The sequence below is a fragment of the Lolium perenne genome, chromosome 4 (assembly GCF_019359855.2).
Source record: "Lolium perenne isolate Kyuss_39 chromosome 4, Kyuss_2.0, whole genome shotgun sequence".
In the NCBI taxonomy this organism is placed as follows: Eukaryota; Viridiplantae; Streptophyta; class Magnoliopsida; order Poales; family Poaceae; genus Lolium; species Lolium perenne.
In genome coordinates this window covers 260,213,915-260,286,003 of record NC_067247.2, presented here as the reverse complement: position 1 = coordinate 260,286,003, position 72,089 = coordinate 260,213,915, and the positions used below count along the sequence as shown (strand labels likewise).

Here is a 72,089-nt window from a genome sequence, read left to right as displayed (position 1 = left end):
ACTATGCCATTTGTGTCCACCATACCTACCTACTACATGGTATTTCTCCGCCATTCCAAAGTAAATTGTTTGAGTGCTACCTTTAAAATTTCCATTCATCATCTTTGCAATATATAGCTCATGGGACAAATAGCCTAAAAACTATTGTGGTATTGAATATGTACTTATGTACTTTATCTCTTATTAAGTTGCTTGTTGTGCGATAACCATGTTCCTGGGGACGCCATCAACTACTCTTTGTTGAATATCATGTGAGTTGCTATGCATGTCCATCTTGTCTGAAGTAAGGGCGATTTACCATGAGTTGAATGGTTTGAGCATGCATACTGTTAGAGAAGAACATTGGGCCGCTAACTAAAGCCATGATCCATGGTGGAAGTTTCAGTTTTGGACAAATATCCTCAATCTCATATGAGAAAATTAATAATTGTTGAATGCTTAAGCATTAAAGAGGAGTCCATTATCTGTTGTCTATGTTGTCCCGGTATGGATGTCTAAGTTGAGAATAATCAAAAGCGAGAAATCCAATGCGAGCTTTCTCCTTAGACCTTTGTACAGGCGGCATAGAGGTAGCCCTTTGTGACACTTGGTTAAAACATATTTATTGCGGTGATAATCCAGGTAATCCGAGCTAATTAGGAAAAGGTGCGGGCACTATTAGTATACTATGCATGAGGCTTGCAACTTGTAGGATATAATTTACATGATGCATATGCTTTATTACTACCGTTGACAAAATTGTTTCTTGTTTTCAAAACCAAAGCTCTAGCACAAATATAGCAATCAATGCTTCCCTCTGCGAAGGGCCTTTCTTTTACTTTTATTGTTGAGTCAGTTCACCTATCTCTCTCCACCTCAAGAAGCAAACACTTGTGTTAACTGTGCATTGATTCCTACATACTTGCATATTGCACTTGTTATATTACTTTACATTGACAATATCCATGAGATATACATGTTATAAGTTGAAAGCAACCGCTGAAAATTAATCTTCCTTTGTGTTGCTTCAATGCCTTTACTTTGAATTTATTGCTTTATGAGTTAACTCTTATGCAAGACTTATTGATGCTTGTCTTGAAAGTATTATTCATGAAAACTCTTTGCTATATGATTCATTTGTTTACTCATTGCATTACCATTGCTTTGATCGATGCATTCATTACATGTGCTTACAATAGTATGATCAAGATTATGATGGCATGTCACTCCAGAAATTATCTTTGTTATCGTTTACCTACTCGGGACGAGCAGGAACTAAGCTTGGGGATGCTGATACGTCTCCAGCGTATCGATAATTTCTTATGTTCCATGCCACTTTATTGATGATACCTACATGTTTTATGCATACTTTATGTCATATTTATGCATTTTCCGGCACTAACCTATTAACGAGATGCCGAAGAGCCGATTCTTTGTTTCTGCTGTTTTTGGTTTCAGAAATCCTAGTAAGGAAATATTCTCGGAATTGGACGAAATCAACGCCCAGGATCTTATTTTTCCACGAAGCTTCCGGAAGTCCGGAGAGGAAACGAAGTGGGGAGACGAGGCGGCGACACGCCAGGGCGGCGCGGCCCACCCCCTGGCCACGCCGGCCTAGTGTGTGGGCCCCTCGCGTCGCCCCTAAACCTACCTCCTCCGCCTATTTAAGCCTTCGTCGATAATAACTCCAGTACCGAGAGCCACGATACGGAAAACCTTCCAGAGACGCCGCCGCCGCCAATCCCATCTCGGGGGATTCAGGAGATCACCTCCGGCACCCTGCCGAAGAGGGGAATCATCTCCCGGAGGACTCTTCACCGCCATGGTCGCCTCCGGAGTGATGAGTGAGTAGTTCACCCCTGGACTATGGGTCCATAGCAGTAGCTAGATGGTCGTCTTCTCCTAATTGTGCTATCATTGTTGGATCTTGTGAGCTGCCTAACATGATGAAGATCATCTATCTGTAATGCTACATGTTGCGTTTGTTGGGATCCGATGAATAGTGAATGCTATGTTATTTTGATTATCAATCTATTATCTTTGTGTTGTTTATGATCTTGCATGTTCTCCGTTGCTAGTAGAGGCTCTGGACAAGTTTTTGCGTGTAACTCCAAGAGGGAGTATTTATGCTCGATAGTGGGTTCATGCCTCCATTAAATCTGGGACAGTGACAGAAAGTTCTAAGGTTGTGGATGTGCTGTTGCCACTAGGGATAAAACATCGATGCTATGTCTAAGGATGTAGTTGTTGATTACATTACGCACAATACTTAATGCAATTGTCTGTTGTTTGCAACTTAATACTGGAAGGGGTTCGGATGATAACCTGAAGGTGGACTTTTTAGGCATAGATGCATGCTGGATAGCGGTCTATGTAATTTGTCGTAATGCCCAATTAAATCTCACAATACTCATCATAACATGTATGTGCATGGTCATGCCCTCTTTATTTGTCAATTGCCCAACTGTAATTTGTTTACCCAACATGCTTATTCTTATCGGAGAGACGCCTCTAGTGAACTGTGGACCCCGGTCCATTATTTTAATCGAATACAATCTACTGCAATACTTGTTCTACTGTTTTCTGCAAACAATCATCATCCACACTATACATCTAATCCTTTGTTACAGCAAGCCGGTGAGATTGACAACCTCACTGCCACGTTGGGGCAAAGTAATTTGGTTGTGTTGTGCAGGTTCCACGTTGGCGCCGGAATCCCTAGTGTTGCGCCGCACTACACTCCACCGCCATCAACCTTCAACGTGCTTCTTGGCTCCTACTGGTTCGATAAACCTTGGTTTCTTATTGAGGGAAAACTTGCCGCTGTACGCATCACACCTTCCTCTTGGGGTTCCCAACGGACGCGTGCTGTACGCGTATCAAGCTCTTTTTCTGGCGCCGTTGCCGGGGACGTGAAGGAAAATTACACCACAGAGATTTCTAACTCCAACGTCAACTACACGCCAAGGGGCTGCCGAGGGACACAATCAATCTTAGCAGCTTTAGCCACCAAACAGTCTAGAGCTAGGTCGCCGCAGCGCTTAGCCTCTCGACGAGATCTCAGCCGAACTATTCGGCACCCCATTGTAACCCATTATCATCATAATCAAGAACAGACAGGCAGGACGTAAGGGTTTTACCTCATCGAGGGCCCCGAACCTGGGTAAATCCCTCTCCCCGCTTGTCTGTGAACCGATGTCTCGTGTCAGCTTGCAGGATTCCGCTAACCCTAAGCCCCAATCGAAGGGCATTGCCAAGGAGTACCCTCGACAATTGGTGCCGTCTGTGGGAAGCATGTCGGCACCAGGCAAGTCATCGGCAGTACCAGTCACGTCCGCGGCGTTTGTACTCGAATCGCCAACGCCAGCGGAACCAAGGGATTCAATCCGCTGCGGGTCCTTCGAATTCGTGCCGCACCACGGAGCGCCTCACTTGATCCCTACAGGATCGACTGGCGATATGGATGCTACTTTCGGTGGTGTTCACTTCATCATCGACTCTGGAGGTTTCCTTCGCCTCCCTAGGACCAGCGCATCCGGTCTGAAGGCCGCGGCCCCGGAAAGCGTTCCCCCAGTGGCAACCCTAAGGATTCCACCCAAGAGCATACAAGAGAGCCACCAAGGAAGTTTCGATGTTGCAGCAGGGCGAAGGAAAAGACGTAGGGACTCGCACCGCGAGGAGGAAGGACGAACAGCACCTCACCTTCGGCAGGTCGAGCAAGGATACCACAACACGTTATCAATCAAGGGACGCACCCGCTCGCCGTATCTATCGGCTACAGAGCAGCTCGAAGCACCATGTTACCTCCACTCTTACATCGATCCGAAGGATGGTCGAGAGAAGTCCAGTCACCTGCTAAGGAACTGTCGACATTTTCTGGAGATTCGGCAGTTCTGCGATGACCTCAGAGCCGAGGCCATATCAAGAGTTCATGCAATGGAGAAAAGGGCAAGATCCTACAGTTATGCACCAGAGCCGTACGTACCAGAGCCATACGTACCAGCAGGAGAGGACGAGGGTACATCGACCGAGGTGTTTCCGGAACCGTGCGGGCAAGTCAACATGATCCACAAAACCAGCTTTTCAAAGAGGGAGATCAAGAAGTTCTCCCGGGAAGTAAAATATGCGGAAGTTGCCATGTTTGATACACCCGACTTTATCGACTGGTCAGATCAGAGTATTTCCTTCAGCAGGGCGGATCACCCGAAAGTTGTCCCGGGGCCTGGCCATGCAGCTCTTGTTCTTGAAGCACAGATTGGAGGATACAATATGAGCAAAATATTCATGGATGGAGGAAGTGGCCTGAACCTGTTATTCGCCAGCACCATGAGAGCTATGGGTTTAACAGTCGATATGCTAAGAGAATCCGACACAGGATTCCACGGCATTATACCGACTCGACCCGCTTATTCTCTTGGGAAAACATCATTGGATGTGGTCTTCGGCACGCCCTGCAATTTCAGGAAAGAAAAGATTGAGTTCGAAGTAGTCGACTGGGAGTCTCAGTATCACGCCATCCTTGGCAGGCCCGCGTTTGCCAAATTCATGGTCGTGCCTCACTATGCGTACTTGAAGCTGAAGATGCCAGGCAACAACGGGACCCCAATAACCGTCCATGGAAGCTTTGCTCGATCAGACAACTGTGACCGGGAGTTCAAGAAGATCGCCTCGAAGTTCGGAGCCAAGGAAGAGCTCAATGCAATTGACACCATTACAGATCACACGCAACCACCAGTCGACAATCAAAACGTGAGATCCGACGAGTTTGACGCTGCAAAGGAAACTAAGAAGCTAGAGGTGCATCCTACTGACCCGAAGAAAACGGTCAATACGTCGACTGACCTTACTAACGCATAGGAAGGCGCGCTCATCGAGTTCCTCCGTGAGCGCTGGGAGATATTTGCATGGGAACCATCCGACATGCCAGGTATCCCCAGGGAACTCGCTGAGCACGCCCTTAATGTTGACCCGATAGCTAAACCGGTGCAGCAGTCAATGCACCGATTTTCCGAACCAAAGAGGAGAGCAATTGGCGAAGAGATCAGTTGACTCCGTAAAGCAGGATTCATTCGGGAGCTCAAGGAAGCCGAGTGGGTCGCCAATCCTGTCATGGTACCCAAGAAGGACACCACCGCTCTACGCATGTGTATCGACTACACCAGCCTTAATAAACACTGTCCAAAGGACCACTTACCGCTGCCTCGCATCGATAAAATAGTCGACTCCACAGCTGGATGCGATCGCCTCTCCTTCCTTGATGCATACTCCGGGTATAATCAGATCAAGCTGAAAAAAGAAGACCAGGAGCTGACCGCGTTCATCACCCCACACGGCGTTTTCTGTTACAACGTCATGACCTTCGGGTTGAAAAACGCAGGAGCAACTTATCAACGTTGCATGCAGGCTTGCCTTGGAGAGCAGATCGAAGTTTACATCGACGACATTGTGGTGAAGACGAAGCACGCCGCCACACTCATCGATGATTTGCGGGAAACTTTCGACAACTTAGACAAGTATAAAATCAAGCTGAATCCCAAAAAATGCTTCTTCGGGGTGCCAGGGGGACAAGTACTCGGGTACTTAATCTCAGCTAGGGGGATTGAGGCCAACCCTTTGAAGATTAAAGCTATTCTCGACATGGAGCCGCCAAAGAATCTGCACCAAGTGCAGTAGTTGGCAGGACGTCTAGCAGCGCTCAGTAGATTCATCGCCAAGCTGGGAGAAAAAGCTTTGCCGTTCTATAACCTGATGAAAAAGTCAGAAAAGTTCGAGTGGACAAAAGAGGCGCATGAGTCCTTCGATAACCTGAAGAAAATCCTGTCGATGTCCCCAGTCCTCGTCACCCCGCGCGAAAAAGAAACGCTACTTATGTACATAGCCGCAACATCACAAGTCTTCAGCAGCGTCTTGGTCGTCGAGCGAGAAGAGGCAGGAAAAGTACATGGTGTTCAAAGGCCCGTTTACTACCTCAGTGAAGTACTCACACCCGCGAAGCAGAGATATCCTCATCATTAGAAGCTGGCGTATGCAGTATGGAAGTCGGCCCGTAAACTGCGTCATTATTTCACGGAGCACCCGATTGTCGTCGTAAGTGAAGCGCCATTGAAGAACATAATGACTAACCCAGAAGCCACAGGTCGGGTGTCCCAATGGGCCATCGAGATAGTGCCACACGACATAACTTACGTTAATCGAACGGTGATAAAGTCCCAAGTCCTCACTGATTTCGTGGCAGATTGGATCCAGTCGCAGACACCAGCAGCACCCGATATGTCGGGATCATGGACGATGTACTTCGACGGGTCAAAACGGAGCACGGGCGCAGGAGCAGGAGTGATATTGATATCACCACAGGGACATAAGATGAAGTACATACTACGTATGAACTTCTCCCTGCCAACGAACAATGAAGCAGAGTATGAAGCGCTGCTGCACGGAATGAGGATGGCGAAAGCATGCGGCGCAACTCACCTGGAAATCTACGGAGATTCGAACTTGGTGGTGCAGCATTCAATGAACCTATGTGACGCGGTCAGCGACAATATGATCGCTTATCGACAGCTGTATCAAAATATGGAAGCCAAGTTTGAAAGATGTGAGCTCAAACATATCGGCAGGGCCAGCAATGAAGAAGCCGACACTCTGGCGAATATCGGGTCCATGTGCTCCCCCATCCCAGACGGAGTGTTCTACGAAGTCATTGCCCAGCGATCGATAAAGGAGAAAGCTTCGGCACCTTCAAAACCATCGACTGCAGCGCCGCAACAAACTGATGAATCAGCGGCGGGCCAGCAACAAACTGTCGAAGAACCTTCACCACCATCAGCAGAGCAAGTCCTCCTCCTTGAGCCGCTGTGGACCAAACCATTACTAGCATACCTGACGAAGCAGGAGTTGCCGGAGGATTCTGTGGAAGCAAGGTGGATCGTCAGACGGTCAAAAGCCTTCACTGTGATTAATGGCGAACTTTACAAGCGTAGCATCTCGGGCATCCTCCAAAGGTGTATCGCCATTGACGATGGAAAAGCACTATTGCGCGAGATACATGAGGGAACCTGCGGACACCACGCAGGAAACAGGGCCCTTGTAGAAAAAGCCTTCAGGGCAGGATTTTACTGGCCAACAGCAGCGTCGAATGCTCGAGATCTAGTCATGAAATTTGACCCCTGCCAACGCTTTTCCCCAAAACCGCACACCCCCGCAACAGATCTAATGACAATACACCTAGCCTGGCCCTTTGCTCAGTGGGGACTCGACCAAGTTGGACCACTGCCGAGGTCGTCGCCTGGAGGGCACACGTATTTACTGGTCGCAGTCGACAAGTTCACCAAGTGGATCGAGGCAGTACCCGTCCGAAACCAAAAGGCCGAAATAGCAGTTCAGTTCTTCAGAGGAATAACTTGTCGGTTTGGTATGCCCCATAGCATCGTCACAGACAACGGATCTAACTTTGACTCCAAAGAGTTTCGAAAGTTCTGCGACGACGGAGGAATCAAATTGAAGTTTGCATCGGTAAGCCATCCACAGACCAACGGGCAGGTGGAAAGGATCAACGGTCTAATAGGGGATGGCCTCAAGAAACGCCTTACAGGTGCGGCTGGAGCCTGGGTCGAGGAGCTACCATCTGTGCTATGGAGTTTGCGCACTACGCCTAACAGGTCGACTCTGTACACCCCGTTCTTCTTGGTGCATGGAGCCGAAGCAGTTCTACCAGCCGACGTTCGGTTCGAAGCTCCTCGGGTGACAGCGTACACAAAATCTTCTTCCAACATCGCGCTGCAGGACGCTGTGGACCTTCTCGACGAAGCACGAGACATTGCCTTGGCAAGAACGACGGTGTACCAATAGGCGTTAAGGAATTATCACAGCCGACGAATACGCAGTCGAAGCTTTAATGTTGGGGATATGGTACTTCGGCTGAAGCAAGAAAGACCCCTGAAACTTGAATCCCCATGTGAAGGACCATACATCGTCACTGAAGTGATACCAGGAGGAGCATATCGGCTCAAAAACCCAGCTTCAGGAAAAGACGTTGGGAATACAATTGTTTTTACTTACTCGACAGCCCTTAAGGTTGCTTTTTCATTATGAATAAAGTTCTAATCAGGTTTTCTACCTTTTTTCTTAATTCAGGCCCTACCACCCGAACATATCGTCTGGGGCCCTAAAACCTTCGGCTCTTACTCCCATCGGGAGCGCTGGCCTGAAAGATACGCTTACACAGTGTCATTGATTAAATACTCTCAACGAGAGCTAAGATTAATGACACATCAAAAACAACCAATCCAAGCCTCGAAAAACACGCGAGCGCTGCAGTCGATGGTTACATTATCTCAAAATAAGGCTCAAACCGGTGCACCGCGTGACGAAGACAAGCGTCTAATTCCCTCGACTAGGTCGATGGGTCTCGCTCTTACAAAAACTTATATATCGACTTCGCAATAACATTGCAAAATTCAACGAAGTCGTCGAGAGAGCAGGTTGAACTGATCACTCAGCATCCCTCGACAATAAATTATCAATCAAACTAGTATAGCGTGTAGCGCACGCGGTAAATTTGTACAAAACAATCTTATGCAGGAACAAGGTTGTTACAATCATGACCGGGCTCCCTGGTTCCCTTGACCCCTCGTCTCCCTCTCAAGGCGCGACTCCATCCGAGAGATAATGGTATATGCAGGGCCTCTAGCAATATCATAATATTCGCCTAAACTCCTCTCAGTGTTTGCTACGGCCCTCAAGTCTAACGATGGATGACACGCCAATACTGAAGCAAAGGCAAGTTCAGCACCAGCTAGAAGCTCTTTCCGCACCAACTGCCGAATCCTTTCGGGCGACTTGAATCAGGTGAACAGGGCAGATAAGGTTTCAGGTGCCTGATCCAGAGAAAACAGAGTACTCCAAACCATCTTGAGATGGGCGTGGAACTTATCGAAGTAATAATGTGCCTTCTCCACCCGATACTCAAACTTCGCCATGACAACGGCCTTCGGACGATGCAGCCATAGATCGTGCTTTGGGTGAGCAGCATCAGTCATCGCTTCGACCTTATCATGAATCTTCCTGTCTTCCTCGGATTTATCTGAAGATACAACTGGAAAGGAACAAATATCAGTTAAAAAGAACATCCGAGCTGCGCCAGGAGTCAGGAGATGGGGAAAACACTCACAGCCCAAACTTTTGGTGGCATCATGAAGACCATCGAGAGCATATTGCTCGATAGCAGTTGCTATTTCTCCCTTTTTCTTCACCAACGCTGCCATGGCCCGAAGAGAAGCGATGTCTTTATTCAAATGAGACACTTGGTCATGTAAGCGGCGAACAAGGTCAGATTCATCATTAGTCGAAGGATTCGAGAAAATCTCGGCACGAGAAGAAGATGAAGAAATCTGCAGCACAATCTTCGATTCAGAAAGACATTAACATAAAATTCCCATCGGGAGTGCTGGTATATATATTACATCCAAAAGGTTGTTCGAACTGGCAACAGAGCCGAAATAAATAGGACTAAGTCAAGTTACGATTGGTCTTATTTACAATTAATGAAGCAACAAGTTTAAGGAGGCGCAGACGATGAGCCAGGGGCAGCTTCAGGAGTAGGCTTGGCTTGTGCTTCGTCTACCAACTTCAGCAGTTGATTGGCACAAGTTACTGTTGATCTTTTAAAAGGCTCAATGTCGACTAAGTGGTTGTCGTCATCCACAGGCAACGCCTTAGATAACTTCTCCAAGTCAGACCCCAGCCCATGACCCATTAGCAGCTGGAAAGTAAGAACCGCCCCGAATAATCGAGAACGGCGTTTCAATACCTCCACAGGCTCGGAAGAGTCGACAAGAAAAGCATCTGCCATCTCGCCAAGGGTCTTGTCCTGCTTCACCTTCGGGAAGATCATCAAGTACAGCCTCGACAGAGCTCCTCTAGTCTTTTGCAGAAGCCCAAGGACTTGGACATTTGACTCAGCAGCAAGCGACAAGGCATCGGATGTGGAGTCCTCCCGAAGCTGATGGCATCGAGTGACGGTTATATTGGCGGCCTCTGAAAGAAAGACAGATCAATAACCAGTAAAGAAATACCAAAAAAGAAACTATGTGTCATGAATTTTACCCAATAAATATTTGATGGATTCACGGAGGACGCCTTCCTTCTTATCGACTGCGACCGCTGCCGTACGCCTGGCGTGCTGTTCATCCTTCATCTGCTGCTTCAGCTTCGACAGCTCCTCCTTCAGCAAGGCATTTTCCTTCTTGGCATCTGTGGCAAGCCTGTTGGCTTCCAGCACCTGATCAGCTGAAGACTTGACAGTCTTCCGAAGCTGGGCGTTTTCAGCCTCCAGTCGGGTAAACTGCTCGGCGAAATCTACCACAGCATCGACTGTGGCATAAATCGGCTGCAGCAAGGGAAATCAGGGAGATTCAGACGACATAAAGAAAGTTCAACAAAACAAGGCAAAATAAATACTTACGTGATCACGAGAAGCTGACGAAGTAGGAGCATCGCCAGGAGGAATAACCTTCGACACTGGAATCTTCTCCACGGTTGTCCTTGTAGGAGGAGTCGATTTAGCAGGAGAAGGGTTTGGTTCCTTAGCCGATGCCGCTCTCTCAGCAGATAACTTAGCTCTCTTTGCGAGAGGGACAAGATCATCATCAGAGCTACTTGGGAAAGGAGGATGATTAGCATACAAAGTGACAAAGGTCAGATTACAAAGGAGTGAAGATGCTCACAGTTCCAGGTCATCTTCGGCAGCGAAAAAGCCTGACGGCCCCTTGTCAGCAGGAGAAGGCGGAGAAGCTCCAACGGCATCATTATCTTGGTCGCTGGGACTAGATTCAGCCGTTGCAATATAATCTTCGTCTATCTGCAGGCAACGCTTGCTCCTGGTGAAAGCAGGCTCTTCGACAGTGTCGCCCTCCAGAACATCGCTGTCCTCAAAGACCTGCTGGGCGTCCTCGGTCCCTTCAGAATCGTCATCGTCATCCTCTGGTTCCACGCCGCTTTCTGGCGTAGGAGGATAATATTGAGTGACGAAGGAGGCCTATCTAGAAGAGAAAGTGAAGTTTGTAAAACACAACGAAGAAAAAAAAAGGTGAAAACAAGCAAGAAGCAGTAAAGATTACCTCGGTTGGGAGATGGTCGAAATCGAAAGGGGGACGAGCCGATGTCAAGACGATGTTATCCTTCATACTGAGGCACGTCAAGCGACGAACCTCGTCCCGAAGCTCGTCTGCCGACAGGTCGGCAGAGTTGATCCTTGACTTGTCACTCTTGCCGATATAAAGCCATAACTGGTGGGGTCGAGACATCAGCGGCTGCACTCGATGTTGCAAGAACACTGAAACTACTTCAGTGCCGCACATCGTCAAGCCTCCCGTGTTCTTCAAGACGGCGACACGCTCAAACAGTTTGTCGGCTGTTGCCCTCTCTTCGGGAGAAAGGGCGTTTCGCCAAGACTTCTTCTTGTGAGCCACCAAGACGTCATCAAAGGGAGGGAGATTCGAACGCCGCCCGGGCACTATGGGGTCTCGCAGGTAGAACCACTTGTTGCGCCAGCCCTGGACGGATTCCTTCATTGGATAGTCGAAGTAGTCGACCTCCTTCCTGACAACAAAGCCAACGCCACCGACGACAGGGGGGCCATTGCTCTCATTGTGACGCTTCACGTAGAAGATCTTCCTCCAAAGACCCCAGTGAGGGTCAATGCGAAGGAAGGCCTCGCAAACAGTAATGAAGATGGAAAGATGGAGAATCGAATTTGGAGTCAGCTGCCAGAGCTGGATTCCGTAGAAGAAAAGGAGAGAACGAAGGAACTCGTGGGCTGGAAGAGAGAGACCACGGAACAGAAAGGCAGCAAACATGACAGTGAAGCCCTTCGGAGGCCTTGGGCGAGAGACCGCACCTGGAAGACGAATGTCCTCCTAAGATGCGGAGATGAAGCCGAGGGCGCGCAGCCTGTTGATGTCGTGGTTGGAAATGGCGGAGGCACTCCAATCGCGGCTAACTTTCGCCGCGCCCGAGATGCTGCCGCTCTTCTTCTTGCCCATAGTTTGCGGAGCTTCTAACGAAGGAGCAGAGGAGGCAGGAAGGCTTGAGCGAGAAGATGAGCAGTAAGAGGTGTGAAAGGTAAAAACGAGGAGGCCCTCTACTTATGCCGTAAAAATCTATGCGAGATCGTGGCCATAACTCCGCAGGCGTCATGGGAGGTGGAGCGGATCTGGCTGTACACGTGGCGCTTAAAGAAAGAGTGGAACCGGCGGCCCATTATTCCCACGTTGTGCGAAAATCGAGGAGATGCCTCGGTCGCCGCGCGTGCACTGGTCAAGTCCTAAAAACTGCCCGCGCAGAGCTAGGGTGGGCCCGTCAGGTCAAGTCTTGTCAATCAAACCACAACAGCCGCACGTCAACAGTGACGTCATAGAGATTGCTGCGAGCAGCCGAAGAAAAAATAAAAAGCTATCGGATGGTGAACTTGAGTCTATGCACAGATTGCAAAATATCTGCACTTAGACTCGGGGGCTACTCCCATCGGGAGCGCTGACGCGCACCCGATATATTGAGGACTCGAAGAAAAAGGATGAAGAAAAAGATGATTGCTTAGCTCAAGTTTGCGCCCAGTTGCAAGCACCCATGCCCAGACTCGGGGGCTACTCCCATCGGGAGCGCTGAACGCGCACCCGACAGAACTTTTTTGCACTCCAGGATCATGCCCGGGGACTTGATTCTGTGTAGGGTAACGTTGTTTTTCCATCGGTAGTTAACCAACAAAAGTTGGGCACGTTACTCATTATCTCTTGCAAAGCGGAAAATATATCGGATGACCTATGAAGGCCTGCAGAAAACTTCGGCAGAGAAGAATGTTCGAGTGGTACAACTTGAGTCTACGCACGGATTGCAAGCATCCGTGCCTAGACTCGGGGGCTACTCCCATCGGGAGCGCTGATGCGCACCCAACAAAAGAATACGGTGCTGATTCAAGATGAACAAGGACAATCAAGGAGAAGGGCATCAGAAGGAAACATGCTTCAGTCTCTACCCGAACAATGTTCGGCTAGACACTCGGGGGCTACTGACGTGGGCATTACCCTTCGGGTAACCGGCATTGCCCTATCCTGTATTGACTAATTGGAGGCCCATGAAGACACTTGAAGGCAAGATGGGCCACCTGGACGACGCACCAGAGGAATCCTTGACGGACAAGACAAGGAAACAACCGAACAAGGAAAGATTAGATGCGAAAACTGCTGTAAACCTAGTCGTACTCGGTTAGACCTCTTGAGACCTGGCCTCCTATATAAAGGCCAGGAGAGGGGCTGCCGAGGGACACAATCAATCTTAGCAGCCTTAGCCACCAAACAGTCTAGAGCTAGGTCGCCGCAGCGCTTAGCCTCTCGACGAGATCTCGGCCGAACTATTCGGCACCCCATTGTAACCCATTGTCATCATAATCAAGAACAGACAGGCAGGACGTAAGGGTTTTACCTCATCGAGGGCCCCGAACCTGGGTAAATCGCTCTCCCCGCTTGTCTGTGAAACGATGTCTCGTGTCAGCTTGCAGGATTCCGCTAACCCTAAGCCCAAATCGGAGGGCATTGCCGAGGAGTACCCTCGACAAATGGTTATGGTAATTCTTATGGGAATTCTTACAACAATAATAGGAGTGTACCCACTGGTCTTGAAGCCATGCTTAAAGAATTTATTAGTACACAAACTGCTTTTAACAAATCTGTTGAAGAAAAACTTGGTAAAATTGATATTCTTGCTTCTAAGGTTGATAGTCTTACTGCTGATGTTGATCTTTTAAAATTGAAAGCTATGCCTAATGAAACTAAACATATTAAGTCATTTGCTATAGCAAACGCTATCCAAGTTCAAATTAATGAAAATATTAGATTGATGGCTGAATTGCATGCTAGGTGGGAAAGAGAAGAAAAATTTGCTAAAGAGAATAATGTAGCTAAAGTTTGGACTATTACCACCACTAGTAATGTTGATGCTTCACATGTTGCTAAACCTCCTACTATCAATGGTAAAATAATTGGTGTTAGCAATGTTTCTACTCCTAATGCAAAGCGTGCAAAACTGCCCGAAACTGCTAAAACTGCTGAACTGCTTGTGATAAAACTGCTGAAATTTTTCAAAATATTGGGGACAATGATCCCATTGCTGTAGATCATAATGGATTAGATTTTGATGATTGTCACATCTCTGAAGTTATAAAGTTCTTACAAAAACTTGCTAGAAGTCCCAATGCTAGTGCTATAAATTTGGCCTTTACAAAACATATTACAAATGCTCTCATAAAAGCTAGAGAAGAGAAACTAAAACTTGAAACTTCTATTCCTAGGAAGTTAGAAGATGGTTGGGAGCCCATCATTAAGATGAAGGTCAATGATTTTAATTGTAATGCTTTATGTGATCTTGGTGCAAGTATTTCTGTTATGCCTAAGAAAATCTATGATATGCTTGACTTGCCACCATTAAAAAAATTGTTATTTGGATGTTAATCTTGCTGATAGTGCTACAAAGAAACCTTTGGGGAGAATTGATAATGTTCATATTACAGTTAACAATAACCTTGTCCCCGTTTATTTTGTTGTCTTGGATATTGAATGCAATGCATCTTGTCCCATTATTTTGGGAAGACCTTTTCTTCGAACTGTTGGTGCTATTATTGATATGAAGGAAGGTAATATTAAATATCAATTTCCTCTCAAGAAATGTATGGAACACTTCCCTAGAAAGAGAATGAAGTTACCTTATGATTCTATTATTAGAACAAATTATGATGTTGATGCTTCATCTCTTGATGTTACTTGATTCACACTTTCTGCGCCTAGCTGAAAGGCGTTAAAGAAAAGCGTTTATGGGAGACAACCCATTATTTTACTTCTGCACTTTTATTTTATATTTGAGTCTTGGAAGTTGTTACTACTGTAGCAACCTCTCCTTATCTCTATTTTGTTGCATTGTTGTGCCAAGTAAAGTCTTTGATAGTAAGGTTGATACTAGATTTGGATTACTGCGCAGAAACAGATTTCTTACTGTCACGAAATTGAGCAGCACTGTCTGTAGGTAATTTAGAAAAATCTGCCAATTTACGTGTGTGATCCTCAGATATGTACGCAACTTTCATTCAATTTGAGTTTTTTCATCTGAGCAAGTTAAGTGCCCCATAAAAATTCGTCTTTACGGACTGTTCTGTTTTGACAGATTCTGCCTTTTATTTCGCATTGCATGTTTTGCTATGTTTGATGGATTTCTTTGTTCCATTAACTTTCAGTAGCTTTGTGCAATGTCCATAACTGTTAAGAATGATTATGTCACCTCTGAATATGTGAATTTTTGATTATGCACTAACCCTCTAATGAGTTTGTTTTGAGTTTGGTGTGGAGGAAGTTTTCAAGGGTCAAGAGAAGAGGATGATAAAATATGATCAAGAAGAGTGAAAAGTCTAAGCTTGGGATGCCCCCGTGGTTCATCCCTGCATATTTTAAGAAGACTCAAGCATCTAAGCTTGGGGATTCCCAAGGCATCCCTTCTTCATCGACAACTTATCAGGTCACCTCTAGTGAAACTATATTTTTATTCCGTCACATCTTATGTGCTTTACTTGGAGCGTCTGTTTGTTTTTGTTTGAATAAAATCGGATCCTAGCATTCTTTGTTTGGGAGAGAGACACGCTCCGCTGTTGCATATGAACACATGTGTTCTTAGCTTTACTTTTAATGTTCATGGCGAAGGTTGAAACTGCTTCGTTCATCATTATACGGTTGGAAACAGAAAATGCTTCATGTGGTAATTGGTATAATGTCTTGAATAATTTGATACTTGGCAATTGTTGTGCTCATATAGATCATGTTTAAGCTCTTGCATTATGTACTTTGCACCTATTAATGAAGAACTACATAGAGCTTGTTGAAATTTGGTTTGCATGATTGGTCTCTCTAGAGTCTAGATATTTTCTGGTGAGGTGTTTGAACAACAAGGAAGACAATGTAGAGTCTTATAAGGCTTGCAATATGTTCTTATGTAAGTTTTGCTGTACCGGTTCATACTTGTGTTTGCTTTAAACAACCTTGCTAGCCTAAGCCTTGTATTGAGAGGGAATTCTTCTCGTGCATCCAAAATCCTTGAGCCATAAACTATGCCATTTGTGTCCACCATACCTACCTACTACATGGTATTTCTCTGCCATTCCAAAGTAAATTACTTGAGTGCTACCTTTAAAATTTCATTCTTTGTCTTTGCAATATATAGCTCATGGGAAAATAGCTTAAAAACTATTGTGGTATTGAATATGTAGCTTATGTATCTTATTTCTTATAAGTTGCTTGTTCAGCGGTAACCATGTTTCTGGGGACGCCATCAACTATTACACCTTTGTTGAATATCATGTGAGTTGCTATGCATGTTCGTCTTGTCTGAAGTAAGGGTGATTTATCATGATCAAATGGTTTGAGTATGCATATTGTTAGAGAAGAACATTGGGCCGCTTACTAAAGCCATGAACCATGGTGGGGGTTTTAGTTTGGACAATCAATCCTCAATCTCTTATGAGAATATTATCTGTTGTTGAATGCTTATGCATTAAAGAGGAGTTCATTATCTATTTTCTATGTTGTCCCGGTATGGATGTCTAAGTTGAGAATAATCAAAAGCGAGAAATCCAATGCGAACTTTCTCCTTAGACCTTTGTACAGGCAACATAGAGGTACCCTGACGAGGCGGTTCCTCGGCAATGCCCACCATGAGGGGCTTGGGTTTAGAGAAAGGCGACGATGGAAGTTCCGGGAGCGAGGCGGTACACGATGTACCCAGGTTCACGTCCCCGCGGTGGAGGATCGCTACGTCCTGCTAGCAATCCAGTATATGAATATATGGGTACAGGGGGCCGCCATAGGCTGAGTTGTTGGATCTAGTCTAGTTCTAATCCGCGGGTTGCGGTTTCTAGGCGTGTCGCCTCTATGATTATGTTTCCGATTATGCGTGTCCCTAAGGGGTGCCCCTGCCTGGCTTTATATATCAGCCAAGCTAGGGTTTACAAGAGTCATAGTAGGATTCATATTGGAGTCTTCTTTCCTTGTAGTCCAAGTTGAGGCGCGTGCAGGTCCAGCTTGTCGAGTCCTTGTGTTGGTCCAGCTTCATAGTTTGCACCGGGTATGGCAATGTTGAGTACCCGAAGGGTTATGCCCACGTCATACCCCTTTGTGACACTTGGTTGAAACATATGTTATGCAATGATAATCCATGTAAATCCAAGCTAATTAGGACAAGGTGCGAGCACTATTGGTATTCTATGCATGAGGCTTGCAACTTATAGGATGTCTTATGCATAACACATATGAATTATCACTACCTTTGACAAAATTGTTTCTATGTTTTCAAAATGAAAAGCTCTAGCACAAAAATAGTAATCCATGCTTCCCTCTGCGAAGGGCCTTTCTTCTACTTTTATGTTGAGTCAGTTTACCTACTTCTTTCTATCTTAGAAGCAAACACTTGTGTCAACTGTGTGCATTGATTCCTACATACTTGCTTATTTGCATTCATCATATTACTTTGTGTTGACAATTATCCATGAGATATACATGTTGAAGTTGAAAGCAACCGCTGAAACTTATATCTTCCTTTGTGTTGTTTCAAAGCTTTCTACTATGAATCTATTGCTTTATGAGTTAACTCCTATGCAAGTCTTATTGATGCTTGTCTTGAAAGTAGTATTCATGAAAAGTCTTTGTTATATGATTCAGTTGTTTAATCATTGTCTTTACCATTGCTTCGAATCACTTCATTCATCTCATATGCTTTACAATAGTATTGATCAAGATTATGATAGCATGTTGATACGTCCATTTTGCATCACTATTTTATATCATAATTTGTTGTTATTCATTGATATATTTCATATTTGGAGATGATACTTATGTTATTTCATCTATTTTGCATGTTTCATGATTATTGGAGGATCGTGCACCGGAGTCAGGATTCTGCTGGAAAAAGCGCCGTCAGAATGCAATATTTCGGAAGATCAACAGTTGACGGAAATTATATGAAAATTCCTATTTTTCCAGAAGACGAAGGGAGCCAGAAGGGGGAGCCGAGGAGGGCCGCCATGGGCCCACCTCATAGGCCGGCGCGGGCCAAGGCCTGGCCGCGGCGCCTTGTGGGGAGGGGGCCCACAGCCCCCTCTGGCCTCCTCTCCTTCGCGTATTTCTTCATCCCGAAAACCTAAGCTCCGGGGGGACAGTCGCAAAGGGTCACAGCCGCCTCTGCGAGGCGGAGAACTCCAGAGAGAAAAAAGCTCTCCGGCAGGCTGAGATCCGCCGGGGAAATTCCCTCCCGGAGGGGGAAATTGACGCCATCGTCACCGTCATCGAGCTGGACATCATCTCCATCACCATAGTCATCATCTTCATCATCATCACCGCCGTCTCCACCGCTGCACATCATCACCGCTGTAACAATTTGGGTTGGATCATGATTGTTTGATAGGGGAAACTCTCCCGGTATTGATTTCTACTTGTTATTGATGCTATTGAGTGAAACCATTGAACCAAGGTTTATGTTCAGATTGTTATTCATCATCATATCACCTCTGATCATGTTCCATATGATGTCTCGTGAGTAGTTCGTTTAGTTCTTGAGGACATGGGTGAAGTCTAAATGTTAGTAGTGAAGTATGGTTGAGTAATATTCAATGTTATGATATTTAAGGTGTGGTGTTATTCTTTTAGTGGTGTCATGTGAACGTCGACTACATGATACTTCACCTTTATGGGCCTAGGGGAATACATCTTGTACTCGTTTGCCAATTGCGGGGTTGCCGGAGTGACAGAAACCTGAACCCCCGTTGGTATATCGATGGAGGAGGGATAGAAGGATCTCAGAGTTTAAGGCTGTGGTTAGATTTATCTTAATTACTTTCTTGTAGTTGCGGATGCTTGCAAGGGGTATAATCACAAGTATGTATTAGTCCTAGGAAGGGCGGTGCATTAGCATAGGTTCACCCACACAACACTTATCAAAACAATGAAGATTAATTAGCTATATATAGCGAAAGCACTAGACTAAAATCCCGTGTGTCCTCAAGAACGTTTGGTCATTATAAGTAAACAAACCGGCTTGTCCTTTGTGCTAAAAAGGATTGGGCCACTCGCTGCAATTGTTACTCTCGCACTTTACTTACTCGTACTTTATTCAACTGCTACATCAAAACCCCCTGAATACTTGTCTGTGAGCATTTACAGTGAATCCTTCATCGAAACTGCTTGTCAACACCTTCTGCTCCTCGTTGGGATCGACATTCTTACTTATCGAAAATACTACGATACACCCCCTATACTTGTGGGTCATCACATGTCACTTCAGAAATTATCTTTGTTATCGTTTACCTACTCGAGGGCGAGTAGGAACTAAGCTTGGGGATGCTTGATACGTCTCAAACGTATCTATAATTTCTTATGTTCCATGCTATTTTTATGATGATACTCACATGTTTTATACACACTTTACATCATTATTATGCATTTTCCGGTACTAACGTATTGACGAGATGCCGAAGAGCCAGTTGTTGTTTTGTGCTGTTTTTGGTTTCAGAAATCCTACAAAGGAAATATTCTCGGAATTGGACGAAATCAACGCCCAGGGTCTTATTTTTCCACGTGACCAAAGGGGATACGAAGTGGGGCCACGAGGTGGCCATACCACAAGGCAGCGCGGCCAAGGAGGGGCCCGCGCCGCCCTATGGTGTGGGCCCCTCGTCAGCCCTCCGACTCTGCCCTTCCGCCTACATATACTCTCCGTCGCGAAAACCCTATTACCGAGAGCCATGATACGGAAATACTTCCAGAGACGCAGCCGCCGCCAATCCCATCTCGGGGGATTCAGGAGATCACCTCCGGCACCCTGCCGGAGAGGGGAATCATCTCCCGGAGGACTCTTCATCAGCATGATCGCCTCCGGATTGATGTGTGAGTAGTTCATCCTTGGACTATGGGTCCATAGCAGTAGCTAGATGGTTGTCTTCTCCTCATTGTGCTATCATGTTAGATCTTGTGAGCTGCCTATCATGATCAAGATCATCTATTTGTAATGCTACATGTTGTGTTTGTTGGGATCCGATGAATATGAAATACTATGTCAAGTTGATTATCAATCTATCATATATGTGTTGTTTATGTTCTTTGCATGCTCTCCGTTGCTAGTAGAGGCTCTGGCCAAGTTGATACTTGTGACTCCAAGAGGGAGTATTTATGCTCGATAGTGGGTTCATGCCTCCATTGAATGCAGGACGATGTGAGAAAGTTCTAAGGTTGTGGATGTGTTGTTGCCACTAGGGACAAAACATCGATGCTTTGTCTAAGGATATTTGTGTTGATTACATTACGCACCATACTTAATGCAATTGTCTGTTGTTTGCAACTTAATACTGGAAGGGGTGCGGATGCTAACCCGAAGGTAGACTTTTTAGGCATAGATGCATGCTGGATAGCGGTCTATGTACTTTGTCGTAATGCCCTGATTAAATCTCATAGTAGTCATCATGATATGTATGTGCATTGTTATGCCTTCTCTATTTATCAATTGCCCAACTGTAATTTGTTCACCCAACATGCTATTTATCTTATTGGAGAGACACCACTAGTGAACTGTGGACCCCGGTCCATTCTTTTACATCTGAAATACAATCTACTGCAATACTTGTTCTTTACTGTTCTTCTCAAACAAACATCATCTTCCACACTATACATTTAATCCTTTGTTTACAGCAAGACGGTGAGATTGACAACCTCACTGTTACGTTGGGGCAAAGTACTTTGATTGTGTTGTGCAGGTTCCACGTTGGCGTCGGAATCCCTGGTGTTGCGCCGCACTACACTCCGTCACCAACGACATTCACGTGTTTCCTTGACTCCTACTGGTTCGATAACCTTGGTTTCTTACTGAGGGAAAACTTGCTGCTGTACGCATCACACCTTCCTCTTGGGGTTCCCAACGGACGTGTGCTTCACGCGTATCAGGGACGCGGCTGAAACAGATTTTTGCTCCGGCACGCCCCAAATTGCTTTGGGGGACGCTTTGGGGGACGCGACTGGAGATGCTCTTATTTTGCACGCAATATTGCTGTCATTGCCAAATCTTCGACCGTGATCTGGCTACTCCGCTGGCCATCTCCTCCTCCAACACCAGGATCCCATCCCTCCATCTTTGAACTGACATGGATTTCGGTACCATCTCCTCTTCGGTTTATTTTTGCCACATTATCTCACAACTATCCATTAATGGCCACATTATCTCACACACATCCATCCGTTAATGACCAGATTATCTCACACAAATTACCATTAATATATCCTTTAATGACTATTAGTGCATCCATTAATACATGATTATCCTTTTATTCTCTGGGTCTGCAAATACAGAGCAAGAAAAACTATTCTAGACAAAAGAAGAATTGGATTCTGCCAAAATAAGGAAAATGGCATCTGTTTCACCCTTTCTCTTGTGCAACATGATGATCATTCTGCTCTTGACCATTCAGAAACCGTCCGCATATGCCGAGTGTACTCCACCGCCTTGCCAAGGAAGTTAGTTATATGACTTTGCATGCCTTGTTTCTTCACAGTAAATTTTCCCAGCAGTTTTTATTCTTATAGTTGGTGACATGTTTTTATTGGATTTTTTTATGCTTAGTCCCGAATAATTTGGAAGCACACATTAATAGTTTGTATTTCTTTACCATACAGAGCAAATTTGGCCAGAGCTCGTCGGGAAGGACCAAAACACGGCGTACTCTGATATAAGGCGCGATAACCCCCAAGTGAATAACATTACTTTCTTGATTTCGGATGCTCTTTGGCCTATGGCCGACGGTGACTTTTGCTGCAATCATGTACTTTTGGTGATTGGAAATATCCCTTCCGTTGGCGATGGTGTAATTAAGGTACCTCGTGTTGGGTAGGACTAACCAACCGAGCTGTTTTCTTATTGTAAAATGATCAATAAAATTTTAGGTATGATTTTGTTGTTTTCTCCATTTTCGTTTGTACAATTCCTGTAATGTTAAAACCTTTAAAGTCCTTTCTTAAATACGAGATTTGAAGAACAAAAAATTATGAAGTCACACGAATTGAAAAAAATGCAGGTGTTCCGATGCTCGTCGCATGAATCTACCGAGAAATAACTGTGCGTGCAATATATAATTTTTTTTAATAAAAGGTCATCTTCCTAAGAAGTTATGTACTTCCCCTAAAAAAAGTTATGTACTTACAATGTAGACAAGTGATTTATGAAAAAAATCACCGTACATCTGTGAATCGTTGTGTGGCCAAGAATTCCGGTGGGAATTTTCGTTAGAGTATGCTCTTTTAGGATTACACATATGTAAGATTGAGTATTATACATATGTAAAATTATTGTGGGTAGAATCACTAGTTTAACTCGGGCTTTTTAAGGCCCCCATCGCACACCAAACGATATTTTCCGTGTGTGGTGTAGAACAACGGTGATGTCTAATAATTTGAACCGTGTGCACACGCTTCGAGCAGTCCCCTGCGCGGGAACGCACATGGAAATACTTTCTAGACCGTAACATTGTATTTATCACACGGATTATTTCGAATCAACGGTCAGCGTACATGCTCAACATCGCAAATGATCAAAGTATGGTTCATCGTGTGTAAATATTTTGCAACATTTCTTTCAATGTGTTTGTCTTATTTTTTTTCTCCTAATCCCAAACGGGTCTCAATCAATAGTTGTTTGTAGAACTTTTTCGAGTAGCCTCTTTGCCTTCCTCCCGCCTGCCACGTATGCGTCGCTGACGAGTCCGCTTCCTTGGCCGCGCTAGATAAAGCCCCGTGCCGCCGTCCTCTTGGCACACACCACCACTACGGTAGACACACAACACTTCGATGTTAGGATTATCCACCGATGATGAATTATTGGGCGCTGAAATGATTTATATTCAAGGTGGGGTTAGTGAACCATTGGTTTGTACAAATTCGCTGTGCATGATCTTCGGTTCGCTAACCACATCTCTAAAAATAAGTGTGTCCAATGTTAAATTGAGGATGCCTCATTTGTTTTTTCTATGTTCATGTTAGGATCATCTTTTGGTTAAGTATGTCCATCACGTTGCAATTCACTCATGCTTGAATGTTGCTATGTAACAGGAAGAAAGCGACCACGTTGGCACTGACACCGAGTCCTTCCCTACAAAGTCTCGTCACGTCTTGAGGAGGCTCGAGTCGGGCAAACTCGACGGCAGCTGGCTGGAGACGTGTGCATGTGCCCCTTCTGCCAGAGGTCTATTGGCACCGACTTCGCCAGCATCATGATGCATGCTGAACTCCTTGGCTCGACCTGCCCTAATGTAGGAGATAACGTCAACAAGTATGCATTCATGTCTAAGCACAAAGCATTTGGCATTCACCTGCGTCGCCTGCACAAGCTGGCCATCGAGAGGGGTGACATACCGCCTCCCAAGGCCAAAATGCCAAAGACCAAGGGTCAAGGCATCAAGAAGGAGAGGATGCAGCAGCCAGAGGTGATGTTGAGGGGTTGAAGAATATGTTACTGCTGCATGTTCACTTTGTACTCGGTTTATGCGTGTTGCTGCTTCTTAAGCAGGTTATTTTGTTGAAACTAGAGATCCCTTGAAACTTTGTATCGGTTGCTGCTGTAAGTCGTCTATGTTACGAACCTTTATTGCTGATGTATATATATGATATGTCCTTATATCTGCATATATGTAATTGTTTCTAGATGTTTTGCTACCAAAATGGGTATAGGTAAGCAAGAGAGAAAGATAAGCTGCTTACTAAAATTGGCAAAAAGGAATGAATGCTTTGTGAGAGAGAGGGAGGGAGGGAGGGAGGGAGGGAGAGAACAAGAGAGTGCTTTCATTTGTTTCAAAAATAGAGAGAGGCGAAGTTAGTGAGATAGGGAGAGAGAGAAGGTGCTCTGATTTGTTTCCCAAATCATTTAGGGCATATCATATCTAGTGATCCCACATTCTATGTGATACCATGATAATAATCATCAAAATTTAAAATTTCAAGTATCAAAAAATTTCAAAATAAATTCTTGAATGTTCATGGGATATGTTTTTATCATCCCTAGAATTTGGAGAATAAAATTCAAAATACACGCAAATATAAATAGACAAATCCAACATGAATAGTATCACAAAAACACGAAAACATAAAATGGCACCATTCACATAGCGATTTCTTATTTTTTGTTTCTCTTTGTGTATTTCGAATTTGACTCTCAAACTTCTTGGCAATGTAAACAAACAGGTTATGAACATCCAGAATTTTTGTATCATTTTTTTACGTATATAAATGTGCATTATCAAGGTTGGTATCATGGTCTCAGGTAAAGCGTGAGATCACTAGATATTTTCCAAGGGGCACGTGAGCCAGACATGGTCCTACGTGGACCTACACACCAGAATAATGGTCAATACCATTGACCCGACGGCAACATCCGTTAGGCCTTCTTGTATGAGTATGATACGAGAGTCTAGGTAAAACCGTAAAAGTGATAAAATGTTAAGAGACTAGGGAAAACTGAGTAGAACTAACGAAGGGAGGCACAAAACTAGATATCCCATCTTTTTCTAGCTAGATGGTGTGTAAAATTTTATCCTCTACTTTCTCTTCCTTTCTAGTTAAACCGTGGCAGAAGGAAAGAATGAATATATGGATAAACTTTTCAGAAGAAGTTCGCGGATAATGTAACCAGGAAAGAAGACAAAGCTTTGCAAAGGAGCAACTAAAATATCTGAACTTGTTACCTTGGAAAAGGAAAGGTGTGTCATCTATATGCGTTCGATGATCAGAGAAAACAGCAGTCATCACAATTCAAACTACACCTTTACTTCGGATCAAAATGTGGGGAGAAAACATAAGATTAAGAAATAGAGTAGATTTCAGTTTTTACCCCCTACTTTGATAATTTTGATACTAACTACCCCATTGCTGCGCGTAGTTGACGTATGTATTTCCGTTCAACACGCGTCCGTTGGGAACCCCAAGAGGAAGGTGTGATGCGTACAGCAGCAAGTTTCCCTCAGTAAGAAACCAAGGTTTATCGAACCAGTAGGAGCCAAGAAGCACGTTGAAGGTTGATGGCGGCGAGATGTAGTGCGGCGCAACACCAGGGATTCTGGCGCCAACGTGGAACCTGCACAACACAACCAAAGTACTTTGCCCCAACGAAACAGTGAGGTTGTCAATCTCACCGGCTTGCTGTAACAAAGGATTAGATGTATAGTGTGGATGATGATTGTTTGCAGAAAACAGTAGAACAAGTATTGCAATAGATTGTATTCGATGTAAAAGAATGGACCGGGGTCCACAGTTCACTAGAGGTATCTCTCCCATAAGATAAATAACATGTTGGGTGAACAAATTACAGTTGGGCAATTGACAAATAGAGAGGGCATGACCATGCACATACATGATATGATGAGTATAGTGAGATTTAATTGGGCATTACGACAAAGTACATAGACCGCTATCCAGCATGCATCTATGCCTAAAAAGTCCACCTTCAGGTTATCATCCGAACCCCTTCCAGTATTAAGTTGCAAACAACAGACAATTGCATTAAGTATGGTGCGTAATGTAATCAATAACTACATCCTCGGACATAGCATCAATGTTTTATCCCTAGTGGCAACAGCACATCCACAACCTTAGAACTTTCTGTCACTGTCCCAGATTTAATGGAGGCATGAACCCACTATCGAGCATAAATACTCCCTCTTGGAGTTAAGAGTAAAAACTTGGCCAGAGCCTCTACTAATAACGGAGAGCATGCAAGATCATAAACAACACATAGGTATAAATTGATAATCAACATAACATAGTATTCCCTATCCATCGGATCCCAACAAACACAACATATAGCATTACATATAGATGATCTTGATCATGTTAGGCAGCTCACAAGACCCGACAATGAAGCACATAAGGAGAAGACGACCATCTAACTACTGCTATGGACCCATAGTCCAGGGGTGAACTACTCACTCATCACTCCGGAGGCGACCATGGCGGTGAAGAGTCCTCCGGGAGATGATTCCCCTCTCCGGCAGGGTGCCGGAGGCGATCTCCTGAATCCCCCGAGATGGGATTGGCGGCGGCGTCGTCTCTGGAAGGTTTTCCGTATCGTGGCTCTCGGTACTAGGGGTTTTGCGACGAAGGCTATAAGTAGGCGGAGGAGATAGGTCATGGGGCCGCACGAGGGCCCCACACAACAGGCCGGCGCGGCCAAGGGCCAGGCGGCGCCGCCCTAGTGTGTCGCCACCTCGTGGCCCCACTTCGTATCATCTTCGGTCTTCTGGAAGCTTCGTGTGAAAATAGGCCCCTGGGCGTTGATTTCGTCCAATTCCGAGAATATTTCCTTACTAGGATTTCTGAAACCAAAAACAGCAGAAAATAGCAACTGGCTCTTCGGCATCTCGTTAATAGGTTAGTGCCGGAAAATGCATAAATATGACATAAAGTATGCATAAAACATGTAGGTATCATTAATAATGTGGCATGGAACATAAGAAATTATCGATACGTCGGAGACGTATCAGCATCCCCAAGCTTAGTTTCTGCTCGTCCCGAGCAGGTAAACGATAACAAAGATAATTTCTGGAGTGACATGCCATCATAACCTTGATCATACTATTGTAAGCATATGTAATGAATGCAGCGATCAAAACAATGGTAATGACATGAGTAAACAAATGAATCATATAACAAAGACTTTTCATAAATAGTACTTTCAAGACAAGCATCAATAAGTCTTGCATAAGAGTTAACTCATAAAGCAATAAATCAAAGTAAAGGCATTGAAGCAACACAAAGGAAGATTAAGTTTCAGCGGTTGCTTTCAACTTGTAACATGTATATCTCATGGATAGTTGTCAATGCAAAGTAATATAACGAATGCAATATGCAAGTATGTAGGAATCAATGCACAGTTCACACAAGTGTTTGCTTCTTGAGATGGAGAGAAATGGGTGAACTGACTCAACATAAAAGTAAAAGAAAGGGGCCCTTCGCAGAGGGAAGCATTGATTGCTATATTTGTGCTAGAGCTTTGGTTTTGAAAACAAGAAACAATTTTATCAACGGTAGTAATAAAGAATATGTGTTATGTAAATTATATCCTACAAGTTGCAAGTCTCATGCATAGTATACTAATAGTGCCCGCACCTTATCCTAATTAGCTCGGATTACCTGGATTATCATTGCAATACACATGTTTTAACCATGTGTCACAAAGGGGTACCTCTATGCCGCCTGTACAAAGGTCTAAGGAGAAAGCTCGCATTGGATTTCTCGCTATTGATTATTCTCAACTTAGACATCCATACCGGGACAACATAGACAACAGATAATGGACTCCTCTTTAATGCATAAGCATGTAGCAACAATTAATTTTCTCATATGAGATTGAGGATATTTGTCCAAAACTGAAACTTCCACCATGGATCATGGCTTTAGTTAGCGGCCCAATGTTCTTCTCTAACATTATGCATGCTCTAACCATTCTAGCGGTAAATCTACCTTACTTCAGACAAGACGGACATGCATAGCAACTCACATGATATTCAACAAAGAGTAGTTGATGGCGTCCCCAGGAACATGGTTATCGCACAACAAGCAACTTAATAAGAGATAAAGTGCATAAGTACATATTCAATACCACAATAGTGTTTAGGCTATTTGTCCCATGAGCTATATATTGTAAAGGTGAAGAATAGAAATTTAAAGGTGGCACTCAAGCAATTTACTTTGGAATGGAGGAGAAATACCATGTAGTTGGTAGGTATGGTGGACACAAATGGCATAGTGGTTGGCTCAAGGATTTTGGATGCATGAGAAGTATTCCCTCTCGATACAAGGTTTAGGCTAGCAAGGCTATTTGAAACAAACACAAGGATGAAGCGGTGCAGCAAAACTCACATAAAAGACATATTGTAAACATTATAAGACTCTACACCGTCTTCCTTGTTGTTCAACCCAATACTAGAAATTATCTAGACCTTAGAGAGACCAATTATGCAAACTAAATTTTAGCAAGCTCTATGTATTTCTTCATTAATGGGTGCAAAGTATATGATGCAAGAGCTTAAACATGAGCACAACAATTGCCAAGTATCACATTATCCAAGACATTTTAGCAATTACTACATGTGGCATTTTCCGTTTCCAACCATATAACAATTTAACGAAGCTTCGCCATGAACATTATGAGTAAAGCCTAAGGACATATTTGTCCATATGAAACAGCGGAGCGTGTCTCTCTCCCACACAAAGAATACTAGGATCCAACTTTATTCAAACAAAACAAAAACAAAAACAAACCGACGCTCCAAGCAAAGTGCATAAGATGTGATGGAATAAAAATGTAGTTTCACTAGAGGAACCTGATAATGTTGTCGATGAAGAAGGGGATGCCTTGGGCATCCCCAAGCTTAGACGCTTGAGTCTTCTTGAAATATGCAGGGGTGAACCACCGGGGCATCCCCAAGCTTAGAGCTTTCACTCTCCTTGATCATATTGTATCATCCTCCTCTCTTGATCCTTGAAAACTTCCTACACACCAAACTCAAAACAACTCATTAGAGGGTTAGTGCACAATCAAAATTTACATGTTCAGAGGTGACATAATCATTCTTAACACTTCTGGACATTGCACAAAGCTACTGAAAGTCAATGGAATAGAAAAATCCATCAAGCATAGCAAAACTGGCAATGCGAAATAAAAGGCAGAATCTGTCAAAACAGAACAGTTCGTAAAGACGAATTTTATTGAGGCACCAGACTTGCTCAAATGAAAAAACTCAAATTGAATGAAAGTTGCGTACATATCTGAGGATCACTCACGTAAATTGGCATAATTTTCTGAGTTACCTACAGAAAATTAGGCCCATATTCGTGACAGCAAAGAAATCTGTTTCTGCGCAGTAATCCAAATCTAGTATGAACCTTACTATCAACGACTTTACTTGGCACAACAATGCACAAAACTAAGATAAGGAGAGGTTGCTACAGTAGTAACAACTTCCAAGACTCAAATATAAAATAAAAGTACTGTAGTAAAAACATGGGTTGTCTCCCATAAGCGCTTTTCTTTAACGCCTTTCAGCTAGGCGCAGAAAGTGTATATCAAGTATTATCAAGAGATGATGCATCAACATTACCTTGGGCTTTACCCTTACCTTTCTTGTTCTTTTTCTTACTCTTTGATTTAGGGAATATATGTCTACCCCACGGTGTAGAGGTGAATTTTAGGGTGCCTTCTCCCATATCTATGATTGCTCCCAATAGTTTCAGCAGGGATCTTCCGAGTGTGATTTATCCTGTTCCTGCACATTCAGTAACAAGATAATCAATGGATATTGTTCTTCCAAGAATGGTTGTATGCACACCCGCAGCTATTCCCTTAGGAATTATAACAGAGTTATCAATAAGAGTTATTCCTTCTCCCCCTTCAACGAATCCCCAAAGTTTCAAAGATTCATGAATACTCTTAGGCATAAGGCAAAATTCAGACATAATATCACAATTGGCATGAAGAGTTTGGTCACCGATAACAATTTTAATAGTAGGATCCCATAATGAAGGTTCAGAGTTCACTAAAACTTGATCAAGACGGTTACGAACATATCTATAATTTTCATTCAAGCGAGATGCACTTGTCTCAAGAGTGTTTAATCTATTATAAATGCTAATAAGGGCTGAATCAAAGTTATTAGCTGAATCATGTGATGCAACCAACTTCTTTATGGCATTAAAAGCTTGATCCCCATTGCAATGAAGGAAATCTCCTCCTACTACAGCATCCAAGGCATATCTATAGCGAATCATAAGACCAAAATAAAAATTACTAAGGAGCAAACTTAGAGTCATTTGAGGTTCAGCTTTACGATAAGAAGTAAAAATTCTGGACCAAGCATCTTTAAAACTCTCCTCATCCCCTTGTTTAAAAGTGAAGACTAATTCCTCGGGTGAAGAAGTAACAGGTGCAGAACTAGACATGGTAACAAAAGTAAAATGCAAGTAACTAATTATTTTTTTGTGTTTTTGATATAGAGTATGCAAACAAGACAGTAAATAAAGTAAAGCTAGCAACTAATTTTTTTGTGTTTTTGTTTTAGTGCAGCAAACAAAGTAGTAAATAAAATAAAGCAAGACAAAAACAAAGTAAAGAGATTGGATTGTGGAGACTCCCCTTGCAGCGTGTCTTGATCTCCCCGGCAACGGCGCCAGAAATTTTGCTTGCTGCGCGTAGTTGACGTATGTCTTTCCGTTCAACACGCGTCCGTTGGGAACCCCAAGAGGAAGGTGTGATGCGTACAGCAGCAAGTTTCCCTCAGTAAGAAACCAAGGTTTATCGAACCAGTAGGAGCCAAGAAGCACGTTGAAGGTTGATGGCGGCAAGATGTAGTGCGGCGCAACACCAGGGATTCCGGCGCCAACGTGGAACCTGCACAACACAACCAAAGTACTTTGCCCCAACGAAACAGTGAGGTTGTCAATCTCACCGGCTTGCTGTAACAAAGGATTAGATGTACAGTGTGGATGATGATTGTTTGCAGAAAACAGTAGAACAAGTATTGCAGTAGATTGTATTCGATGTAAAAGAATGGACCGGGATCCACAGTTCACTGGAGGTGTCTCTCCTATAAGATAAATAGCATGTTGGGTGAACAAATTACAGTTGGGCAATTGACAAATAGAGAGGGCATGACCATGCACATACATGATATGATGAGTATAGTGAGATTTAATTGGGCATTACGACAAAGTACATAGACCGCTATCCAGCATGCATCTATGCCTAAAAAGTCCACCTTCAGGTTATCATCCGAACCCCTTCCAGTATTAAGTTGCAAACAACAGACAATTGCATTAAGTATGGTGCGTAATGTAATCAATAACTACATCCTCGGACATAGCATCAATGTTTTATCCCTAGTGGCAACAGCACATCCACAACCTTAGAACTTTCTGTCACTGTCCCAGATTTAATGGAGGCATGAACCCACTATCGAGCATAAATACTCCCTCTTGGAGTTAAGAGTAAAAACTTGGCCAGAGCCTCTACTAATAACGGAGAGCATGCAAGATCATGAACAACACATAGGTATAAATTGATAATCAACATAACATAGTATTCTCTATCCATCGGATCCCAACAAACACAACATATAGCATTACAGATAGATGATCTTGATCATGTTAGGCAGCTCACAAGACCCGACAATGAAGCACATAAGGAGAAGATGACCATCTAGCTACTGCTATGGACCCATAGTCCAGGGGTGAACTACTCACTCATCACTCCGGAGGCGACCATGGCGGTGATGAGTCCTCCGGGAGATGATTCCCCTCTCCGGCAGGGTGCCGGAGGCGATCTCCTGAATCCCCCGAGATGGGATTGGCGGCGGCGGCGTCTCTGGAAGGTTTTCCGTATCGTGGCTCTCGGTACTGGGGGTTTTGCGACGAAGGCTATAAGTAGGCGGAGGAGATAGGTCAGGGGGCCGCACGAGGGCCCCACACAACAGGCCGGCGCGACCAAGGGCCAGGCCGCGCCGCCCTAGTGTGTCGCCACCTCGTGGCCCTACTTCGTATCATCTTCGGTCTTCTGGAAGCTTCGTGTGAAAATAGGCCCCTGGGCGTTGATTTCGTCCAATTCCGAGAATATTTCCTTACTAGGATTTCTGAAACCAAAAAATGTTAAAAACAAAGAATCGGCTCTTCGGCATCTCGTTAATAGGTTAGTGCCGGAAAATGCATAAATATGACATAAAGTATGCATAAAACATGTAGGTATCATCAATAATGTGGCATGGAACATAAGAAATTATCGATACGTCGGAGACGTATCACCCATTTACAAATTTTTCATCCTAATTACCCCATTTAGCAAAAAAAAATGTGCCAATTTTCACCCCTTCTAAAATTTTGTGCGTATTTTTATCGATGGATCCTAGTGCCAGGTACAATCACGTGTCAATTTTTTAATTCTATAACTATTATATGAAAAAAGCAAATCAAACAGTTGACCACGCTGCTATACCATTTTAATGTTTGTGAACAATTTACCACAATCAAGTGCTCTTCCTACCCATAGAGTATGCAAGTACTTCTCCCATGGACACACTGATTTATTCTAACATGAAGGACAGGCCGTGCTTCCCTAAAAGAAAGAAAAGACGGTGTCCTTCTTAAGATCAAAAGTTGTGCTAAGTCAAACTGAAAACCACTCCTGATCCGTTGATCTATTAAAAGAGGTAAGAGTTGGCAACATTTTTGCTAAATGGGGTAATTAGAATAAAAATTAGCTAAATAGGATAATTAGTGTCAAAAGTATCAAATTAGGATGTAAAAACAAGATTTTATTCTAAAAAAAATACTCCAAGTCGTACTAGATCATGTAAAGGTATGGGCTGGCCTTTGAAGTATCCCACGACTTGGGTGAAGGGGGAAGCTACCAAAGCATCCTTCCATCTGATGCCTCGCCCAAGCCATCCCAACGACTTGGGTGAAGGCGAAAGCTACCAAAGCATCCTTCCATCTGATGCCTCGCCCAAGCCACTGTGATGACTGATGAGAGCAACTGCTTATGTTTTGTTTTAATTCAGCAAGGAACTACTGCACTTCAGCGAATGACAGCCATAGCTCTTCCTTTTTGGGGGCAAATCGGGAGCAAGTTTGCTCTCGTGGAACGCAATATCTTGTTGCGGGCTTGGGCACCAACGCTTATGCACTTCTCTAAAAAGAAAACGTTTATCCTTTCGAATTCTAACTATTGCTGTGGCATTGTGTAGTCTTACACGGTGACCCCTGCTAGCTGCCGTCAGATCTACATCTACCGGTTAAATTGAAGCGGTGGGCTGGTGCCCAACCAACTCACACGTGCAGAGACGACAGGCTGTACGCATTAATTCCAGTTGACTTCCTCACACGTTCCAAATAATCCCCATCTCCTCTTTCCCTTCGTCCCCAAAGCCAGTAACCTGGAGGCGATGGTGCTGCTCATCGTACGGCGCCCGCCCGGCTCCACCGTCCCCAACCTTCGTCGGCGACTCACTTGTCGGCCCCGGCGCGCCAGACGTCCGTCAAGGACGACCCGCAACTCTGCGCCCAGTCCCGGAGCTGCTACTGCCGACGCCACCAAGCGGCGTGGCTCTGGTGGTGGCGGCTGTCGCGTCTGCGCCTGAGAGGCTGAGACCAGGCCGAGCTTGAGCCCGCCCCACCGCGCCGGAGGTAGGGGATGACATCCACATCTCCCAACCTTGATTGGATGTACCTTTTTTATCCTTTTTACACATACAGATGTGGTGGTTGTATTTTTTTGCTTTTTATACATCTAGGATCTTGATTAGTAGATTTTTCTCATATTTTCGGATGTAAAATTAGTTGGTTTCCTCCAGATCTGACTGTAGTTTTTTGCTAGTGGATGAATTTTCTTACCTTTTTTACATCCCAAAATGATGGGGAAGAATCGATGAATGCATCTGTATGTATTTTTTGTTATTTTTCTACATCCAACATCCCAATTTTGGTGCACTATTTTCTTATTTCTACATCCATCGCTGTAACTTTTTCACAGAAAAATGATGGCAGATGCATTTACTTTCAGTTCTATTTTTATCTTGATTTGTAATCCACCGATGTGGTTGTATTTTTCGTATTTTTCTAAGTAGTGGAGCACGCTAGCACGGGAAGGAGAAAGCGATGTGCATGCGTGACAAAACGACGCGGGAGTGCGGGAATTGCGGGAGGAGGAAACGTGGCCACGTGGGAAATCAGAACTTTCTATTTTGGGAGCGTGTGGGACTGTTAGACGGACATGGCTACATAGTGCGCGGTTACTCGTTTGGTTTACAGAGTGCTCCCCCTATTTTTGGTTTGTCCGAGCGGCTGGCACTAGCGATTGCCGTTTACGGCAGGTTTTTGTCGCGACGTGATTAACCAGCATGCATGCACCTCCCGCCGAGGCTTTGACCCAGCGCCCCACCTGTTTCTTCTATCGTTCTTTATTCCTTTCTCAGTGCAATCGCTCTTAGGACTACGCGGGACAGATTCAAGCAGAAAAAATATTTGATCCTTTCCCGAAATTGTTTAAAAATAATAAGGCACTTGACGCGAGGATGAATAAAACATCACGAACACTTCACATCTAAATTTTCATTCCTCCATCATCTAGATGTAGGTTATTACTTGGATCCTCAAGAAATATCGTCCATCTACAACAACCATACGCCCGCATCCCTGCCTCAACCCTCCTCCCACACCATGTATCCACCATGGTTGGGGATGTACAAAAGCATCAGTAGAAAGTAATAATTAGACAATGCAACGTTAGGTGTATTAACGAAATTACATCCTAAGCAACTCAATCATGTTGGCATGTAATTAGAACTAAGCAAACACATACTACTGTAATCATGTTCAGATGTTATAAATACTAAGAAAATACATCCTAAGATAGTACTCTATAATCATCTTGGCATGTAATAAAAAAACTAAGAAAATACAGTCTAAGATACTGTGAATCTGTGATCATGTTGACATGTAACAAAAATTAATAAAATACATCCTAAGCTACTACTGTAATCTTGTAGATGTAATAAAAACTAACAAAATACATCCTAGCTAATACTTCAATCATGTTGGCATGTTATAAAAACTAAAAAAAATACATCCTAAGATACTACTGCAATCATGTTAAGAAAATACATCCTAAGTATTACTGTAATCATGTTGGCATATAATAAAAACTAAGAAAAAAACATCCTAAGCTAATATTGTAATCTGCTAGATGTAAAAAAAAAACTAAGAAAATACATCCTAAGCCACTACTGCAATCATGTTGGCATGTTATAAAAATTAAGAAAATACATCCTAAGCTACTACTGCAATCATGCTGGCATGTAATAAAAATTAAGAAAATACAGCATACAATCATGTTGCCAAGTAATAAAATTAAAAGTTAACTAGGAAAGTTAGTCATGCAAGTGCTTTGGGGACGCAGCTAGCAATACGACAAGGTCTGGCGGCCGCCATACCTAAATTTGAATGCTAATACTAGTATATATATGCTTCCTATATTTTTTTTCGAAAAGGGGGAAAAATCACCCCAGCTTCTGCATCCAAAGGATGCACACGGCTTTTTATTAGATTATTCATGAAGCCTTACAAGAAACAATACAAAAGATCACTCTCGAAGCAACCTAACTATACCTACAGTGGGATGTATAGGGTGACAATACACCAACTCACATCATCCAAACTAAATGACTTCCCAAACCGCCCAATAGCAGATGAGAAGCACATCCAGTCAAGCAGCGCACGCCAACGCCCACGCCACAGGAGTTGCTTCCGCCGTCTTCCTCGACTCCATCTTCAAGAGAGATAATCGCATTAACCTTGCAAGACCTGCCGTCGATGCCACCATGACGCCAGACGGCTCCACCATCCACTCCACCAACATCCGCCAACATCAGCAGCTGCTCAAAAAACGATGCCCCAAGAGGTAGAACGACGCAGAGCGCGCCGCCATCGTCCGATCCGGGAGACCCGGACCTAGGGTTTCCCCCGGAGCAGCACGAGTGAGAGACCGCAGACTGCGACGACGATGCCTTCAATAAGGTAGCGGCGTGACACGTATATTGACAACCAAGTATACCGAAATTGACAACCAAGTATATTGAATACATCGATAAAAAAAAAATTACAGTCCTGGTAGAACAGAAAAAAATTGCCCCATTAGACCACCCAATCACCTACCCCTAACAAAACAGTAGCGCCCAATGGCTAATTAACACGATTACAGCTATTGGTACTCGGCAGAAACGGGTTGGTAGCCGCATCCAATTAATAACAACACCACGCAGCCACCGCCGAATGATTCCTCCTCTATATATCTTTCATACCCTCAACAGATTGTCTAAATTTCATCATCTATATGATCTCCTATATTTTAACAATATCATCTAAGTGAACAACTAGTAGCAAGAACTAGAAGTAAAGCAAACAGGAACTAGAAAATTCAGCCATCAGTTCGTCTATATGCAAATTCAGCAGTGCAGAACTTACAATTAAGTAGAGTAGCAGGAGCACCAATCAGCAGTAGCAAATTGCAGAAGCAAACATGTTCAGTTCCTTGCACTCTCCCTCGCGCGTGAAAGCAATGATTAACAAAACTCAATAGCAGTATCCACACTGATCCTGCACAACTCGACATGACGCCAACACTTGCAGCTCCTCCTTACCTCTTTGCATCAACAACGCCATTAGGATCCATCTCTGCTACACGCGCTCACACGGAACCCTGCTCCTCCCCCACATTGATGAAACAGTGTGTGGCCCAGTGTAGATGCAGCGTCCTGCCGCTTCAGCTGCCGGCAAACCCGACGCGGCGGCCACCATCCCCACTCGACGCGGCCAGTCCTTCTTCCTGTGTAATCGCTCCAGATGTTGTGGCGCGACGTGTGTCGCCGCCTCGGTTCCTTCCAACTGCCGTGGCGGCCGAATCTCCTCTGATCTCTCTGATCTGGTGGCGAGAAAGTAAGTCACCGAGACGGGAGAAGAGAATTCGCAAGAGGGAAGGCTCGGAGCGGGGTCGTTTCACACTCACCTGAGCTGGAGCCGGTGGCAAAACGGTGGGAAAAGTACGGCGACCCCGGGCTCCTCCATCCCCGCGCGGTACCGACCCGCCGCAGCTCTCCGCCCAAAAAAATCGAGGCCCCAAAGAGGAGGGGGTTGCTGGACCTTGCCGTCGGCACACCTCCGCCGCACCGCCACGCGGTCCGCCTGCTAGCTTCGTGGGGGAGCCGGTGGTCGCTTCTATTGAGAGATTTGCGGCGGAGACAAGACGGCTGTCACGGATGAAGGGGAATGGGGATTTGTCCAACACGTGCACCAACTGTCGGCGCGGGTGGGTTGAGCTTGAGGGAGAGACGTCCGATCGCGATTCACGTGCGAGACGAGTGAGCACTAGCTAAGACAATACAGTGCCCACGCAAGAATTAGATTTTGGGTTGTTAGACTAATCTTTTTCTATTTTTGGGCGGGTCACCCCCTAAGACTAACCAGTGCTATAGCACTATGTAGCAGGGTCCTTTTTTGAAACGGAGGCAAAAGCTTTGCCTCATCTATTAATTAAGAAAAAGGTGCTTAGTTTTTAGGAGAAAACCGAGCGAAAACCTACAACAACAGGGCCAAGCCCACACCAAAAATATACCCACAAGAGAACAACACCAAAATAGAACAGCCACTAAACCAACTACGGGCCGACAGCCCAGAAAGGCCTAGTTGTGTACTCCAGTCCTCCAGTGGAGGTGAAATGGCAGCCACGACAGTTCACACGCACACAACCTGTCAGCCGCCCATTTCTAAAGTACTCCCTCAGATCAGTATTAAGCAAAAAAATTATATTTTATACAAAATTAATGATAGGATCATAGGAGGGAGTAGCTTCTTCCGAGATTATGGACACACAAAACTCCAGCCCAATTCAAGCCCCGGCTTAGTGCGTGAGAACAGAATGGGAACACTCCGCCTGTTCTACTAGGACTAGGAGGAAGGCGATCCACGAAGCAACTTTTTGAAAGCCCGGTTTAAGTAGGTGTATTTGTGACAAAATTTAAGGCTGATGTTTCACTGACTGCTTCAAAGAGAAGCCATGTGGTAACGACGGGCACAGATACCACCACCGCCCGGTTGAGAAAGATAAATGTTAACGATGTAGCTAAAGCGAGCAATAGAGATAAAGCAACTACGATTTGTCGTGACACGGGCATGAGTATATCTGGGAGCATCGGTGTTGGTCATTGATAGTATCACTGATCTTGCAGCGCTTTAGACGATGGCATGATGTGATGCACTGCCATATATATCTGAACCTGCCTGGAACGGCTTCATATTTCTTCGGATTCTGCAGATGTGGTGTAGGATATTAACTGTGTCAACCTATGAAGCTATAGCTTTTTTCTTAAAGATATTAGGCAACGCCTTAGCAGTTTTATTGATGTCCTACAAGAATTCGAGCAAGTCTAAATTGTACTGAAACATCCTTATCCATTACATCGCTAGCTGGAGATAAGTAAGACTTTTTACATTTCAAAGAGCAATGATTCTACGTCTAAGTCGATGGAATTAAGCAGGGTGTTACTTCAGTTGAATTGTGCGTAACTTTAGTCCCAGTCATAACCATCAGAGAACTCCACAGGCAAGGTAATGCTTCTGGTAGTACGTTCGAGGAGATCATAAACCTCAAGCTTGAGATCCACACTACTGGGGCTTGATCCAACGCTTCTGTGAAGGAAACCCCAACCAAGAGAGAGAAGATAATCCTCCAACTGAGGCAGAGTGTGATCACACAGCTCATTGAACGAAACGATCACATCTCCCTCCCTAATACCAAGCCTCTCGGCAGCAGACTCGGCTGGTACGTGATTGACAATATAGCCTCTGGTGATGCCGTGATCAAGGAAGATCCTCTCTTGGAGCGACACATCCAGCAGCTCCATCGTCCTTAGTCTCAAACCATGTGCGGGGCGAGCAATGCGACCGAAGTTGATCCACATTTGGACGCATGTGAGAATGGTGGTGATGCTGAAAACGGTACAGCTTAGGCCACCTAATGAATACATCCCGACAACACGACCGTCATCATGATCAACGACCGGTCCTCCCGTGCTATACATAGGGGGCTCGCAGCTAAGAAGCATGAGGTAATTCATGTCCAAGTCCTCTGGCTGTTCTAACCACCTGATTCTCCCATGCCTAGCCATGAGGTTGGACTCTTCGGGACCCCTAGCCAGCACGAAGACCTCCTGGCCATAGTTTGGGCTAGACCCGAAAGAGGGGACATGCAATGGCAAATCCGATTCTGACGAGTGGACCTCCAGTAAAGCGATTCCGTAATGCTTGTTGAAGAACAGAAGCTGTCCGTCTAAAATGGTCTTGTTTGGCAAGAGAACGTGTAGCTTAGGCGGTTTGGGGTCATCATATATGTCCATGATCAAGGTGCTGGTGAGTATTCTAGCGCACTTGCTGGTCGCGTTCCAACCGACGACGAAGCCGCTACACTCCATGATGACGCTCCCGTCGGGCGCGAAGGAGGAGACACTGACGACGGAGCGCGCCGCGTCCCGGACCAGCGCCTTGTCGCGTGGGCTCTCCACGCTGCCGGCGGTCTTCGGGTCCTTGGGCTTCACCACGGTAGGAAGACTTGTACGGGGATCTTTCTTTCTAGCGGCAGCGGCAAGCGCGGAGATCCTCCTGCACTCGCGGTTCCACATGGCCACGTCCTTCCGCTTCCCGGACTTGGGGTACGGCGGGCAGCGAAGAGGGAGCGGCGCGGTGCCGATGATAGCACCTCCTGCTGCTTGCTGCTTCTCCTCCGATGTATCCACCTTGCGCTTTTTAGCCTCCGGCTGCGGTTCTAACAGGCCGTCGGCCAGCTGCCTGCCCTGGGTACCCGCCATCACCGTCCTTGCTCTAATTTGGATCCTGCAACTCGAGCTCCTCGAGTCGAATAATCAGGATAGATCTCTTCTCCTCTCCTCTCTTTATATAGAGAATAGAAATAGATAGATCAACGTGAACATTAGTCGAATCGGATCTGATCTGATGACGAACCTGAACCGGATTTCGGGCGGAAGGAAACGACACCCTCTCCTCCTTCAGTTTGAATAAAACACGGCTTTGTTAGAACTCAGGTTTGGCAGTCCTATTTACGTGTAGTTTTTGACACACGGAGTACTTTTTGTAGTACTTTGCGGAGCTGGCCATTGATTAGCTTAAGGTTAGGTTAATCGCAAAAGAGGAGCACCCTATCTGATGCATGTGGACGTCAGTACGTCAGATTGCTGGTCGTCGGCCGAACTGGCGAAGGAGACTACAGGTCGCGTTTCTCTGTTTTGAAAAAAAAAAAGAGAGGTGTGGACCTCTTTTTCCTACAATGCAAAAAAAAACTGCAGTATTGCACATACTATGGTACAATATAAAATTGCAGTTTTAGGTAAAGCCGAACACTTCAACTCTTCAAGTATTGAAAACCAATAGTATTTTGTAAAACTATAATACTCAATTCTTAGAATACTTCAAAAATAGTGTATAGCTACATCAAAATTTACATAAATCTTCAATATCCTTTTCGGGGCGGATGAAGTAATACACCCTTGGTTCTTGGAGTGCTTTGGAGTTTCTGTTGTGCCGTTGGTTGTTGAGGAATAAAAACGACCGTTCCAAGACTAATTCGCTCGCCACTAGTGATGTCTCTGTAAGCAATATACATCGTCCAGTCTCGCTCACAACCCCAACCCGGACCGTAGAGAACGATTCTAAAATGCAAAGTCACACCTGCATCACAACACCTATATATACACACCATTATATGAGAATTTAAAAATATCCCAAATTATGGACTAAAATAAGGGTCAACATATTGGTACTGAAGTTAATTGTACATTTTTTTGCTAGAATTTTGGATTTGAAGAAAATGATATAGAGAACTACACATACATCAAATTTAAGACGAGTAAATTCTTTATTATATGGATGATAACTATGTAACATGAGGTTCTCGAATTTGACATAAACGATCTCGGTGATGCTTCGTAGGCTATTGGTATTGAGATTGAACACCGACATATCTCGAAAGAAGTACTAGACTTACTAGAGAATGCATATACTGAAAGAGAGTAGTGAAGAAATACCATATGCACAAGTTCCCTTCTTACCTCCTCCTATTGTTAAGGACTTAAGGTAATTCAACAACTAATTCGAAACAAGCTAGAATCAGTCGTTTCCTTGTGCCACAACTACCGAACGCATCGTGTATTCTTAAGTATGCCTGCATCCGATTTTGTATTTTATGATCGGGATAAATTGGCGCATACTTTGTACCAATCAAACTGAGGACCATAACACTTAAAAACCACTAAGAAATTTTTGGCAATGAAAATGCAGGCAACTAAAGATTACAAAAGTCTGATAATTAAGTTGTGCATTATCCAGACCCCAAACTTCGTGTGGTGTATTCATACTAAGAGATCCATGCCAAGTAACATCCCCTCTCGCACACAAAGGTATATCAAGCAAGAGCTCTAAATAGACACTCATGCCTCGCTAGATGGTTAAGCCTCACACCCACGCATCCTAAACCCTAAACGTTCAAAGAGAGCATTGAAGCGACTGTAATGTTGATGTTGCAATTGAGGATGCGGCGACCCATACACAATACCACATCCACATGTGTATGACGACATGAAAACACTACCAAAAAAACAATGCACAACACACACCATGTTATTAATAGGCATGAAGGCGCTAGTCAGTGTGCATCACCACTAACATGCATACTACTTACTACAAGGGAGTGATGCGACCAAATACTACTATACGGGCAATTTAGTGCTAACTGGCGTTGTTGACCGGACTCTATTGTGGACACGTTGGTGGTGACATTCACCTCTCACCCTAAACCTTTGATCGATGTAAAACCCATCGGTGAAGGGGTTTTAGTGCGGGTAAGTGACTATGCTTTCTGTTGTAGTGAGCACGCCGCTACTTTGTCACACAGGTGAAAGCTTCAAGCGCTGAGAAGTGATTATGGGTTATGTTGTTGTCAGGATGCTGCTACTTTGCGTGTTTTGAGTTGTGCTGCATTGAGCCAACACCATGCCTCGTGGAGGATGCATGTGACTTTGCACCAATGCTTTGCCTATTTTAGGTGATAATTATGATTCACTTAATTAAGATATTGTAAGGCTGAGGGTTAGGATCAAATCCGGTTTGGCCTAAGGTTTCTCCTTGAACATGGGCTTCATCATAGTCATGGAGAGCATCAGCAAGACAAAACACAACAAAATCCCTAAATGTTGGTGGTTAGATGGCTTGGTGAGTATGCCTGTTGTATGAATAGAATACTCTGGAATGACTATCTCTTCTACTATATATGATAATTTCCCGATTTCCTTGTTCTACGTAGGCCGTATAGCGAGAGAGGGTTTGTGGAACCCAGATCTTGGTTTTTGCAACAACAAAAAAGCTAGATTTAACAACATGAAAGATGTTTTTTCAAGCAAGTTGGGATAGGCTAGATATGAAACTCAATAGAAACATAAGGAAACCAAAACAAGGAGAGAAAAAGTGGGAAAAAGGATGAGTAAACTTTTTAAGATTGTGGCACATCAATCGCTGATTTCCATGCAATCTTATCGATAGTAAAATCTCTAGGTATATTCGAATTCCTCAAGTCTCCTTTTACCGTTTTGGCCGTCCTCTCACCTTTTTTGTATTTTTCATAGTCTCTTTAGGGTACCACTATTAACTTGTGCTTCTAGAGGCCTCCACTGGATATGCTCGAACCACCTAAATCGGTGTTGGACTAGCTTTTCGTCGATTGGTGCCACCCCTATCCTACCATGGGTTTCATTGTTCCTAATCTGGTCCTTTCTTGTATGGCCACACATTCACCGTAGCATGCGCATGTCGGCAACACTTTTTTTTGGTGTTTTGTCTTTTAATAGGCCAACATTCTGCTCCATATATCATCATGCATCTGACTGCAATCCTATAAAACTTACATTTTAGCTTATGTGGGACCTTCTTGTCACATATGAAGGTAGGTGCTTGATTGCTGCCACTTCATCCACCCTGCCTTGATCAAGTGGCAAACATCCTCGTCAACATCATCATTACTTTGCAACATTGATCCAAAGTATCGGATGGGGTCCATCTTAGGCAATGTTCTTTTTCATCACATCTAGCTAAGACCACTAAAGTCGTACCGCATGTACTTGGTCTTAGTCCTACTAAGTTTAGACCCCTTCGATTTCAAAGTCTTCATCCATATCTCTAACTTACTATTTACATTGACCTTGGTTTCAGTACCAGCACCACATCATCAACAAAGAGAATACACCAAGGAACATCTCATTGTGTATCATCCGTCACCTTATCTATTACTAAGTAAAACATGTATGGGCTCAAGGATGACCCTTGATGTAGTCCTATCATGATTCAGAAGGTGTTGGTCCCACTATCACCTGAGCGAACACATGTCATAATATTGTCGTACATATCTCTGATGAGTATAATGTACTTTGTTGAAACTTTGTGTTTCTGCAACGTCCTTCACATGACCTTTCTTGGTATCGTCATGTTACTGCCATCTGCAAGTTGATGAAGACCATATGTAGATCCTTCTTCTACTCCTTATATCTCTCAATAAGTTGGTGCAGTAATGAAATTGCCTCTGTAGTCGATCTCTCGGGCATAAAACCAAATTGGTTTTTAGTGACATTCGTCATTCTCCTCGAGCAATGCTCAATGACTCTCCCCCAAAGTTTCGTAGTATGGATCATAAGCTTAATACATTGGTAAGTGGTACAACTTTGAACACATCGTTTATTCTTGAAGATGGGTACTAATATGCTTTTTCTCCACCCTTCGGGCACCTTGGTTGACCAAAAAGTATGGTTGAATATCTTAGTTAGCCATACTATTGCCACGTCTTGGGATTCTACGTACCTCAATTGGTACATCATTAGGGACACATAACTTTCCTCCTTTTGTTCTTTTCAGGGCCTTCTTAACCTCAAGCTACTGCATCCCCGCCTATGCATGAAACGTCTATTGGTGTCATCCAAGGAGTCATCGAACTCGGGCATAGTGCCCCCATTCCATCACTAAATTAGTCATCAAAGTAATCACTCCATTTATTCTTGATCTCTTCATCTTTCACTAGAAGTCGATTAGCCTTGTTCTTGATGCATTTAACTTGGTTGAAGTCCCTTGTCTTCCTCTCCCAAGTTTTCCATACTAACTTAGTTAGCCATACTATTGCCACGTCTTGGGATTCTACGTACCTCAATTGGTACATCATTAGGGCCACATAACTTTCCTCCTTTTGTTCTTTCCAGGGCCTTCTTAACCTCAAGCTAATGCATCCTATGCATGAAACGTCTATTGTTGTCATCCAAGGAGTCATCGAACTCGGGAATAGTGCCCCCATTCCCATCACTAAATTAGCCATCAAAGTAATCACTCCATTTATTCTTGATCTTTTCATCTTTCACTAGAAGTCGATTAGCCTTGTTCTTGATGCATTTAACTTGGTTGAGGTCCCTTGTCTTCCTCTCGCAAGTTTTCATATCTTGTAGATATCCTACTCGCCTTCCTTTGTGCCTAGTCTGCCATATAGCTTCATAGACCCGCCCTTGCTTCACTCACACGAATCACCTTGCATTTCTATTGGGAATCTTTGTACTTCATCATGTGTTGCTTGTGCTTCTACCGTGGTGCCAAGTCTTGTAACTTTCCTTCTTTTCCATGATAGCCCTTTGGACATACTCATTTCAAAATCGTGTGTCCTTAATTAGGTTTATTTTTTTACTCTTTGTCACTCCAAGCATCTACGTAGATACCTTCCGAATGCAAGTTGTCATATTCACCCACATGCTATCCGGCCCTCCCTTTTCATCACATGTACCTTCAGTGATCAGCCCCTCCCTAAAGGTCTGATGTGATTTCCATTTAAGCTCCCACCACTATATTCTTGTGATTTTAACGCCTTTACCCCACATCGCATGTGCGTGAAAGAAAAAGTTAGACACCATAAGCTTATGTTGCGCCACAACACACTCTCTAGGATTCACCTTGCAATCCAAACAAGCTCTCTTGTACATTCTTCTAGTGAGAACATAGTCAATCTGGCTAGAGCGTTGGGCACTAGTAAAGGTCGCTTAGTGGGATTGCCTCTTCCTAAAGAAGGTATTAGCTACCAACAAGTTGTAGGGTACCACAAAGTCTAGGATGGCTTTTACCCTCAAGGTTTCTCTCGCCATACCCAAAGCCTTCATGCACCGGCTGCCCTCAAACACTATGCTAGTTGTACCCGCATGGCCATCGTGATCTCCTCCAATAAAAGAGCTTTTCATTTTTCTATACATTTCTAATTACATACTCCAAGTCCTCCCAAAACCTATTGATCCCAACTTATGGGGCATAAGTATTAATTACGTTTGAGGCAATATTCCTAACAACTAGCTTGACTAGGATTACCCATTCGCTCTCTCTAAACATCCACTACTTCATTCTTGAGGCTCTTATGTATAAGGACACCTACGTCATTCCTAGTACTGGTTGACCCATAATACCAAAGCTTGAAACTGGTATTGTCGACTTCCCTCACCCTTTGACCTGCCCAATTTATATATCTAGTCCCCTGGACACAAAGAATATTTATACGCCTCCTAGCCGCAACTTCCTCTCATAACTTCCTAGTCAAGGATCCTACATTTCAAGTGCCCACCAGCAAACTATTTGCCTCACCTAGATTCCTCGTCCTTCACATCTGTCGAGTGGGATTCAAAGAACCTCACTTGTCACAACATCCGAGCGAAGATGTAGTCCACCACTAAGGCCTTGTTCGGTAGGGGTGTTTCGGCCTGGGTTGATTTGTCTTATCCTGACCCCAATTGAATCGTCCACACCCGTTTGGCAGGCCGGTATAGGGCGGTCTCAACCCCATTGACCCTAGAGATAGACGTTGGTGACGCCGGGTTCGGGGGTGGAAACGAAATGCTCGCCCCCTTCCGCGTTTCTCGCTCTTAGTGACGCACACAGTGACTGTCCGAACCTCCTCCCGTTGTGGCAGTGGCCGCTTCACAATATTGAAGCCTTGTACTTTGGAGCTCCACCACCTCCTTCGTCATTCTATAGTATGTTGCTTTCCGTTCCGACACCGCCGATCGGCCAATGCCACCGACCGCACTGACGCCAAGATCTTTCCCGTGTAAGTGCTATCCACTTCGTTTCCTCCTTGTACCATCCACTGCTAGATGCAGACCTAGTTCAATGCCTTTGTGAGATTCGGTTCTTGATCTGGTTCTTTGGACATGGGGTTCTTGAATACAAGTGTAGGAAGGGGTGGTAGCAAAAACCTCTTTTTACAGTGAATGGTACCTACATCAGTGATGTCATCCGTGATGTCACCCATGTGCTAACTCAGTCCACTCAAAAAATTATGAAACTAAATTGAAACTTAACTGAAACACGATATTTTTTGAAACATATCGAAGTGACATCAGCGGTGACGTCAGTAGTTTCACTTTTTTGTCAGAATGTTTCACAATGTTTTCCATATATCAACTTAATTTCATAAAAGTTTTACTTGTGTTTCAGTTATTGGTTTTATATTAGATAAATATCACAAGCCTCACCAATCTCAAAGCACCAGGTGAATGGTAGATATAGCTCATGTAGGTGAAGTTGCCTTTAAAAACGCTGGGTTCAGGGTGGTAGTAGGCTCGTAGCCTGTAGCTAGCAGTCGTGTGGCCTGAGTGAAGGAGTGGTATTAGTTGTTGTGCGTGTCAATTTTTAGTTTATCTACTTTTGTTAAGAGTTCCGATATGAAGCTTGTCCTATGTGTTGATATTTGTATATTAGACTGTGGTATTAGATTAGATTCACAAAGCTTGCCCTCTCTTAAACTTGAATCAAATGTTGGACTGGGGTTGTAGTATCAGTTTAGAGCCTAGACTAGGCTAGAATGTTTCTTAATTCACTGTTCCTAGTAGCGGTAGCTTAACAGATGTGAATAAGATATTGCTACCCATTGTTACTAAAGAGAGAGGTTTGATGAATTAGCACTTTCCTTTTCTTGTGCTCTTGTCCTGGTTAGGTGCGACAGTATATCCTCGGTCGACTCTCCTTGTAGGCAAGCAGCCATGGAGCATCGGTCGGTGACGGACTCGACCTCTCCAACATTCTCCATCATGGAGGAAGACCACACCCTCGCTAGCTCCGTCGGATACGTCATCTAAACATGCAGTACAACCAGGAGTGAGTAAAATTCTTCTGACCAGATTCCACCCCATGTGCATTAGCTAAACATGCAGTACAACCAAATTTATCAGACCCATCTAAAATAGCAGTTGGATAAGTGTGTATCCAATCTCAAATCCCTAGCCAGCTTAAACTCAGACTAGAACAAGATACTTATATGTGCAAAGTGGCCACTAGTGAGGATATCAGCAGTTTGGTTGGTGGTATAAGATGTCAGCTGATATATTACGGATAATATGAAATTATCTTTATTTATTTCTCAATAAATCTATATAGGAGTTTGCTCTATGTTTGCTCTCTGAGCAAGAAAGAATCTCTTGGCTCTCTGTTTGCTCTCTTTTAACATTATGGAATCTCTGTTTGCTCTACGTTATTTGTTTAATTCATTGCAAGTTAATTTTTTAAATTTGTTTTTGATTCGTGCATATTCGAGATCTAGGAATTTTCGTCCCCTCCAAGCTTGTTAGAATTGGTTATGCATGTGACACATTGATTTTCACACTGTATGTTTTGATTTCTTCTCTCAATTATTAGATGAATCATTGGGAAGGTGCATGTTGTTGGTTCATAGATGTCCATATATTTGTATTATTAAATTGAGTTCTGATGATTTTGGGGAAATTGCATCTTAGGTTATGATTTAAATTCATTGTCATCTATTTTATTGAAGACTCTAAGAATATGCACTAGTTTCAGAAAGCTAACAATATGACTCATCCTCCTTTTATGTTTGAATTTGAATTAGATGCACACTGTATCACATTAGGGGCTGATTTACATGTTACTTACTCTAGTTGTTCTATTTATGCTTACATGTTGTTGTTGTAACTGAATTGAAGGAGATATGGCACCTTTTAGGAGGCTAAGCGGTCGACAAGCGGGCTCGAAGAGGTCGAAGATGAACCGTGGATCCTTCGGGCAGGAATGGGAGCATGGACCTGGGGAAGCAACGACAAGGATGTCCACGCCGGAGGCTCGGCTGGTGGAGGAGCGTCCATGGTGTGCAAGGGTGGCGATGACACGGTGAGCAAGAAGAGGAGAAAGGACGGAGACGCATGATGGAGAGGAGCAACGTCTCGGCCTCCCACTCCTTGGCGCAAGAGGAGGCTGAGCTCCATTCTGTTCGACCTCGAGCTCCATGACGCGCGGCTCGCGGTCTCGGCCAGGCACGACTCCTGCCTCGGCCTAACACCTTCACATGCGCGATTCCTGTCTCCACCTCCTCCTTGTGCCCGGCCCTGACTTCGGCGGATGATGGGGAGGTCGGACACGGGAAAAATTATATTTCCAATTTCTGATTTCTGGACTATCTTGTAAGATTTTAAAATGTGTGAGGACTTTTTTTGCAAAAAACAAGTTTGTATTGAGGTTGCCTCATCTAAATCCAGACGGATGGTGTATGAGCTTTATTGCTTTGCGATGCCATTTTTAATATGCGCATCAAACCTTACCTACCGAATGAAGTTTTTAAGAGATGGGATTGTAGGGATTAGAACGGAAGAGGTTTTGAGGGGATACTAATTCCCCTCAAAACCTGTTCTGCCGAACAAGGCTTAAGATGGTGACGACGTGACTCTTACTCGTTTAACACCCTCTGCTTCCAATATTGCACGTTAGTGAGAGGGTTACGCTCCAACGAATTTCTGTTGGATTTCATGTGTAGGAATGGTTGGTTTTTAGTTTGACTCGCCAAGCCTATTACAATCCTGCTCTTTTACCAAGGCTTGGGATAGGCTATTCTTGGAAGATATAGATGGAATTGAAAATGGTAGTTTTAAGTTTTTTAAAAAAATATATAAATCGTAAACATGTTTTGTATACTTGTGCAAAGTTTCGGTAAACAAAGTTATCTTTGGGTTGCAGAAAATACAAAATTATGGCTATATCGATAAAAAAGGATTTTTACCCCAAACTTGTCTTTTTTAGGTAACCCATAATATAAATTATTTAATAGAAAAACTTCTGGCATATATGCTATAATGTAGTTACATACGGTATTTTTGTGGTGTTTTTTGAAACGTAGAAATACCATTTTCTAAAAAAACAAAATAGGAGCATTAGTGGGCATGGGAAACTAACAATTTCAGCCATATACATGTAAAGAAAAAGAAACAATTTCATCGATTTAGCTTGGTTGGGTCGGGGTCGATGGGTTGGTACTTGGTCATATGGCACGGAGGAAAGCTTTAGTTCCAACTTTCAAGCATTTAGAAATAAAAATAAAACCAAAAATGGGGCATTCCGAGAATCGAACTCGGGACCTCTCGCACCCAAAGCGAGAATCATACCACTAGACCAAATGCCCTGTTATGTTATTAATGGTCACTTAACAGTAATTATCATAAACCATACTATAATCCAATGTATCGCTCTCCATGGTACGGATGAATTGTTTCACGAAGACTCCAGCAATAATCTTCACGCACGCAGACGAACTTGTACGCCGCCTTTCAAAGCAAAAAAGGAATTTAAAAAATGACACCAACAAAACAGGCATGCATCAAAATCAGCAGTGTAGACACATAGCTCAAGTGATCAACCATCGGCCGTGCCACAGTGTACTGCTAGCAAGTACACAATCGCTGAAACTGTTGGCGGCTGATGACAGAAGATGGTGAAGGAGGTGAGCACGTGGTATTAATGAAAACAATGACAGAACGCTGGAATCATAGGTTACACGTAACCAAAGTGGAGAGAGTGAAGGACGGCCTTCTCAATCGCTGCCTTCTAGAAGGAAGGGCAATGCCTTCGCTCCAGCACATGCCAAACCAGGGTTCGCCTTCTAGAAGAAGGGGGGCACCAGATCTGGCGCCTGTCTGCGTCACCCGATCGGAAGACTGCTAGTTGCGTATCCATCCAATCCAATAATTTATAGACCCATGGCCACTATTAGTAATTAGACTAGGATGTGTCATGTGCAAATGTATACCTAGCTGAAGCTAGGTGCTTTTACACGAGCTAGTACTGTACTTCTGGGGAGCTTCTTTACCAAGCACGTGGTGCGCATTTTATGTGCTGAAAAAGGTGCCAGTAGACGATATATATTTACTTCAAATGTACATGATCGTCTAAGCATCGTCATAGTACATCATGCATCTGCAGATAAAATTCCAAGGCATCTGTCATCATATCTGTCCCCGCGCGCCTTCGTGCGGAGACTTTGCAATGTACAGATTCGTGCACGTCTCTGCGGAAACGACTGTGAGAATTGACCCGCCCAGTTTCTGCTTCCCACTACTTATATGCACATTCGCACAACAAAACGAGTAATCTCAAGCTCTTCCTCTTCAATGGCCTCTCCGTATCCGATCGCCACCGTGCGGCCACCGCACCTAGCTCCCCAACAACCGCCACCACCTCCGCCACCACCAGCGGCGGCGGCTGCAGCGCCGCCATGGTCGCCGCCGTACGCAAGGTGTCGCACGGCCGACGCCCATGAAAGGAAGGAGAGCGTGGCGGAGTCGGGCTGCCCCACGGAGGTGGCGGACACGGCCATCCACGCGGATCTCGTTGAAGATGGCAGCGATGACGACGACGGCTGCGGGAGCTGCGTGGAAGGAAGCCAAGGCAGCCGGGGGCAGGACGACGACGAACCTGCTGGGAGCGACAACTTCGTCTGGTGGCGCCAGCAGAGCAGCAGCAGCGCATGTTTCTCATGGGCACTTAACTCCGCCGGTAGAAAGACGACGCGGAACCACGCCGAAGAGAGGGACGACGACGGCGGCGACCCGAAGGCGGCGGTGGCGAGGCGCCAGGAGGAGGATCGCAAGTTCTGGGAGGAGTGTCTCGGCTCGGGCTACCCCTGACGGCTGTTGCTACAGCAACGACGACAGGAATGCGTGACGAATTCAATGGCGTGCCACCCGCGCAATTGCGTGTGCGCCGTGCGCCGTGCGCGTGTTCTTTAATTATGATAACCATAACCATCTTGAGCAACAAAGTTTGTGCTTTGGACGACGTTGCAAGTTGTAATTTGGTGCGTGTGCAAGTGACCAGTGGCCTAGTTGCTCAGGAAGTTTGATTTGTAGTGCGTGTGTCCAGAAACAGTACCGTTGTCTACTTGTCTGTACTCTTAACAATTTTTTTCTCTTTTGTGACGCACTTACATCCTACTCCGTACTTCTTTCTAGAAACACATTACGTCTAGACTCTTATAAATGCTTACACACACTCAACCGCCCTATAAAGGCATGCACCTTCCACCTTTATGAGCACCTCCCCGAGCCGATGGTTTTTAGACATTCTAAGAGCATCTCCAGTCGCGTCCCCCAAAGCGTCCCCCAAAGGGATTTGGGGCGCGCCGGACAAAAAAAGCGTTCCAGCCGCGTCCCCCAAAGCCCATTTTTGTCCGGCGCGGCCCCATACGGTGTCCGGCGCCCCGAGCCCGTCCCCGTCCCACAGGGGACGCTCCGGGGACGCCGGACACAACGAAAAGCGAGGCGGGCTCCCACATGTCGGCGACTATTTGCATAAACCGTTGGTTCGCGCCTCTTTTCTCGTCGCTCCTTCCTTCCCGCGCCTCCCACTCCACCGCCGCCGCTGGATTTCCCGGCCGTTTGGGCGTCTGATTTGTCTTTGAGTCGCACCGTTGTCGCGGCCGGGCTCCCGCCGGTCGTGCCGCCGCCGCGCGTCGCCAGCGCCTCACGTAACGCGCCACAATCCGCCCCACCTCCGCGCACGTAAGGTGCTCGACGACTTGCCAGGTAGGCGCGATTGGTCGCTGTTTGTTGCGTCGTCTGCCTCGGCGCAATTTTAACCATTGATTTTGCTTTAGGCATGGACAGCGACGATGAGATGGTTGCCCTGCTGCTGGAGGACGAGCAAGCGTTCGACGACGACCTGCGGGAGCATTTGCTGATCATCGCGTCCCTCCAGGACATGCTTGACGCTGAGGCGGAGAAGAGGAAGAGGCCGCGCCGCGGAGGATCAAGGCCGGGAAGAAGGAAGTCGAAGCCCCGGCAGAGGATGGAGGGGCATGCCATGCTGCACAACGACTACTTCGCCGACGGGGCAACACATGCCGACAATTTTCGGCGCCGGTACAGAGATGAGCAAGGGCCTGTTCATGAATATCCTCCACGGCGTTCGAGAGTTCGACCCCTACTTCAAGCTCAAGGTCGACGCCGTAGGCGTTCTCGGGTTCTCATCCATTCGAAGTGCACCGCCGCCATGAGGATGCTTGCATACGGAGCACCTACCGATACAGGACGACTACCTTCGCATGAGTGAGTCTACTGCCATTGAGTGCATGTACAAGTTTTGCCGAGCTGTGGTGGGAAAGTTTGGCAAATACTACTTGAGAGGGCCAACCGAGGAAGAGATCGCAAGGATCATGGCACAAAATGCTGCCGTAGGATTTCCTGGAATGCTTGGAAGCATCGATTGCATGCACCGGGCATGGAAGAACTGCCCGTTTGCTTGGCAAGGTATATACAAAGGGCGTCATGGATATTGCGGTGTGGTGCTTGAAGTCGTGGCAGATTATGACCTGTGGATTTGGCATTCTTTCTTTGGCATGGCGGGATCACACAATGACATCAACGTGTTGCAGCGGTCTCCGGTGTTCAGCAGACTAGTGGAAGGGCATGCTCCACCATGCAACTATGAGATCAATGGCCACCAATATACCAAAGGCTATTATCTAGCCGATGGTATATATCCAAAATGGGCCACTTTTGTCAAAACAATCTCGAATCCATCAGGTCTGAAGAATTCTCACTTTGCTACACGACAGAGGCTTGCGGGGAAGGATGTCGAGCGGGCATTTGGTGTGCTTCAAGCACAATTTGCCATTGTCCGGTACCCTGCTCTAAGCTGGTCTCACGACCAAATGTGGGAGGTGATGCAGGCTTGTGTGATCATGCACAACATGATCATCGAGGATGACCGCAAGAATCATGTTAGGTCACATGTTGGTCCCTATGAGTGTCAAGGCCCTCTCGCGGAGGTTGATCATGAGTTGCCTGCAGATTTTGCTGATTTTCTCGCCATGCACGAAGAGATCCGTGACAGCAATGTGCATGAGCAACTTCAAGCTGATCTCGTTGAGCATTTGTGGAGGATCAAAGGAAATACCGTGGCACCTTGATGTATCATCTAGCCCTTTTTTTTATATTTGATTACTTGTTTTATTGTTTGTTGTAATTTAATTTGAAAACAATCCTCGAAAACATTTTTTTTTCATATGCTACATTTGATAAATGGTTTATGTGTTAAAAATATTATTTTAAATGTTTGGGGGCGGCGTTTGGGGGACGCGGCTGGGGAGCGACGTCCCCCAAAGGCGGCACGAACAAAACACGCCCCCCAAACGCTCAATCCGGCGCGGTTTGGGGGACGGTTTGGCGAACGCGACTGGAGATGCTCTAAGTCTCCACAATCATCTAGTAACCTCAATAGGAAGGTCACCTCTCAATGAATATTCCGCCTTTAATAACCTTTAAAATATAAGTCTAGGATTTAATCTCTGAGAGATGTCACTGCCCTTCTAATCATTTAACCATATGTTAGTTTTTTTTGGGCTTAGAGCATGTACATTGTTTTAGACAGCGGGTGTCTGCCATGTCATATACAGATAGTGATATAGACAGTGTATACAATGATTTATCTATAAGTTATCTATTTTTAGCCATAACTACATGTGAGTATAAATTACAGACTCCGTCCATGCAACACCAAAAATGTTGTTTGTAAGCTATTCCTCTCTCTCCTTATTCTCTTTTTTTTAGGAAGGATCCGACCCATATATTCAAGATACTCAGTATAAATTACAAGCAAGTCCACCAAAGAAAAGAAAAAAAGCAAGAGGACCCTGAAATTTGCACGAAGCAACCTGAGCAACCTGAAAGAAAAAATAATCGGATCCAGAAGCCGGCTCCCAAGAACCTAGACTTCGCCGCCATCCTCGTACCTCAATCCACCGGGGAAGGAGCACCGCCACATGTCGTAGATGGCCGCAAGAGCCGTCCGCCGCCTCGCAACGGAACCTAGACGCGATGAACGCGCACGGCCACAACGCCACCTCCCCAGCACCACCCATCTTCCAGCCGACGAAGCGCCGTCCAGGCCAGCCACCACTTGCATGAAGGAGATATGCCCTAGAGGCAATAATAAAGTGGTTATTATTTATATCATTATGTTTATGATAAATGTTTATATATCATGCTATAATTGTATTAACCGAAACATTAGTACATGTGTGATATGTAGACAACAAGAAGTCCCTAGTATGCCTCTTAAACTAGCTTGTTGATTAATGGATGATTAGTTTCATAATCATGAACATTGGATGTTATTAATAACAAGTTTATATCATTATATGAATGATGTAATGGACACACCCAATTAAGCGTAGCATAAGATCTCGTCATTAAGTTATTTGCTATTAGCTTTCGATACATAGTTACCTAGTCCTTATGACCATGAGATCATGTAAATCACTTATACCGGAAAGGTACTTTGATTACACCAAACACCACTGCGTAAATGGGTGGCTATAAAGGTGGGATTAAGTATCCGGAAAGTATGAGTTGAGGCATATGGATCAACAGTGGGATTTGTCCATCCCGATGACGGATAGATATACTTTGGGCCCTCTCGGTGGAATGTCGTCTAATGTCTTGCAAGCATATGAATGAGTTCATAAGAGACCACATACCACGGTACGAGTAAAGAGTACTTGTCAGGAGACGAGGTTGAACAAGGTATAGAGTGATACCGAAGATCAAACCTCGGACAAGTAAAATATCGCGTGACAAAGGGAATTGGTATTGTATGTGAATGGTTCATTCGATCACTAAAGTCATCGTTGAATATGTGGGAGCCATTATGGATCTCCAGATCCCGCTATTGGTTATTGGTCGGAGTGAGTACTCAACCATGTCCGCATAGTTCACGAACCGTAGGGTGACACACTTAAAGTTGGATGTTGAAATGGTAATACTTGAATATGGAATGGAGTTCGAATATTTGTTCGGAGTCCCGGATGAGATCCGGACATCACGAGGAGTTAAGAATGGTCCGGAGAATAAGATTCATATATAGGATGTCATTTTATGTGAATTAAATTGACGCGGAAGGTTCTATGGAAGGTTCTAGAAAGTTCTAGAAAAGTCCGGAAGAAACCACCAAGGAAGGTGGAGTCCACATGGGACTCCACCTCCATGGCCGGCCAACCCTAGTGGGGGAGGAGTCCCAAGTGGACTCCCCCTTAAGGGGCCGGCCACCCCCCATATGGGAGGTGGAACTCCCACCTCTAGTGGGAGTCCTAGCTTGGCTAGGTTTCCCCTCCATATGGAAGGTTTTTGGTTCGGGTCTTATTCGAAGACTTGGAGACCAACTCTTGGGGTTCCACCTATATAATGAGGGCCAAGGGGGAGGGGGCCGGCCACCTCAAACACCACCAAGGTGGCCGCACCCCATAGTGGCCGGCGCCCCCCTCTCCCCAAACCCTAGCCGCCCCGCTCCTCCACTTCCCGCACGCTTAGCGAAGCTCCACCGGAGTTCTCCACCGCCACCGACACCACGCCGTCGTGCTGTCGGATTCAAGAGGAGCTACTACTTCCGCTGCCCGCTGGAACGGGGAGGTGGACGTCGTCTTCATCAACAACCGAACGTGTGACCGAGTACGGAGGTGCTGCCCGTTCGTGGCGCCGGAACCGATCGTGATCAAGATCTTCTACGCGCTTTTGCAAGCGGCAAGTGAACGTCTACCGCAGCAACAAGAGCCTCATCTTGTAGGCTTTGGAATCTCTTCAAGGGTGAGACTCGATACCCCCTCGTTGCTACCGTCTTCTAGATTGCATCTTGGCTTGGATTGCGTGTTCGCGGTAGGAAATTTTTTTTTCTATGCAACGTTATCCTACAGTGGTATCAGAGCCGTGTCTATGCATAGATGGTTGCACGAGTAGAACACAATGGTTTTGTGGGCGTTGATGCTCTTGTTATCTTTAGTTTGAGTACTTTGCATCTTTGTGGCATAGTGGGATGAAGCGGCTCGGACTAACTTTACATGACCGCGTTCATGAGACTTGTTCCTCGTTCGACATGCAACTTGTATTGCATAAGAGGCTTTGCGGGTGTCTGTCTCTCCTACTATAGTGAAGATTCAATTTACTCTTCTATTGAAAACATTAGTATCAACGTTGTGGTTCATGTTCGTAGGTAGATTAGATCTCTCTCGAAAACCCTAAACCACGTAAAATATGCAAACCAAATTAGAGACGTCTAACTTGTTTTTGCAGGGTTTGGTGATGTGATATGGCCATAATGTGATGATGAATATGTATGAGATGATCATTATTGTATTGTGGCAACCGGCAGGAGCCTTATGGTTGTCTTTAAATTTCATGTTGAGTAGTATTTCAAAGTAGTTGTAATAGTTGCTACATGGAGGACAATCATGAAGACGGCGCCATTGACCTTGACGCTACGCCGACGATGATGGAGATCATGCCCGAAGATGATGGAGATCATGTCCGTGCTTTGGAGATGAAGATCAAAGGCGCAAAGACAAAAGGGCCATATCATATCACATATGAACTGCATGTGATGTTAATCCTTTTATGCATCTTATTTTGCTTAGATCGCGACGGTAGCATTATAAGATGATCCCTCACTAAAATCTCAAGATAATAAAGTGTTCATCCTTAGTAGCACCGTTGCCAAGACTTGTCGTTTCGAAGCATCTCGTGATGATCGGGTGTGATAGAATCAACAAGTGCATACAACGGGTGCAAGACAGATTTGCACATGCGGATACTAAGGTGGCCTTGACGAGCCTAGCATGTACAGACATGGTCTCGGAACACGTGATACCGAAAGGTAGAGCATGAATCATATGGTTGATATGATGAACACTTTGAGTGTTCGCCATTGAAATCACACCTTGTCTCGTGATGATCGGACATAGGTGCGGTGGATTTGGTTCGTGTGATCACTAAGACAATGCGAGGGATATTGTTTTGAGTGGGAGTTCACCTAGATTTTTAATTATGTTGAATTAAAATTTGAACTCAATTTGTCATAAACTTAGTCTAAACTTTTGCAAATATATGTTGTAGAGATGGCGTCCCCAATCAATTTTAACCAGTTCCTAGAGAAAGAAAAACTTAAGAGCAACGGTAGCAACTTCACCGATCGGGTTCCGTCATGTGAGGATCTTCCTCTCCGGTGGAAATCTGCAATGTGAGCTTGATGCACCGCTAGGTGACCCTCCTGCAGAAACCGAAACCGATGAAGTAAAAGCTGTTTACGAGACTCGGAAAATACGGTACTCTCAAGTTCAATGTGCCATCCTATGCGATCCTGAATCCGATCTTCAAAAACGTTTTGAGCACCACGATCCTCATGAGTTGATGAAAGAGCTGAAAGCTATTTTTGAGACTCATGCGGCCGTGGAATGGTATGAAGCATCGAAACAATTCTTCAGCTGCATGATGGAAGAAGGCAGCTCCGTTAGTGAGCACATGCTCGCCATGACCGGGCATACGAAGAAACTCAGTGACTTGGGAATAGTGATTCCTAAGAGACTGGGGATTAATCGTGTCCTTCAATCACTGCCACCAAGTTACAAGAACTTTGTGATGAACTACAATATGCAGAACATGAACAAGGAGTTACCTGAACTCTTTGGCATGCTAAAAGCTGCTGAGATTGAGATCAAGAAAGAGCACCACGTGTTGATGGTCAACAAGACCACCGATTTCAAGAAACAGGCAAGTCTAAGGGAAAATTCAAGAAGGGTGGCAAGAAAGCTGCCATGCCTCCTATGAAACCTAAGAACGGCCCTAAGCCCGATGCTGAGTGCTATTATCGCAAGGAGAAGGGACACCGGAAGCGTAATTGCTCCAAGTATCCGGCTGATCCAAGAGCGGCCTTGTCAAGAAGAAGAAAGAAGGTATATCCGATATACATGTTATAGATGTTTATCTCAACGGTTCTCGTTCTAGTACACGGGTATTTGATACTGGTTCGGTTGCTCATATCTGTAACTCGAAACAGGAACTAAAGAATAAACGAAGACTACTGAAAGATGAAGTGACGATGCGCGTTGGAAATGGATCCAAAGTCGATGTAATCGCTGTCGGCACACTTCCTCTACATCTACCTTCGGGATTAGTTTTAAGCCTAAATAATTGTTATTTTGTACCCGCGTTGAGCATGAACATTATATCTGGATCTTGTTTAATGCAAGACGGTTATTCATTCAAGTCTGAGAATAATGGTTGTTCTATTTTATGAATAATATCTTTTATGGTCGAGCACCACAAAAGAATGGCTTATTTCTGTTAGATCTCGATAGTAGTGATACGCATATACATAACATTGATGCTAAGCGAATTAAATTAAATGATAATTCTACTTATATGTGGCACTGTCGTCTTGGTCCTCTTGGAGGGAAACGCATGAAGAAACTCCATCTTGATGGATTACTTGAATCACTTGACTTTGAGTCACTTGATAGATGCGAAGCATGTCTAAAGGGAAAAATGACAAAGACTCCATTTTCTGGTATGATGGAGCGAGCTACTGACTTATTGGAAATCATACATACCGATGTGTGTGGACCAATGAGCGTAGCATCGCGAGGTGGTTATCGTTATGTTCTAACCTTCACAGATGATCTGAGTAGATATGGGTATATCTATTTCATGAAACATAAATCCGAAACTTTCGAGAAGTTTAAGGAATTCCAAAGTGAAGTAGAAAATCAACGTAACAAGAAGATCAAATTTCTACGATCTGATCGTGGAGGTGAATATCTGAGTTATGAGTTTGGCATGCATTTAAAGAAATGCGGAATACTTTCACAATTGACACCGCCGGGAACACCTCAACGTAACGGTGTGTCCGAACATCGTAATCGAACTCTCTTAGATATGGTTCGTTCTATGATGTCTCTTACTGATTTGCCGTTATCATTTTGGAGTTATGCATTAGAGACAACCGCATTCACTTTAAATAGAGCACCATCAAAATCCGTAGAAACGACACCGTATGAATTATGGTTTAATAAGAAACCTAAGTCATCGTTCTGAAAGTTTGGGGTTGCGAAGCCTATGTAAAGAAGTTACAACCGGACAAGCTAGAACCCAAAGCGGAGAAATGCGTCTTCATAGGATACCCTAAGGAAACTATAGGGTATACTTTCTATCACAAATCCGAAGGCAAAATCTTTGTTGCTAAGAACGGAACCTTTCTTGAGAAAGAATTTCTCACTAAAGAAGTGACTAGAAGAAAAGTAGAACTCGATGAGATTGATGAATCTATACTCGTTGATCAGAGTAGCGCAGCATCGAAGTTGTACTGTACCGCCTACACCGGCAACAGAGGAAGCTAATGATAATGATCATGAAACTTCGAACGAGGAAACTACTGAACCTCGCAGATCGACAAGGGAACGTACCACTCCTGATTGGTATGATCCTTGTCTAAATGTCATGATTGTGGATAACAATGATGAGGACCCTGCGACGTATGAAGAAGCGATGATGAGCCCAGATTCCAACAAATGGCAAGAATCCATGAAATCTGAAATGGGATCCATGTATGATAACAAAGTATGGACTTTGGTAGACTTACCTGATAGCCGAAAGGCTGTCGAGAATAAATGGATCTTCAAGAGAAAAACAGATGCAGATGGTAATATTACTGTCTATAAAGCTCGACTTGTCGCAAAGGGTTTCCGATAAATTCAAGGAGTTGACTACGATGAGACTTTCTCACCTGTAGCAAAGCTAAAATCTGTGAGGATTTTATTAGCAATAGCTGCATTTTTCGATTATGAGATTTGGCAGATGGATGTCAAAACGGCGTTCCTTAATGGAGACATTGAGGAAGAGTTGTATATGGTACAACCCAAAGGTTTTGTCGATCCTAAAAATGCTGACAAAGTATGCAAACTTCAGCGTTCAATCTATGGACTGAAGCAAGCATCAAGAAGTTGGAACCGACGCTTTGATAAGGTGATCAAAGACTTCGGGTTTATACAGTGTCATGGAGAAGCCTGTATTTACAAGAAAGTGAGTGGGAGCTCTGTAGCATTCCTGATATTATATGTAGATGACATATTATTGATCGGAAATGATATAGAACTATTAAGCAGTGTTAAAGGTTATTTGAATAATAGTTTTTCAATGAAAGACCTTGGTGAAGCATCGTATATATTAGGCATCAAGATTTATAGAGATAGATCAAGACGCCTAATAGGGCTATCACAGAGTACATATCTGGACAAGATTCTAAAGAAGTTTAGAATGGACGAAAGTAAGAAAGGGTTCTTACCTATGTTACCAGGCAAAGTCTTGAGTAAGACTCAAGGACCGGCTACGGCAGAAGAAAGAGAAAGGATGAGTAAAATCCCCTATGCCTCAGCAGTAGGATCTATCATGTATGCCATGCTATGTACTAGACCGGATATAGCACATGCTGTTAGTTTGACTAGCAGATATCAAAGTGATCCAGGAATGGAACACTGGACAGCGGTCAAGAAGATCCTGAAGTACTTGAAAAGAACTAAGGATATGTTTCTTTGTTATGGAGGTGACCAAGAGCTCGTTGTAAGTGGTTACACCGATGCAAGTTGGAACACTGATCCTGATGACTCTAAGTCACAATCTGGGTACGTGTTTATATTGAATGGTGCCGCAGTAAGTTGGGCAAGCTCGAAGCAGTGCACGGTGGTGAAGTCTTCAACAGAATCGAGTACATAGCGGCTTCGCAGGCTTCATCGAAGCGGTATGGATGAAGAGGTTCATTGTAGAGCTCGGTGTGGTTCCTAGTGCATTGGACCCATTAATCATTTACTGTGATAACATGGGTGCCATCGCCAATGCACAAGAGCCAAGGTCACACAAGAGGCTGAAGCATATCAAGCTGCGTTACCACTCGATTCGCGAGTACATCGAAGATGGAGAAGTAAAGATTTGCAAAGTACACACTGATCTGAATGTAGCAGATCCGTTGACTAAAGCTCTCCCTAGGGCAAAGCATGACCAACACCAGAATGCCATGGGTGTTAGGTATATTACAATGTAATCTAGATTATTGACTCTAGTGCAAGTGGGAGACTGAAGGAGATATGCCCTAGAGGCAATAATAAAGTGGTTATTATTTATATCTTTATGTTTATGATAAATGTTTATATATCATGCTATAATTGTATTAACCGAAACATTAGTACATGTGTGATATGTAGACAACAAGAAGTCCCTAGTATGCCTCTTAAACTAGCTTGTTGATTAATGGATGATTAGTTTCATAATCATGAACATTGGATGTTATTAATAACAAGGTTATATCATTATATGAATGATGTAATGGACACACCCAATTAAGCGTAGCATAAGATCTCGTCATTAAGTTATTTGCTATTAGCTTTCGATACATAGTTACCTAGTCCTTATGACCATGAGATCATGTAAATCACTTATACCGGAAAGGTACTTTGATTACACCAAACACCACTGCGTAAATGGGTGGCTATAAAGGTGGGATTAAGTATCCGGAAAGTATGAGTTGAGGCATATGGATCAACAGTGGGATTTGTCCATCCCGATGACGGATAGATATACTCTGGGCCCTCTCGGTGGAATGTCGTCTAATGTCTTGCAAGCATATGAATGAGTTCATAAGAGACCACATACCACGGTACGAGTAAAGAGTACTTGTCAGGAGACGAGGTTGAACAAGGTATAGAGTGATACCGAAGATCAAACCTCGGACAAGTAAAATATCGCGTGACAAAGGGAATTGGTATTGTATGTGAATGGTTCATTCGATCACTAAAGTCATCGTTGAATATGTGGGAGCCATTATGGATCTCCAGATCCCGCTATTGGTTATTGGTCGGAGTGAGTACTCAACCATGTCCGCATAGTTCACGAACCGTAGGGTGACACACTTAAAGTTGGATGTTGAAATGGTAATACTTGAATATGGAATGGAGTTCGAATATTTGTTCGGAGTCCCGGATGAGATCCCGGACATCACGAGGAGTTCCGGAATGGTCCGGAGAATAAGATTCATATATAGGATGTCATTTTATGTGAATTAAATTGACGCGGAAGGTTCTATGGAAGGTTCTAGAAGGTTCTAGAAAAGTCCGGAAGAAACCACCAAGGAAGGTGGAGTCCACATGGGACTCCACCTCCATGGCCGGCCAACCCTAGTGGGGGAGGAGTCCCAAGTGGACTCCCCCTTAAGGGGCCGGCCACCCCCCCCCCATATGGGAGGTGGAACTCCCACCTCTAGTGGGAGTCCTAGCTTGGCTAGGTTTCCCCTCCATATGGAAGGTTTTTGGTTCGGTTCTTATTCGAAGACTTGGAGACCAACTCTTGGGGTTCCACCTATATAATGAGGGCCAAGGGGGAGGGGGCCGGCCACCTCAAACACCACCAAGGTGGCCGCACCCCATAGTGGCCGGCGCCCCCCTCTCCCCAAACCCTAGCCGCCCCGCTCCTCCACTTCCCGCACGCTTAGCGAAGCTCCGCCGGAGTTCTCCACCGCCACCGACACCACGCCGTCGTGCTGTCGGATTCAAGAGGAGCTACTACTTCTGCTGCCCGCTGGAACGGGGAGGTGGACGTCGTCTTCATCAACAACCGAACGTGTGACCGAGTACGGAGGTGCTGCCCGTTCGTGGCGCCGGAACCGATCGTGATCAAGATCTTCTACGCGCTTTTGCAAGCGGCAAGTGAACGTCTACCGAAGCAACAAGAGCCTCATCTTGTAGGCTTTGGAATCTCTTCAAGGGTGAGACTCGATACCCCTCGTTGCTACCATCTTCTAGATTGCATCTTGGCTTGGATTGCGTGTTCGCGGTAGGAAATTTTTTGTTTTCTATGCAACGTTATCCTACATTGCACCCAACTGTCTCCAGCCGATGCTCCCATCGCCGCCACGGCCGGCCAGAGCAGACACACCGAAGAAGAAGACCACCTCCACCAGAAGCACCAAAATCAGATCACCACCAACCACCAGCTTCTCCCCTCACCGCCACGGCCGGCCAGAGAAGCAAGGACGGAGTAGCTCACCGGATGAACCACCTCCACAGCCTCCCCAGCATCGCCGCTGGAACGGGGAAAGGAGGGGGAGGACGAAGCCCTATACACATACGCCGCCGCCGTCTTCGGAGACGCCATGGGCACACACACCTAGAAACCCTAGGACTAACTACACGCACGGACAGAGCCGAGGCTCCCCCCACCACCACCACCTCACGGCGCCGAGACGGCGACCGAAGGAGGAGGGGAGCAGCAAATCCGCTGGCGAGAACTCCGGAACCCGGAGTCGCCTCTACAAGCCACTTATTCTAAAGATAGGCGCCCTCTCTCTCCTCATTCTCTTCCTCCACTTCACCAAAATCATCTATAACGTTGGAGCATCTCCACTCGTTTGCCCTCCCCACGCCAAAATCCGGGGTAATTTACGTCCGGATTGGACGTAAATTTGGCGTGGGGAGGACCAGTTTCCCAGTCGCGGTCTTAGGCTAAGACGCCGATATAAATTCGAAAAACGAAAACTTGACGAAATACGGCTTAAAACGATTAAATTTAGACTAAATTTAATGATATTTACTATATAGAGGGCGAAGTTCATACATAGAGGCCGAATTCGAATATATTTCAGCTTCGGTCGGGGGATACAAATTAAAATATTAAAACACGGCGCTCTACATGTCGAAATGGCGGTAGAACACCGTGTAGTCCTCGTCGCCGTCGCCGCCATCATCGGAAGGTGGCGCCTGGCTATTGGTGCCCTAGCCGGGGACTCCCCACCGGCCACCGTCACGCGGCGGGGACGGTGGGGGCCTGTACCAGTCGTCGTCGGACTCCGCCTCGAGGTCGATGATGGGGACGGGGACCCCAGATGGAGGAGTCGCGGGCCGGCGGTAGCGAGCGACGTCCTCGAGGAGCCTTGCCTGCCGCTCCGCATCCTCCTTCTCCCACTGCTCCCTAGCCTGGTCGAGGGGCATGGCGTTCTCGGCGGGGACGAGGTCCTGGAGGGACCTCGCCATTACCGCCTCCAGGATCGCGGCGTCCTCGGCGTCGGCGGCCTCCTCCACCTTCACCTTCGCCGGCTTGCGCTTCCGCTCGCTGGAGGTGTCCGGTTCGCGCTTGGGGCGGAGGCGTCCTCGTGTTGTCGAGGGCTCGCGGATGACGATCCCTCTGCCGCCGCGCACGCGGTTGCTCGGCGAGGAAGGCGGCTCCGTCTTCACCGACGCCCATGATGGCACCGACCTGGAGATCGGCGTCGACCTCGACGCCGAACCTGACGACGAGGAACTGGCGGCCATGCGTTGTGGCTGTCAGCTGCTTCCCCAGCGGCGGCTGGCCGATGCCCTCGACAGCGGGGGCATCGTCAGAAGGGGGAAGTTGCCACCCTCGATGTGCTCGAGGACGGCCTCGAGCGTCCGGCCCGGCACGCTCCACCAACGCTTGCGTCCGGTGCGCGGAGGCGGAGGCGACGGGCCGTCGTAGGAGGCGAGCTCCTGCTCCCACCGCCGCAGGAAGTAGGAGTTCCACGCCGTGTAGTTGTTGGGGTGGTAGCGTGGCTCGGCGCGCTCCTGGTCCGACAATGTCAGTCGGACCTCCTCGATGGCGACGTCGAGGGCGCGTCCCTGGGGCGGCGGCGGGATTGGCACGCCGCCCCCACTTAGCCGCCACCCGCCGCCGGGAGGCCTCGTGTCCGGCGGGCAGGGGTACCCCGCCTAGTGGAGGAGGTGCCCCTCCCACGCGTGGAGCGACCGGCGGGGAAAGCCGTTGTTGGCCGCGCCGTCTTCGTCGTTGAATGCCATGGATCTCGTCGAGGGAAAAGGGTCGAGGGAAGAGGAAGAGTGGTGCTACGCGTCGCGGCGAGCGGGGTATTTAGGCGGGGCTGGAGCCGGCGATTTAATGCCGCGTGGATGCTACGTGTCCGCGGCGAGCTGACCGGCGGCAGCCTTTACTGCGCGCGGAAGACGATGCGTGCGCCGCTGACCGGCCGGGGCCACCTCTGCGGCGAAGCCGAAGCGAAAGCGCGGGAGAGATTTCTCGGCGTTTCGCGCGCTTTCACTTTGTCCGGAGTCCCCGAGCGCGCCTCGGGGGACCGGGGATGGCGTGGGCTCGCCGGATGGATAAAGGCCCAAATCCGAACGAAATCGAGGAACCGGGGGCGTGACTGGGCTGAATTTCACCGTCCGGATGAGAAAAACGGCGCTCTGGGAACGAGTGGGGATGCTCTTATCACCATTGTACATGCCCTAGGTGGATAACCACATGTTAGTTATCCACTCACAAATCGGTGACATGTACCTAATAATTCATAATCGCAGCCATTCTAGAAGTTATACGTGTACTAGCCAATGGAGCAAATATTAGCTACAGATCCTTGTAGAGCATCAACTGGTCCAAAAGCAAAGAAACAAAGCAGCATTCGTGTAGTATACTATAACCAATACACGTGTAATAGACTAATAGGCCCAAAGTAAAGCATGCCGAGAGTTGCTTGTGCTCTTAAAAAGGGAGATAGAATTGCTTCCCCTGGCAGCATAGGACCCAGGGGCATTTGCAACTGACAAACAGTGTTAAAAACTTTATCCATGTCTCGTGGTTCTTTCTGCAGAGATGCACAAATCAGCAGATCTGTTTGATGTCGCACCTGGCGGGCGGATACACATCGCCTTCGGTCGGAAATAATGTCCAGTTCACAGCTAATAACTCGACTGATATGAACTGGCAACTCGAAAAGATTGTGTTGGTCTAGAAAGTTTAAACCAAGTCAGAGAAGCAACAGTGTGCCACCAACAACAGATCGTCACGGAGGGTTTTCATCAGCCACACCAGGAGTTAGATTAAGCTGATATGGTAAAGGATCGCTTGCCCCGCCCTAAAAAATGTTTTCCGGTCATGTGATGAGACAACAAGAAGAAATCGCTGAGTTCAGACTTCATTTCTCAAGATATATGTGCAGAGCCAACACGGCTTATTCCCCTTTATTCTGTCTGATAGCATGTGTCATTGTCATTCCAGTTTTGCAATGCTTTTTCTGTGATGGCTTACCACTGAAATGGACCTTCAGATAAGTTCGCAACATTTCCTTCTGCACCTTCCTTCTTCTTGCCTAGAAATAGCCTCCCAGTGTCCCACTACCTGAAACAAAGTTCTCCATAGTTGCTTCAATGGCTTTGTCAACCAATAGGATCTACTCGTTATCGCAACCCCACATCAGAAAATACGATATAGCACACATCCAGGGCAAAAGAAACGCTTTTGGGTTAATTTCAACTGATTGTCAATCTGTTTGCTTGTCCTGCTTTACTTTATTCTGTCTAAGGCATAACTGCATGACAGACAGCCCATGAATAGGTTTGGTTATTTGACCTGCCTACGATGTAGTCAAACTTTGTACCTGAAGTGGAAAGATAGCCAACACTAATGGAGAATCAAAATACTAGGAAGCCACCAATTTACTGCAGCATACAAATGCAGAATCAACTTCCAGGTATACAGGTACTGGGGAAATCCAACATGAGAAAGCCACCAATTTTCAGCATCAGCGAAACAGTGACTACACCTGGGTTTCTGTCCCGGATGAATCTACTCAAGACTACATCCTAAAGCTAATTATACAGGTATTTTAACCGTAAACACAAATCTAGCAGAGCATCTCTGTTTCCTATGTTCTAGAACAGACCCATCTACTCTCAATTTTATATTTACAACATAATACGACACCATGATAATACGAAACTGAAAGAGTTCGATCTTTGCCCCTTAAAACCTTAACAATGGCGCAATTATTTATTTGACATGCGCATGGTTGTACAAAGCAACTCAGGGAAAGTAAGTGCACTTAGGGCCTGCTGTCATTATGGCTTTGACCACAAATACACCCCCTTTAGCCTCTGCTACACTATACATGCATATGTACACCCTTTAAGAAATTGCCGAAGACGGCTATCAATAACTTTTTGCTAGCCAGGTTCATTTGCAAACTGGTGGTCCAAGCTTCTGTTGTTTGCATATCTTCAAATTTCTATCATTTGTTCCAGGAAATCTGCAGCTAGCTGCACCCGCACCCCATTTTGCATGCAGCTTTTCTAAGTTTTCAAAAGGTATGAATTTATGGGTATATATATTATGCTACATCTAGTGCGCCTACAATATCTCATTAAAAGTACGAACAATTTGTGCCTGCAAAAAAAAAACATTGTGTAAATGGCAAAGGATGCTGTTCACTTATCTATTTCTTTTTTGCGAGATAATTGCATATTGCTACCACAATTGAGGCTAGGGCTTCAAAAAACTACCACTTTTCCGGTCAGTTGCAAAAAACTACCACTTTTACGTCTAATTGCTTCAGAAAACTACCAATTGTGTGTAACACTCGGTTTGGTCCAATTTAATCATGTTTCTGACAGAGATGGCCCACCATTTGATCAAGTTTTCTATCTGAATGACATGGTGGGCCATCTCTGTCAAAAAGTTGATCAAATGGGCCAAACCGATTGTTACACAGAACTGGTAGTTTTTTGAAACCATTAAACGCAAAAGTGTCAGTTTTTTGCAGTTGACCTGAAAAGTGGTAGTTTTCTGAAACCCTAGCCGCAATTGTGGTAGCAATATGCAATTTTCTCCTTTTTTGCAGAAGTTACAAATCATCATACTTTTTGATGATTTTTTGTTGGTGAACAAGATACAATACAAATTATGTCTATGATTTGTTTTCATTTTTTTTTGGAAAACTCAGAAGAGATGCGACATGTGCAGGCACAACACAGCTGGTTGCAAAAAACACGACATAAGAGGTCAGTTTAGTGCATAACATACCAAATTTTTTCTTAGCTACACAAGAAAGTTACCAATGCAACATAATATTCATGTTCAGATCAATGGCTCTAGCACTCTGCTATATCTTGTAGCCACCTATTAGGAAAAGTGCAGTCATTCAAACAATTTGCCTTGTGAAATGTATAAACACTAGAGAGTTATAGACATATCAACAATAATCAGTACAAAAAATTACTCACAGGTAGATGGTGCAGGTGATATTGATGATACTTGTTGGGAGGCTACACTCTCAGTTGGTGGCATTACATGAAGAACTACAGCGGGAAGTGGAGATGATGGAATCATCGAATGAAATGCTGGTGGGTCTACATAAGGACCTGAAGCTTCGTAACTATTTGGAGATGCTGCAGGTGCCATAGGCCATAGTGGAGGATCCATGCAAGGACCTGAACGGTGCTTTCCATTGCCATTGTCTTTCTTGTGTGCACAACTGGAATCGCAACTCACAAAAATTGGTGTGCTGTGCATAGGAGCAGGAGCAGGGGCAGGGGTCAAATGCTGCTAACCCGGATAACTAAGAATCATGGTGGTGATGGTGGTGCTGATGGTGGTAACCATGGTGATGGTGGTTGTCATTATCATCCGGATAAGTTGAATGGGGTTGATTGCAAGGTTCTGGAGCTGGGCTTGGGGGATGAGCACTGCCAGCATTGTTTAGTGAATGCTGCAGATAAGAGGACAGGCTAATCTGTTTCACTCTCCCAAACAGAGTGTGGTTCAAACCCAAGTTTCTTGAAGAATTTCTTAATGTTTGAGCCAACTGTTTCAATCTTCGTGATGATGGTGGCTTCTTATCTGCCCCAATAGCAAGGAGAATAGATGTTTGAACAACTATAGGACGGGCAGCTGTTGAACCATCGAGATTTATCAACATAACATGTAGGATCTGCATTCAGAAAGAAAGGGTTACACAAAGGATGTTTATTTTCATCCATTCTAAAACATATTTGTAAGCTTGGCACATAAAGGGTTGCATACGATTGCACTTTCTAGTCTTAACATGAGCAATAGGAGGCAGAGCAGAGTTAAAATTTCGTATTTACTAGCATGGAAATCAACAGAGAAGAAGCATGTTTTTTATCCAGCATTGAAACTACTTGAATAATTTATTAAACAGTAGCACAGATGTTATCGGTGAGAAAAAATTGATGATAATGTAACTTGTTACATCCTGCATGGTCAGTGTCTCGGTGAGCTTGACATCTGGAGCGGCAAATAATAGCTAGGGGATCCACATTAATGATCTACATTAGTTATGGAACATTTGAGTTGCAGTGCTCATTAGTCAGGACAATGGCTTAAATATTGATTTCTTGTTATGCGCCATAAATGTCACAACTATAGAAAGTATATAGTCCAACATGACCTCTCCAAATAATACCGACTTGCATTGATCAAATCACCAAACTTAGTTTTGATGAAAATTTATATCAACAATACTGAAGATGCTACATAAATAATGCTTTACAGATAGTTTAGAGGCAAAGAAGCACACACCTCAAGTTTGTTAAGAAATAAGCCGGATTTCATCTGGGCCTTCAATTCGCCCACTTTGTCCTGTACAACGTCAATAGGAAAGTTCAACGAGAAATTAAATAAGCCATCATGTTTCGGAAGGACAAAAACATTTTGTGGAGGTATAATTGTTATTCCACCAGGAAACATCAAAATTTCAAAAGAAGAAGTCCCAAATAGCGATGGTGTCACATGGAGAGTGGACTACTGTATAACCAAGGAGACTAAAGATGACATCTGGATGCTTAACACTGTTGTTGATATGGTGGATGTACTTGGATAGGGCCAAATTCCAAAAGCCACAGTAGTCCAGTTTGACTCGGCAGTTGCATCAAAGGAAATTACAGAGACTTGGAGTAAAAAAGGAAATAAAATGCAAATTAACTCATGAACAATTGCTATTAATAAATAAGTTAAATCAGAACAGACCGTGGAATTGCCGATGCCTATCCCTTCAAAGTATCATACTTAAGTTTTCCCTTGTTTCCATTAAGCTCAGAAAGCGTCCTTCGCAAAGCATGAAACCCACATCAGCTGCAGAAAACAGAAACATAAGAAATTGGAAAGTTTCCCATTTCATGAAAGCAGAATGTGATGCCGGAATATTGTTGAAGGAAGAATAACATATATTCCTTCAGGAACGATGTGCCAACTAGGTAAAGAGAAGGCCCTCAGATTTTTTTGTTACCATGTACAATTCAGAAACCGCATTCATTTTGGGAAAGAAGATTGTCACTATGATAGTCATAACCGAGAGTTAGTGTCAACTGAATATCTGGTCACTAGCCATAAGTTGTGATGAACAACTGGCTTTTTGTAGCCTAATTCCACGAAGTGAGCATCAAAAGAGAAAAGTGCGAGAGCTAAAACAATATGGAGTATGCGCTTTTCAAGTTAATGTTCATCAAGGAAAGGATAAGCCCCAGTATTCTAACTGAATAGCAGTAGCCAGACGCGAGTACGATTCAGCAACCGACATGCATTCCCCGGCACTCACCTCCGCGCCACCTGTACTCCCCCGCTTCCGCCGCCGCGCGAACAGGGGCAGCCAGAACAGCGCCGAGCAGCACCGCCATCGGCGCCGCACTCGCCCCGCTTCCCCAGGCGCCTCCCCCGAGCCGTCCCCGTCTCCTCCTCCTCCTTTCCAGCTGAGTCCGGCTGGTCCCCGGTGCCCTTCCCCATCGCTCGGCGGATCCGGTCACCGCGCCGCTCCCTACTCCAATGCCATTGGACCCACCAGCTACGGTTTCCTCGGTCGCGAGCTCTCAGCGACGGGCGCCTCTCCCTCCGATGTGGCTTCGGCTTTGACAGCGAGCAGATGGAGGGATATGGGATGAAGCAACCTGAACTGAAGAAAGACGGGTGCAGAATGTGACGGGGTTGACCATGATAACCGGAAGAGTCGGGCCGGGTTGTTGAAAGTTGTTGACCGGTGGGGTTCATGAATGTGCTGACGTGGAGCTTTTTTTAGTTGAGTGGACTTAATTGTTGAAAGTTGCCACATGAGTATGGACAGAGATTTGGTGCACAGGGGCACCAGTGATCTCGTTTTTAAAATAAATAAAAAATCATATTTTTGAGTTTCAAAAAATTCTAAAAAAAATATGTGCATATAGCCAATAATGTATCCAACAAACGTGTAAAATATCAATTTCAAATACTTTATATTTTAAGCTACACAAAAGAGACAAAAGTGCAGATCCGAGTAGTCATTTTCAAATCTACAAAAATATGTCAGATTTGTTATTTTTGTCTAGCTCAAATTAAAAAGAATTTTGGGTTGAGATTTTCCATGATTGTGAGATGTATCACTAACAATCTACAGAATTATTTTTCAGATTTTTTGATAACTAATAAATATTTTTTATTTTTTTTTAGAATGGCGAGAGCACTGGAGCTCGCGAGCCAAATATACTTTTCGCATGAGTATTCTCTATATATACTACCTGAGGTAGGTGTATAAGAGTTCTTTAGGATTGTAATTGTTAGATGTTAGATATTTTTCTAAATGAGTAATACTAGTACTAAGGTAGTAGTTTATTCTAGAATTAGCCCAATTCTCTCATTCAAATGACGTCGTCTACATTTAAAAAGAACATAGGACAAATGGAAAATATTCAACTGCAACCATGACACAACTAGAAGAATTCTAGTTTATAATAAAAAATAATCAGTTGCGGTGTACAACTGATAACACTAACAAAAATAGACGCGGCCACAGTGTTACTGGATAATACTTCCTCCAACCTCCATTCATGTTGATCTGATAACTCCATATTCCACAGACCATGATCCAAACTCATCCCATCCAAACTGTCGTTGCCTATTCGACGGTGCCTCGGAGGAGGGATCCTCACGAGGGGGAGAAGAAGTAGGGGCCATAGGGCGGAGTGCACACGGGACGGTGGTACGCGATTTACCCAGTTTCGGAACACCTGCACGATGACAGGGTCTGCTGCTGCTTGTCTGGAATTATCTGGGCGCTTTCGCGTTGTTACAATGAGTTGTGGTTGTGCCTCTAGGGCTCCCGGGATCCGGCTTATAAAGGCGCACGGATCTAGGGTTTACATGGAGAGTCCTAGCCGGATTACAGGTTGCCTAACTACGGTACAATGTCTTGCCGTGCACGTCAAGGATCCGCCTTCCTATCTACGTCGTACTGGATCCGGGTTCCATATGGGCCTCCACGGATCCGGCTTCCTCTGAAGGTCGGTTGGGATCCGGCTTCCCTATCCTGGGCTGGACTTCATCCTTCAGGATCAACAGCAACTGGACCGCCCGATGGGCCACATGCCACACCACCATCTATGGGCCACCCGGGCTTGCCGGATTGTAATGTCCCAGGTTTAGAGACGATCGAGGGGTAGATTTTAGAAAGGGA

The 72,089-nt window shown here is 44.9% G+C and overlaps 1 protein-coding gene, 2 long non-coding RNA genes and 1 other non-coding gene across 6 annotated transcripts; all 4 read right to left on the bottom strand.

Annotated features, from left to right (window-relative positions):
- Positions 1–36,027: 36,027 nt before the first annotated feature.
- On the bottom strand, positions 36,028–36,899 carry LOC127332119 (uncharacterized). Its single transcript, XR_007870214.2, has 2 exons — positions 36,640–36,899; positions 36,028–36,555 (listed from the first exon to the last, which is right to left on the bottom strand). It is a non-coding gene; the product is annotated as an uncharacterized lncRNA (long non-coding RNA).
- Positions 36,900–38,197: 1,298 nt separating this feature from the next.
- Positions 38,198–39,531, bottom strand: LOC127328445 (uncharacterized). Its single transcript, XM_051355042.2, has one exon. It carries the CDS (start codon positions 39,491–39,493, stop codon positions 38,198–38,200), a length of 1,296 nt encoding a protein of 431 aa, XP_051211002.1. The 5' UTR covers positions 39,494–39,531.
- A 9,564-nt stretch (positions 39,532–49,095) lies between these two features.
- TRNAP-UGG (transfer RNA proline (anticodon UGG)) lies at positions 49,096–49,167 on the bottom strand. Its single transcript has one exon. It is a non-coding gene; the product is annotated as a tRNA-Pro (tRNA).
- Positions 49,168–66,589: 17,422 nt separating this feature from the next.
- LOC127332122 (uncharacterized) lies at positions 66,590–70,650 on the bottom strand. Of its 3 annotated transcripts, XR_007870217.1 has the most exons (6): positions 70,206–70,650; positions 69,638–69,742; positions 69,191–69,250; positions 67,873–68,579; positions 67,673–67,768; positions 66,590–67,036 (listed from the first exon to the last, which is right to left on the bottom strand). It is a non-coding gene; the product is annotated as an uncharacterized lncRNA (long non-coding RNA). The 3 variants fall into 3 exon arrangements; XR_007870216.1 differs by having other exon boundaries at positions 66,590–67,768; XR_007870218.1 differs by lacking the exon at positions 67,673–67,768.
- Between the last annotated feature and the right edge of the window lie 1,439 nt (positions 70,651–72,089).

What these genes read in the sequence shown, in the direction of transcription:
- LOC127328445 (XM_051355042.2), bottom strand. Translation starts at nt 39,493, where the DNA reads ATGGCGGGTACCCAGGGCAGGCAGCTGGCCGACGGCCTGTTAGAACCG.